The 72,089-nt window shown below is 38.1% G+C and overlaps 4 protein-coding genes across 4 annotated transcripts in view; all 4 read left to right on the plus strand.

Annotated features, from left to right (window-relative positions):
* Positions 1-5,932: 5,932 nt before the first annotated feature.
* Positions 5,933-46,529, plus strand: LOC118822912. The gene is made up of 19 exons (XM_036592241.1): positions 5,933-6,603; positions 6,903-6,998; positions 16,330-16,560; positions 20,486-20,508; positions 20,804-20,922; positions 23,299-23,674; positions 27,504-27,948; positions 28,339-28,434; positions 28,569-28,799; positions 31,718-31,740; positions 32,036-32,154; positions 33,384-33,925; positions 38,363-38,454; positions 39,674-40,118; positions 40,528-40,623; positions 43,863-44,093; positions 44,880-44,902; positions 45,198-45,316; positions 45,730-46,529. The coding sequence occupies exons 1-19, from the start codon at positions 6,199-6,201 to the stop codon at positions 46,269-46,271; spliced, it is 4,254 nt and encodes a 1,417-aa protein (XP_036448134.1). The 5' UTR covers positions 5,933-6,198; the 3' UTR covers positions 46,272-46,529.
* Positions 7,063-9,584, plus strand: LOC118823037 (tripartite motif-containing protein 35-like). The gene is made up of 4 exons (XM_036592415.1): positions 7,063-7,363; positions 7,553-7,575; positions 7,828-7,946; positions 8,942-9,584. Exons 1-4 carry the CDS (start codon positions 7,079-7,081, stop codon positions 9,484-9,486), a joined length of 972 nt encoding a protein of 323 aa, XP_036448308.1. The 5' UTR covers positions 7,063-7,078; the 3' UTR covers positions 9,487-9,584.
* Positions 46,530-53,330: 6,801 nt separating the features above from the next.
* Positions 53,331-59,521, plus strand: LOC118823028 (tripartite motif-containing protein 35-like). The gene is made up of 6 exons (XM_036592394.1): positions 53,331-53,944; positions 54,228-54,323; positions 54,458-54,688; positions 54,954-54,976; positions 55,278-55,396; positions 58,635-59,521. Exons 1-6 carry the CDS (start codon positions 53,540-53,542, stop codon positions 59,156-59,158), a joined length of 1,398 nt encoding a protein of 465 aa, XP_036448287.1. The 5' UTR covers positions 53,331-53,539; the 3' UTR covers positions 59,159-59,521.
* Positions 59,522-69,239: 9,718 nt separating this feature from the next.
* Positions 69,240-72,089, plus strand: part of LOC118823017 (zinc-binding protein A33-like) — a 3,864-nt gene continuing 1,014 nt past the window's right edge. Inside the window, exons 1-7 of the mRNA XM_036592384.1 lie at positions 69,240-69,343; positions 69,452-69,931; positions 70,268-70,363; positions 70,498-70,728; positions 70,928-70,950; positions 71,246-71,364; positions 71,745-72,089. The exon at positions 71,745-72,089 is cut by the window's right edge and continues 1,014 nt beyond it. Of these exons, the coding sequence (XP_036448277.1) occupies positions 69,527-69,931; positions 70,268-70,363; positions 70,498-70,728; positions 70,928-70,950; positions 71,246-71,364; positions 71,745-72,089 (1,219 nt within the window). The 5' untranslated portion in view covers positions 69,240-69,343; positions 69,452-69,526. The remainder of the gene's footprint in view (positions 69,344-69,451; positions 69,932-70,267; positions 70,364-70,497; positions 70,729-70,927; positions 70,951-71,245; positions 71,365-71,744) is intronic.

Raw genomic sequence — 72,089 nt, forward strand, 5'->3', positions numbered from 1 at the left:
ACAAACACATTATTTAAAATATACATATTTAAAATATTCACTGGTAAGATCCTCAGAGGATCAACAGACCGATTACAGAAAAACGGTAAAACTCTCTCAGTGAAAGTGTGTGTTATAGAAATAACACAGACCCCACACTGAATCCCAGAAAGAGTCTCCTTTTCTTGTTACAGACTCTGTTATCACACCCAGTTACCAGCCATCACTTTCTTCAACCTGGACGTCCCAGCAGTCCCTGAGTTAAAAGGCTCAGAACACAGAACACATGTGTACTTATCAAATCTCTCTGGATTATCAGGAAGTGATGATCTCTGGTTCCTGTTTTCTACAGCAGTGAGATCATCAGACAGGTGGAGGTGTGGATGTGCAGTGTTGGGGTCCAGAGTAACAGGGGCTGAGGAGAGAGAACACAATGAAACATCATGTTTTTCTCTCATTTCTGTAAATGTTTTACCTCTACAGACTATTTTCTTTACTGTGAGTAAAACAGCTTTAGAGGTCGATTCTAGAACCCAGATCAACTTTAATCCTGGACTAAATGTTGATGTTCAGTTCAGTGCAGCACTAAAGTGTATTTTCAGTAGTCAATGGTCATTATAGTCCAGTGACAGATCTAATCTGAGTGCAGCATTTTTCTGTAGGTATTCACTCACAGACGCCATCTTTTAAATACATTATATCTCTATTACTTGTAGGAGTTATTGCAATTTTAATCTAGTTATGAATATGATTATTATTGCTTAAGAGGAAATCAGAGTAACTTGGATTTAGTTTAAAGTCTACAGACCAATGCAAGGAGAGAGACAGACACTCGTGCCCAGGATGCTTCAATCAAAAGTAAACTTTATTGGCTAAATATGACAGTACAATTGGATAACTGGGTTAATAAACAAAAGAAAAGAAATGAACAAAACAACGGAAATGGCTCAGGTAACGTAACTTGTTTCACAGTTTAAAAGGGTATGAAGAGGTGACTGTGGGCGCTCCCTGGGAAAGCAACTCGAAATTTTAGGACCAAAAGAGTCTATAGGTTAACTCAGCCTAACTAGCATATCTAAAAGAGAATTCTTATCGAGTAAAATAGTGTCGCTGGACCGGGAGGCTCGGTGGGGCTTGGAGCCTGGGCGGTCGCTCGCCTGTTCGCAGTTCCTCACCTGTTCATGTTAACATGACAAGCGTCTTATAGATAATGTTTGATAAGCCCTCTGACACTAGTCATTGCTTTTCACTGGTTAATGTGAATTCCTCTGTTTAAAACTATGGCTCACCTCATTTCTTTATTCATAATTCTTATAACTACCATTGTTATGGAATATAATTGCCAATATTAAAAATGTATATCATATTATTTCAGTGCTTAGATGTGTGCTTGATGGCAGAAACTGTTGTGAATAGTGCTAAATATGCCGTAAACTGCCTATGAAAACAATTAGCTTTGGGAGCACAGGCACACATAGATATCAGGACAAGCCCCTGCTAGAAAAAACATTTTAGACCAGCATGGCTGGTCACCAGCAAAACCAGCTAAACCAACACCTGACCAGCACTAGACTATATAAACATTTCATGCTCATCTAGGCAGGTCTGTGCTGTTTTTATTTAGCACACCAAACCGCTTTATGGGCTCTTCACAAAGATATTAATAAAACAATGCTAACCAGTAGCCTTAGCTTTGGAAACAAGCTAACATTAGCCCGACTGCAACATCACAGTAATAAGAGATATGCGCTACATTACAGTGTTACTGTAACCATTACCATCTTAGCTTTGAGACATTTGATGATCAGCAGGTGGGAGCTATAAATGCAATAAAAACATGAGCATGAAAGAAAGAGACTGTAGAACGTCTGTTCACATTGAAATCATGAACCTTGCATGACACAACCATAAAGAAAAACATAAAGAGTAATTATAGCATCATTCATCAAATTCTCATTAATGAAAAATACAAGCAAATGTTTAGTTACTGTTGGTAACTGTCATTGACAATGTATTACAATTTAACTACTGTAATTTGAGAGCTCCTTGTTTCAGGTTAATAATGAACTGCTGCCCTCTAGTGTCGAAACACACAGTTAAAATAGGGCATCTGACTGACACCTCTTTTTTCAAAGCTCCTCCTCCTCTTCTACCAGTGGTGTAACTAGGATCTTATGGGCCCCCCATATGAAAATTACTTAAAATTAATAAAAGACAATGAAATTTTCATGTTTGTTCTGTTGATATGTCTTAAATTAGTTGATTATCTTAAGGTATGCCGCTCCACCCACTGGCATCTATCTGGCAATCACAACAGACTGTACTTTCTTCCCAGATCAGTGGCTTTACAGATAATTTTCTCAGATGCTTGAGACCTTTACACAGTACTATGCATATTATAATATTATTGTTTATTAACAGTGACTAAAAACTGTTAAGTTGTATGAATGCATCATGTGATAACAAACAGCCCACTTAACTATGATGAAGTACGACAGGTCCATAATAAGCTCAGTCACTTAAACATTACAGTGTAAATAATACCCGCTTTTATGCAGTACCATAAATACTTGAACATGTGAAGTTAAAGTTCAGTGTTGCCTTTAATCACCCTGAGCTGAAACTAATGTGTGAATAAACAAAAGGGTTCCACATGATTAAGGACGGCTCTGTTGGGTTCTGTCTTTAATCAGTTGTTAGATGGCAATGCTCAAGCAGAACCTGCTCTGTTTTTATTCTAATTGTCTGTTTGTTTTTTTGCCGAGCTGAACAACTGCCCACCCAGTGTGGTCTGATGCTGTTGCTTCTTTTGCCTTGATCGGGTGCCCACTTCTCGCCAGCCTTCTGGACCGGTTCCACCATGGAGTTTCCTGCTGTACCACACCTGCAAGAATTGACCCTCCTGATGATACTGCTGCTGCACAGACTCTATTTAATCATAGCCATTGCTTCTCCTGTATGGACAAGATGACTAGTAGTGACCAGATCACTAGTAGAAATTAAATTCTTGATATTAAAAAAAAAAAAAAACACTAGTAAAAATTCATATTATTATGGGGTCCAACATATGGTACTTTTTGAGTTATTAGTTTAAGTTTCAAGTTGTTTTCCATCACAAGTACATGGAAACCACCATGATTTATGTTCACCATCACCAGACCCTGCTATAGATAAGAAGACAGCCCATAACCAACCTTAAAGACAACTTGCTGCAGATGCTACATGAGCTCAGTTTGCTAAGAGAACCAAGCTTGCAGGGATCTGCTAATAGCCCGGACTCGCTAGCTCTACGATCTGTCTTGCTCACTAATGTCTGCTCACTGGACAATAAACTGGACTACATGAGACTCCAGCAGACTACCTAGCAAGAGTTCAGAGACTGCTGTATTTCGGTTTTTACTGAAACGTGGCTTAGTGCCAGCATTCCTGGTGCTGCCATTCAGCTGGATGGGCTGGCTTTGTTTCGTGCTGACAGAAGTGCAGCTCTGATGAGAAAAACACATGGAGGTTGTTTACTTCAACATGGAATAGTCTAAGAACTATAATAGTGCTTGTTGCAAAGTACTGTTCTCCACTGGTAGAGTTTGTGATTGTCAGATGCAGACCATTTTATGGAGCCACCTTAGCTACTCAGATCATATTTGTGTAGTGCTGATCCCTGCATACAGACCGCTCATTAGGTCCTCAGACCAGAGGCAGGTGAAAACCTGGCCAGCAGGAACGTTTTGAGCAGACTGCATGGGATGTGTTTAGGGAGGCTGCCACTGAAAGTGATTCTGTTAACTTGGAAGAGTATACAGCATCAGTGATTGGCTATATCGGCAAGTGCATTGATGATGTTACTGCCTCCAAGACCATCACCACACGCAAAAATCAGAAGCCGTGGATGACTGCTGAGGTGTGCACGCTAATGAAGGCCCATGACTCAGCCTTTAGAGTGGGTGACAAAGCGGCCCTAAGGACAGAGAGGGCCAAACTGTCACAAGCTATGAGAGAGGCGAAGCGCACATGCTCAGAGAAACCATGGATACTTCCAAAATACCAGTGACACATGGCGCATGTGGCAAGGCATTCGGGCCCTCAGCAACTACAGGAAAACATCTCCGTCCTGTGACAGTGATGCCTCCCTGCCAGATGTACTGAATGGTTTCTATGCACGCTTTAGAGCGCAGAATAATGTGGCAGCAGGAAAGATCTCGCTAAGCAGCGCCGTTGTTTCAGCGTGCTTCAAGGCCACCACCATTGTCTCCATGCCAAAGAAATCTCCAGTGTCTTGCCTCAATTACTATTGTCCTGTTGAACTCACACCCATCATCATGAAGTGCTTTGAGAGGCTTGTAATGAGGCACATCAAGACCCAGCTCCCTCCTTCAATGGACCCTCTGCAGTTCGCATATTGCTCCAACCGCTCTACAGATGGCGCCATAGCCACTCTTCATCTGGCCCACACTTAGACTTCAGATCAGCATTCAATATCATTATTCCTCAGCATCTAATTGGAAAGCTGAGCCTGCTGGGCCAGTACACTTCCCTCTGCAATTGGATCCTGGACTTTCTTACCAAGACACCTCAGTCAGTCTGGATTGTGAGCTGCATCTCTAACACCATCACACTGAGCACTGGAGCCCCCCCAGGGCAGTGTGCTCAGTCCACTGCTGTTCACTTACTGTTGCTCAATTTTCAAGACCTCAGCTAGACGTCACAGAGGGCTCCACCCTTTCGGGAAGATACTCTTTTGCTATCCTTGATTCTCTAAGTCCTCAATTTTAGCTTCTAACCTTTTTTTATTCATTTTAATATGTTCATGTTATATAGCATTTACTCAAGGCTTTTATTCCTGCCACTGGATAAATAAGAGCACTAATTTACATTTTTTGTTTAAATTATAGGGTATATTTTCCTCTTGTTAATAAAATGCACTTGTTTTAAAAATCAGTGCACATTAATTTCAGGGAGTGAATCAATGTCTCCCACAGCCTCATTGTCCATGTGATTTTCCAATGTTCAGCCAACAGTATTATCATCCACACTATGTAAAATGCATAGGCTATGTAGACGTGAGTTTGCCTGATTAAGTGCATTGCACATCTCCAAAATTTGTGCTTGTCCCGTCTCTCCCTTGGGGTCATCATATTCTTGTCAGAAATGGGACTGCTTGAGCCAGATGGAGAAGTCAGAGTGACTCCTGCGCAAGATCAACCATAGTATGGCTTGGATCAGGAAGAAGCAAAGCCAGCAACAAGGCTCGATGCGATCTGGATACCGAGCTGTATGCTTACCATTACCACGCCAGGAGATGCGGCAACTCCCCAAGCTGGATCTGACTTTAAACCTGTTGGGGTAGACTCAGTTGGAAACCCTAGAATTCAAGTTAGAGTGGGAGGTACAGGCCTTCGGCATGGCTTTCGATGACCCCTTTACTGTTGTTTAAGCTTGTCACAATATATAACAATGTTTAAACTAGAAGATTCATGCCATCAATATGACATCAATATCAGCTTGTACTTCTGATGTATGAAGCAATAGATGAAATCAAACGTTTCCCATGGTGTACATCAAGGTGTTCAATTTTATCCACCAAGGTCCAGTGTGACTGCAGGTTTTAACTCTAATCAAACAGGAGCACGCCTGTTTCTACTGGTGTATTCAGTTAGTCCCAGTCTTCAAACTGATTATGTGTACTCCCACTTTGTTTTATCAAAACCTGCATCCAAACAGGTCCTTTGTGGCTAAGATTGGACACCCCTGGTTTTACTATGTTTAATTTGTAAGACTTTTTCATGAAATAAACTGAAATGGTTGATTTTTCAGACACTTGACTCATCTGAGAGCTCCTTGTTTCAGGTTGTTAATGAACTGCTGCCATCTAGTGTAGAAAGCACATAGTTGGAATAGAGTAGCTGACTGACGACTCCTTTTCCGAAGCTCCTCCTCCTCTACACCTCTACCTGCTGGTCCTACCTGTCACTTTGATCTTTTTTCATTCTGCATTCACTTCACTCAGAGACACCAATGAGGAGCTTTTAAACAGTGACTGTATGTGTTTGTTTCTTGATGTGTGATTCTGAAAGGAGCTAAAACTCACTCAGTGGGTTGAAGGGCTACGGTGGCTGATTCTTAACTGTGCTGCTCTGATCTTTACAGACGTCCTATAAGTGAAAGTGGAGTTTGGACTAAAGGAGCCGTTACAGGGAAACAGCACAGCAGCAGTTGGAGGAAATGGCTGCTAGAAACCCTCTTTCAGAAGAAGAGCTTTCGTGTCCTGTGTGCTGTGAAATCTTCAGGGATCCTGTTATTCTGTCGTGTAGCCACAGTGTGTGTAAAACCTGCCTGCAGACGTTCTGGGAAATTAAGGAGTCTCAAGAATGTCCAGTTTGTAGGAGAAGATCCTCTAAAGATTTCCCTCCAATTAATCTTGTTCTGAAGAACCTTTGTGAGGCTCTTCTAGAGAGCAGGAGTCAGAGATCTTCAGCAGGGTCTGAGGTGCTCTGCATTCTGCACAATGAGAAACTCAAACTCTTCTGTCTGGATGATAAACAGCCTGTGTGTGTGGTGTGTCAGTCGTCAAAGAAACATAGAAATCATGAATTCTGTCCAACAGATGAAGCTGTGACTGAGTTTAAGGTATGGAATCCTTTTTTCTATCTAAAATATGATACAAGCAAAATAGAAGAATCTTTGTCATTTGAGTAACTGATTAACGCATTATGTATGATAAAGACAAATCCTGTAAATGCATGTGGTTTCAGGGCAAAGGGCAGAAGATATGGCCAAGGCCTAGAATAGTTAGGTCATAAACATGTCCTGTTTTTTCATTAACTAAGCTATACAACTTCTCAGCACCACCGAAACCAGGTTTATGTTTTATGTTCAAATATTTCAAATGAGATAGAATGCATTTTTTAAGTACTGTCTAATTGCAGGAAAAACTCAAGAGAATTTTGGACTCTCTGGAGAAGAATCTGAAAGTCTTAGAGGAAGCTAAACAAGACTATGACCAAACAGCAGCTCACATTAAGGTGAAACATCATCTTGAATTGTGAAACATGTTTCTAAGGTCATGTTTCTGATGAGTGTCCACTTCTCCTGTAGGTGGTAAATGCTTGTAGATCATCTGTTAGAGTTTGTGTTTCCTAATGGTCTCTCATTCCAGACCCAGGCCCAGCACACAGAGAGGCAGATAAAGGAGGAGTTTGAGAAGCTTCACCAGTTTCTAAGAGATGAAGAAGCAGCAAGGATAGCTGCACTGAAGGAGGAAGAGGAGCAGAAGAGTCAGATGATGAGGAGGAAGATTGAGGAGTTGAATGGAGAAATATCATCTCTTTCAGACACAATCAGAAACATAGAGAAGGACATGGAAGCTGACGACGTTCTGTTCTTACAGGTAAGAATCACTTCACTCTCTCTCTCATGTTCTTTTCTCCCTTTATAAAGTCTTGAACACTGTGAAATTGTCAGTGTTTGCTGATGTTTTTAAATCAGTGCTGTCAGTATTTAAGATATTAATTTCTTCCTTTTTCATGAATCAACACCTAAAAAGTAATAAAAAAGTTATTTTTATTTCTTCTCTCAGAACTTCAAGTCTACAGAGAAACGGTAAGTAAATGTCTACAATATATTGTATGTATTGTAAATATGAATGAATGTATTATAATGAAATGAAGGTGAATAAGGATTGTGTGTTAATGGTGTAGTGATGAGAACAGTAGCAGAAATATTTATTTAACAGAAACAACAGAATTATTGTCTCGAGACAATAAATGTCATAAAATATTGATATTTAGTCAAATAAATTACAGGCTGTAAAGTTTCTACAGTGATATATTTGACACAATCCTCTATTTTCAGAGCTCAGCTCAAACCAAAGGATCCAGAGAAGACATCAGGAGCTCTGATCAATGTTGTGAAACACCTTTCCAACCTGAAGTTCAGAGTGTGGGAGAACATGCAGGAGATTCTCCAGTACAGTAAGTTCTGATTTTAGATCAAATTTTGTTATAATTTTTTATCAGACCAATACAAGTGTTTGTAATTGTATTTTTAATCCAAATATGACAATTAAAATATTATTTTCAATTAAAATATTAATTTCTGTCATAATAATCAAAGAAAATATTTTAAATATGAATTTTGTTTCATTAATTAAATATTAGGTAAATTCACTTATTATTATTATTATTATATTATTATTATTATTATTAGTAGTAGTAGTAGTAGTATTTTATATTTAATATAATTATAATTATATTTAATTATATTTATATATTTTTCATGGTTCACTATTTTATTGTTTAGTACAAATGATTATTGGCCATGTCAGAGCAGATCAGGTGAGGATGTACAAATGTACAAAATCATCTTCAGCTCTAAATTACTCTAAACTCTAATTCTGGCTAAAGATCACAACAGCTAGCGTGTAATACATATACACGCTAGCTGTTAAATTATTAAATTTTTAATAATATTTAATTAAATCATATTCATTTAGAAAATGTGTCAGGATTAGATTTTGCCCCATCATTTGATAAAAATACAAGACAATAAATTTATTTTCTTAAACAATTTATTGTACATTGTAGATACAGATACATATTTTTTATATGTAATATTTATGTTTTTAAAAGAAAGCATCGAAATAAATTATCCTTCAGGAATCAGTATGAAAGTCGTTGTGTGTGAAAATGTTAATGGATATTCAGCTCTGTGAGTGAATCACTACAGAAAAATGCTGCATTCAGATTAGATCTGTCACTGGACTATAATGACCATTCACTACTGAAAATACACTTTAGTGCTGCACTGAACTGAACATCAACATTTAGTCCAGGATTAAAGTTGATCTGTGTTCTGGAATCGACCTCTAAAGCTGTTTTACTCACAGTAAAGAAAATAGTCTGTAGAGGTAAAACATTTACAGAAATGAGAGAAAAACATGATGTTTCATTGTGTTCTCTCTCCTCAGCCTCTGTTACTCTGGACCCCAACACTGCACATCCAGACCTCCACCTGTCTGATGATCTCACTGCTGTAGAAGACAGAAACCAGAGATCATCACTTCCTGATAATCCAGAGAGATTTGATGAGTATGCATGTGTTGTGAGCTCTGAGGGTTTTAACTCAGGGACACACTGCTGGGACGTCCAGATTGGAGACAGTTATAGTTGGTCACTGGGTGTGATAACAGAGTCTGGAACAAGAAAAGGAGAATATTTCTGGGGTTCAGTGTGGAGTCTGGAATACAACAAAAGCCGTAATAAAAATTGGATACGCTGTCCAGGACAACCACGTCACTACATCACACCTAAAGAAAAACTGCAGAGGGTCAGAGTGCAGCTGGACTGGGACAGGGGGAAAGTGACCTTCACTGATCTTCTAACCAACACACACCTGCACACTATAACACACACTTTCACTGAGAGAGTTTTACCACTTTTCTCTAATGTGTCTGATCATCCTCTGAGGATCTTACCAGTGAAGACGTCAGTAACAGTGGAACAGCACAGTTAAAGTTGATGCTGCTTAGAATGAACATTTATTCAGGTAGTGAGTGTCTGAATTATGATCATAAGAATATGTCATTATATGCATATTTTTAATTAATTCATTTGTACTATTCCATCCTAACATGTCTGTGTGGAAATAAAATGCTGATTTAAGGTGTCATAGACTGATCTTAAAGTCAGATCTTTAAAACTCTGCTTTGGCTCAGAGATTAATAGTTTACTCTGTGAAATAAACTGCATTATAGTATAAACTGAATGCATGTTGTGTATTGAATATTATCCCACAGCATCATGTAAAGATCATCCAGCAGATAAAATGGAGGAGATCTGTCTCCTGTGTGACCAACACACTCACAGAGACAGACTGACCCAACACACACAATGCAATATCACAAACAAACTAACTTGTAATAATACAAAGTCATAATGTAATAAACAGCTGGAACTAGATGTGATACAGCAACGAACACGCAATGCAGGCCCGGGCAGAGCAAGTCTCATCCCCGATCCTGATTTGAGACACAGAGATGGTGAGCACAGTTTCCACCGTTCAACATCCGCTTATCCTGCTGATTACAGATCTCGTAGCCCCAGCCAGCAGTCCCAAAATTGCTGTTTTGGAAGGTTCCAAAATAAAGTTAGCTCTCTTTGATGGCACTGAAGAGTGGGACTCATTTCTCTTGCCATTTGAACGGCTGGCAAGAAAATACAGTTGGAACAGCACCCAGCGAGTACACAAATTACTTGAGTGTCTAAGAGGTGTATCTGAACCTGCCTCACCATCGCACTCCACTTAAATCTACATCCCTGCTGTGTGATTTGCTCTCCTGCATCTCTAACAGTCCTCATGTTCACGCTGCTCTCTGTTCTCCGTGTTTTTCTGTGTTTTGTCTCTGCTAAGCTTTTATTTTGAAGGTTTTCAGTTTTCTTACTGGCCGCTCCTCGTGATAATGCAGTTTTTAATACAATGTTTAATGTCAGATTAGATTCTCACAGCAAACGCCGCTGCATTCTCTCCTTGTTTATCACACAAACTTCTCAAAACGTCTGCTGTAGTGATGTGTCATTCGCGAATGAGGCGGCTCTTTGAGTTTTGTTTTCTTTACTTTTTTTCTTTTGTAAATGAAGACAAATCAGATGAGTAGATCTAATGACACTGTAGCTGTAAATCTCAGCCTCCATGGAGCATTCTGACTCCGCCCCCTCATTATCACCAACACCTGCTGCTTTTTGAGTTGGTTTGCCTCATTTTCTTTTTGCCAATTTTCATGTAATTCTTGGCGATGTTCCCAAGAGAGCCTCGTTAGCTCTTCTGCTTTTTGACTTTTACCTCCCTTTGGTTGTTGATTGATTGGTGGATATGCCTGTATTTGGCCCGTCTGCCAATCTTGTGATCGCTGCATTTCTAAATTCAATTAATTAATTAATGATAAGATACACCAACGTTTTTAAAAAATCAAATCATAGATAATCTCACTAATGTGGCTAATTTGATGTGCTGAAAACGAGAAAAATGCTACATAATGAAGAGCTGTTTGGGAGCTGAAAGAGTTGACTCTCATTGGTGAGCTGAGCCGATTGATCTGATTCACTGAAAAGAGCCGCAGTGTCCATCACTAATGACCAGCTCGTCCACAGTAGAGGCGTGGGTGGTCTCTGATCCACCGCAGTCCCTCCTCCACTGCTAGCCGTGCCTTCCCCAGTTCCATCTGTTCTGACTGAGGGATAGGAGTGTTGACTGGAGGAGCTGGAAGTGAGTATGATCTTAATCTCTGTTTTTCTCCCAGCAGACAATCCAGGGCGACAAAGGTCTGAATAAACTGGTTGAGGTTCATGGACTCTCCTGGACACACCATCTCACTTACAAGTCCTTCTGAACCCCCTCTTGTAAACGGTAAGCAGGGCTGCTTCACTCCAGACACTCCCAGCTGTGACAGTGCAGAATTCAGTCCTCCGCAGTGTGATTGACTTCTTTCACATTAAAAAGATCCTACATCTGTTCCTGCCTTGAGGTGATAAACAGCTTTAAAAATGCCTAAATTTGCGTTTCAGATTTAGTTCTGTGGCCACATTGATGTAATCCGTAACTGTACCTGTCAATAGGAATATAATAAACTAGATTTAGTGTAAATCTGAGTGAAACTGTTCAGGATGCTCATCCGTTTAAAGACTGCACTGCATTAGAAACTCCTCACAGCTGTCAGATGAGCTGTCAGGTCTTTCAGGGAGACAGTGAGGGGAACACAGCCACAGCTGGAGTTTCAGGGGGTCTAATGAAGGACTGATGTTTAATCTAAGACCCTCCCTAAGGGGTAGACGGACATTCTTGATGTAGAAAGCGTAACCGAGAGAGAAGAGACTCTGATTGAGTGAATGAAGGTAAACGGAGGAAACGCCTGTGTCTGAAACTGATTAGTGGACGCAGATCGCAATATAACAAACTGACTGTCCTGTCATTTATCTTCTACTGCTATGTTTTCTATCACATGCCTATTTTTAATGTAATAATGTAATAAAAAAAAAAACTTTTTTGGTGAGAGGATTAACAGCAGATGTTGTGATAGTGAGTGAGGGGTCATTGATGGACAGGGCGTTGGCTGGACATGTGAAGATCTGGAAATTAGCCCAGTTCAGCATAGAATTGTCTGGGAAAACGTCCCCCCAGAATTTTTAATTAACCTGTAAAATATGCAGCTGCTACTTTTTATTTAATTATTTACTCATCGAGATCGAGTCAGGATGGTTTTCAAATGAGGAATTTTTTTATGCACACTGTAAACATGAATTTGGAGTCAGTAATCTGGCTGCCTTAAATTTTAATTTTAATAAAGTGAAGTGATTTTTTTTTTTTGAGAGAGAGAGAGAGAGAGAGAGAGAGAGAGAGAGAGAGGACAGAACCTGAGGGCGAGCCTTCAGTCTGATTGATTAGTGGGTAAGTGCGACCTTGAATGAAATCATGGATGAGAGTTATGAAATTCGAGGATGGTTATAAAATATTCTGGGTTGTGTCTGTTGATGGCACTGTGCCAGCATCTCTGAACACTCGTTTTCTTACAGAGACTGACCATCAAAAGATTAAACACTGTGTAAAAGACTGGTACATACCTGTATACTGTTCTTTAAATAGTAAAATAAGTGAAAATGGTGTATTGTGTGTCGGTTCTCATTACACCCTCAGAAAGACTTTAAGGGGAAATTCCACCAATTTTTCAAAATTTCTGTATAAATCAGTCACTGAGATGTAAACAGAGTCATTCAGAGTGGTCTGATGTGAGATGATTCACTGTATAGAAACTTACTGGCTCAGATTTCAGTAGTGGTGTTTGGAGCCAGGGGTCATGATGTACAAATATAACCATTTTATTTATGATCCAGAATGACCATTGAACCATTGAGTTTTGTACAGTGAGGTCTAAAAGTCTGAGATGACACTGAATATCTGGGATTTTTTTTTTTTTCATTTAAACCTGGAAGTAAACAACAGAAAATTTTAGAATAACAAGAAAAATAAACAAGTATTCAATATTCTGTATATTTCCAGATGACGATTCAAATTTTAATGTTAAGGCCTTTGTACAAAATGTTTTTTTTAGTCTTATTTCTTCCACTGAAGCTTGTGTTCACACAACTCTCAGGTGGACCTGATCTTCTCATCAGAGGCTTTGGTCACTGAGTGCGTTTACATGCACTTAATAATAATATAAATGTAGAGAATCAGATTTTGTCAGTAAACCAATCAACATGTTTACATGCTCATGAATAATGAGATAATGGGAAACTCTGGGTCTACATGAGTTGGGCAGTAATCAGATTTCTGCTTTGCAACCAGCGAATAAACTCACAGAAGAAGACGTGACGTGAACGTAATGTAAAAGTCAAACTGCATACCACAGCTTTTTTTTTAAAACATCGTTTAAACATACCTGACATTATGAACATACATCATTTAGAAAAGGAAAAATATTCAAATCCTTAATTTTGTGTTTGGTTTCAGCGTTGCTCCAAAAGTGTTTTGCTGCATCTCGTGACATCCACCGTCTGTTCTCGCACATGTGCAGAGTGAGAAATCCAATAGAAATTGGAGTATGAGTATACATGCATTGAGAAATCGGATTACTGAGCTAAAATACTCCGATCTAGAAATCTGATTAAGAAATCAGTTAAAGAGAGCTCTCTTTATCGGATTTCTTAATCAGATTTCTAGATCGGAGTATGGTGTTTACATGACCATTTGAATAATCTGATAACTGCAGAAATCCGATTATGATCGGATTATTGAGTGCATGTATACGCACTCACTGATAGTGATTACTCATGCCAGCTTTGAGTTCACAATAAAACAAAAGAGGGAAAAACACTATGAAACAGTGAGATTTGTGTACATATTTTAGACTACTTCACTTTTCACTCAGATTGCTATGCTGATAACATCATTTATTATGAAAAACTTATTAGAAAAGAATAAAAATAGAAGCATTTTCACCAGTGGTCTCAGACATTTGGGTGTGATTGTATTTAATGTTGATAATGGAGGAATAGAGGTACATCTGATGTAATGTAAAATGAACACATTCAAAAAGACACATTTTAGGCCAACTTCTTCTCTCAAAATTGTCATAAAACAATGTCTTGGCATAAGGGAGACAACTTGTAACAATTTTCATGTACAAACTTTCTGTGATGTACCTTTTAGAGGCATTAAGTGCTTTAGATGTCTGGTTCCTACCACCACCACTGTGAACAATTCTGAGGACGTTTCTCTACAACAGGGAATTTCACATCACACCACTCTGAGCAACTGTTTATCTAAAAGATTGAATTATGCAGACTTTTTGAAAAATTGCTGTAATTCTCCTTTGACAATCTAAACAACTCACAAATCTCTCAAGTTTAACCTAGCTAGCCAAGGTGGGCTTATTCAGGTTGAACCTGTAATGTAGTGGCTGGTCTATGCAACACAAGGATCGAACTAACAAGCCCCGCATAAGAAACCTGGCGAGCTATGGGATTAGCCACCAGACGCAGAGAGGAGTTCAAAAGGGGAAAGTGGTCAACAGAAAAAGACACTCAAAGTTTTTTTTGTTTTTTTTTATTTTGTCGGTTATGCTTATGCTGCAAGAAATATTTTGGGAGGACCTTATATACATTGAGATATACATTGAGAACTGTGGGGGAGGAAGGAAGAAGAAAAGGAGCTTGAGGTGGGGCAAGGAGAGGGATGGTGAAGAAGGAAGACGAAGGTGAAAGATTAATGTGGAAGAAGAGGAGGAGGTTAAGGGGGGGGCGGTTAAGATGAGAGAGATAAGGGGCAATTATTGTCATGACCTTAAGGTTGTGAGATGAAGGATCATGTCAGTACAACAAAGGATTGAGGGTTAAAAGAGAGAGTGTGACAGTTATCACGTCTCTGTAAACGGTGGGTGACAATTATCACTTTTCTGCAACAAAAGGCCATTGGCTAAAACTCTACAATAAACATGGATAAGACCATAAGGAAATAATATGTACATATACTGAGAATATTTTCTCTCAGTATGCAAACTAAATAGCTGTAGTGTATAACCATCAGTATTTCAGTGTATTAAAATAGCAGTGATCAGTAACTATTCCATTAAAACTAACTTATGTGAAGTGCTAACGTTTATGATTCAGTGCTGTACTTGTCGCTACCCGACTGCTAAAGCCCATGTGCACCACTGTCATGCATGCATACACTGCATTACATTGTACCATGCTGCCCGATCTTTTATTAGATTAGCTTGGGGTGTTTGATGCTGAAACCACTATATAAGCATTTTCATTCTCTTTCCTAGTTTAATACTACTTAATACAAGTAGATGCCATGTGCAAATGTATAAGCCTATTTTGCGCAGCTCTGTTCAAGCTATTGATATTATACAGGCTAACATTGCTAAATTATACAAAGCAAAACTGATCAGGTAGATAATCACACCTGTGTTTTCACTCATAAACATTTTTACATAGAAAACCAATCTTTCCCTCTATTGGGACAGTGTTGGCTGAAATGAACTAAAATGACTGATTTTCAGAAATGTATCACCTCTCGTCTCATTTGAGAGCTCCTTGTGTCAGATTGTTGATGAACGAATGTCATCTAGAGTAGAAAGAACACAGTATAGAGCATCTGACTTGCTGAGAAGCTTTTAAACAGTGACTGTATGTGTTTGTTTCTTGATATGTGATTCTGAAAGGAGCTAAAACTCACTCAGTGGGTTGAAGGGCTACACAAAAATCATGATTTCTGTCCAACAGATGAAGCTGTCACAGACTTTAAGGTATGAAACTTCTAATATTTTGATATCTTAAGGGTAACCTGTTAGGTAAAAGTGAAGCCAAGTGGTTTCAGGCCAAACAGTACACAGTGTGGGTAAATTATCAGTAAGACAAAAAATTGTTGTTGAATTGTTGTTATAAATGTTACTCTACATTGGGCAAAAATGAAAAAGTCTTTTCTAAATTTGAGCAGATAGTACAACTGCCATTCTTTCCTGTCCACCTGCATTCTTTAGGACGATGCTTACTTTTAAAAAAGTTTAATTGACCAAATAATGTAAAGTGTGAAGAATACACTCCACTAAACTGTTCTTTAATTTCAGAATAAACTCAAGGCTGCTTTGGAGCCTCTACAGAAGAATCTGAAAGACTTAGAGGAAGCTAAACAAGACTATGACCAAACAGCAGCTCACATTAAGGTGAAACATCATCTTGAACTGTGAAACATGTTGCTGAGGTCATGTTTCTGATGAGTGTCCACTTCTCCTGTAGGTGGTAAATGCTTGTAGATCATCTGTTAGAGTTTGTGTTTCCTAATGGTCTCTCATTCCAGACGCAGGCCCAGCACACAGAGAGGCAGATAAAGGAGGAGTTTGAGAAGCTTCACCAGTTTCTAAGAGATGAAGAAGCAGCAAGGATAGCTTCACTGAAGGAGGAAGAGGAGCAGAAGAGTCAGATGATGAGGAGGAAGATTGAGGAGATGAATGGAGAAATATCATCTCTTTCAGACACAATCAGAAACATAGAGAAGGAAATGGAGGCTGAGGACGTTCTGTTCTTACAGGTGAGAATCTTTCTTCTTTCTTTCTTTCTTTCTTTCTTTCTTTTACACACACTTAGTAACAGAACACACAAAAAACACTACATTTTCTACACTTATGATGAAAGTCTATGCCTTTCCTTACCAATACGATTGCTTTAGAAAAGAAAAGGCCAGTTCAGGGGCTTCACCTGTCCTGGGCTTCTCGGGCTACGGGCCCAAACATTTTTATACAGCCCTGAACCTTATAATGATACTATGTCGTTAGTGTTTGGACAAAATACTTTGAAAAGGTAGTGATAGCTGAATAATGACTATACTGTCCTAAATGTACACTGTAACATATTCCATTAAAATACAGAAAAAGTAGCATATTCAGAATAATTACTTCATAAAAAATTCACTTATCATTTAAAATAAGTTTTGAAAATTATCCACTTTTTTTTCTCTGTCTGCTTCAGTCCACTGCTGCTCCCACATTTGCCTGAACAGTCCAGTACAAAAAGATGCAAAACTTATAACTCACAAGCATGTCCACTACTACTAGCTTGATCATCCCTCAAAAGAACCCAGTAACACTGAGATTAATAACTGATCATCGCATTGATTTATCAGTCTACTCAGGCTTTAGCAGAGCTCAGTAACACTGAGATTAATAACTGATCATCGCATTGATTTATCAGTCTACTCAGGCTTTAGCAGAGCTCAGTAACACTGAGATTGATAACTGATCACATTGATTTATCAGTCTACTCAGGCTTTAGCAGAGCTCAGTAACACTGAGATTAATAACTGATCATCACATTGATTTATCAGTCTACTCAGGCTTTAGCAGAGCTCAGTAACACTGAGATTAATAACTGATCATCACATTGATTTATCAGTCTACTCAGGCTTTAGCAGAGCTCAGTAACACTGAGATTAATAACTGATCATCATATTGATTTATCAGTCTACTCAGGTGTTAGTAGGTACTTTATTGTTTGGAAACAAGCCATTAATTGAGTTCCTTTTCAGAATGTATGAGCATGTTTGCTACATGCTGTCCACTTATTCTAAAATAGTTATAAGCATTGATGGTGTTTCTTTTAAAGATTGTATGTTAGTTTGTATTTAGTGGGTAAGTATTTTAAAAGTATTCTCCTAAAAAATAAAATTGTATTCTAAACACTGGTTTTTCAAAATGTAACTGAAGATACGTAATTTCTGTATTCTGGATATGTATTCCCAATAGTTCTGTTACATCCCAAACCTGCATGCCACTCCTCTGCAACTATAGACTATAACTTTATGAGACAGAGACAGAATGAGAGTGAAAGAGCACAAGCAAGATAGAATGAGCTGGAGCACAAAATAAAGAGAGATAGAATGACAGAGAGAGAACATAAAATTAAAATTTCTGTAAAAAGACAAATCTACTGCATAGGACAATCATTCCTTAGAAAACAAGCTTAGACTGAGCCTGATGTTGTATGTGAACCATCAGCTCATGGCCTGAAAAATGATATTTTCTTGGCCAGTCAGGCTCTGGTCGGGTAGCGGGGCTGTAAAATGTGTATCAAGATGCTCATAAAATTACCCAGATGGAATGGCATGTTTTAACATCTTAAAATATGGCTTGAATTAAGTTTTGGAGAAGTTTGGATTATGAAGAGTTTTACCGAAAAACTATTTAGCATTTAAAAGTATCAAAAATATATGAATGACTGTAAGTAAATAAATAGGAGTGTAGAAGAGATGGTTGATGTGTAGAGAGAGGAAATGTGGAGAGGACTTTAATAATGGCATTAGTGGAGAAACCTCTCACCTCTGGCTCACAGTGTTTTTGTTGAGCTTAAGTATAGAGATTTCAGAGTTCAGAACAAGTGAATGTTAACTGAGTGATGAATGTAAGTCTAGTGTAGATATTGTTATTTATTTAATTTACAAACTGACAAGGTAGCTACGTTGCTAATGATGTGCATGCTTGTGTACGTTTGTCACTGAACTACTTCTGATCTGCTGTGTATGTAATAGTATCATGATACTGATGTGGAATTCAGTCTAGTATACATTAATTACTTAGTTTTTCATGTGAAACTTTACTCTGAAAGGTTACTGTTTACATCTGTACTCACTCTCTCCTCAGCTAAATGCACTGCAAATGCAATGCTGCATTATTTAAAGATCCAAAGTGGCACATGCACACACAGGGCATGTCTCAAATTCTTGTGTCTGATTGGCCATGTGAATGAATGGCGTAATAACACATTAAGCTTTTTTTCAAGTAATGTTCTTGTGCATGTTAAGAGTTCTGGGGGTACAGACACATTGTACATCGTATTTTAGGAGCTGAAGAATTGGGGTGATAAGCATTGTGGAGGAGGTGGCAGCTGCAACCTTTTGCTACCTTTTACATCCACCCCTGATAGCTAGTTCTAGGTTTTGTTAATAAGAAGCTTTAATTGTCTCCTCCACAAGTTGCTCAGAATGCAGAAACAGGCTTTGAGTATGTGTGTTTGGGTGTGTAGAGATGCGTGTGTGGTTTCTGTAAATTATAAAAAAACATAAACGTTGGGTAACACGCTATTTGCACAAAGGTGTAGATTATACACTACTAAATGGTTAACAAGTCTGAAAAATATGAGTTTTCTTTTACTAATTGTATTAATAATCAGTACTAAAATAAAATGAAAGGTGAATTTGGTAAAACAGGATACCATACATTATAAAAACTTTGTTTATAATGATTTATTTATTTACTTTATGAAAAACCACCAGAACTCTAAAAAAAATGGCATTTTGAAACACCAACAACCTAAAGCTCGGGTATGACATAACATGTTATGTGCAAAAAAGTGTAAATTATACATTACTACATGTTAATAAAACAATTTGAGTAATATAAGGAGTTTTCTTTGGCTAATTCCATTAATAATCAGTACTGAGATATAAAGTGAAAGGTGAATTTGGTACTACAGTGCAGATTCCAACAGAGGGCGTTCTAAACACACACAGTGATAATGCACATTAACTGAAGTCATTAACTGAAGACTAGCTTATCTGCTGGCATATTGCTAATATAGTAACACTCTAAAGTGAACTCTTCTAACAGTGTCTCCCAGTAAAGGAACTTAATCTGTAGCATAAACAAACAGCAGTAAAATAAACCAAATAACTGACACTGTAATCTGCACAACTGTTAACAATCTGTTATTCACTGAGAGCCAAAGTAAAATTAGCAATATCATGCTAATTACTATTGAAATTAGCAGAGTCAGCACATTTCTAAGCAAATAACATAAGAAGACCACATAAGTGATTATTGCAGTGTGACTTACCGTTTCATTAATGCACACATAACCCACAAATACAACAGATACATTCATAAGAGCTCTAAGTAGTGTACAGTAGTGAGCTCTAAGTAAATGAGCCAAATATATTTATTTGTTTACTTATTTTATAAATTAAGACAAAAGAAATGAGCAGATCTTCTGACTCTGTATCTGATCAACAGTGGAGCCTCTCCTGGATCCTCTGAACATCATCATCAACAAACCTGCTGCTCGTTGTGTTAGTTTGGCTCTGGTTCTGTTGTTGGTGGTTCTCCTGTAATTCTTAGCCGTGTTTCCAAGTGAGCCTCATTAGATCTTCACCTGCATTTGTTTGTTGATGACTGGTTGATGGATTTGTTTGCGTTTTGCTCGTCGGTCTAGTTTGTGATCCCTGCCTCTCAAAATTCATCCAGTCAAATTACTTTATCAACATCTGACTGATTAGATTAATTTATAAATAACAAACATAATGAATTTTATTAAGTAGTGATTTAGAAAGTGAAGTTTTATTGAATATTAAATGATAGATAATGTCACTAACTTGGCTGTTTGCTGGTGTTTGTGTGTTTCATATGAAAAACACCTGAAAAGTCTCTTCATTTTTAACTACAATGTTCTTTTTGTTTCCCTCTCAGAACTTCAAGTCTACAGAGAAACAGTGAGTAAATGTCAGACCACACATTTTATCTAATGTTAAAGTCATTATTACATTTAAATCTACAGTATATTGTATTTATTGTAAATATGAGTGTATTATAATGAAATGAAGGTGAATAAGGATTGTGTGTTAATGTTGTAGTGATGAGAACAGAAGCAGAAATATTTATTTAACAGAAACAACAGAATTATTGACTCCAGACAATAAATGTCATAAAATATTGATATTTAGTCAAATAAATTACAGGCTGTAAAGTTTCTACAGTGATATATTTCACACAATCTTCTATTTTCAGAGCTCAGCTCAAACCAAAGGATCCAGAGAAGACATCAGGAGCTCTGATCAATGTAGTGAAACACCTTTCCAACCTGAAGTTCAGAGTGTGGGAGAACATGCAGGAGATTCTCCAGTACAGTAAGTTCTGTTTCTCTTAGGGTTGATCTCTCACACACAGTCTGCTTCTGCACTAATGACACACTGTTTATAAACTATTTGTAACATGTTATCATGTTCTCTTTATTCAGGGTGTAAAAAGGACACTGAAACTGTACTTAAGTGAAAGTATGAATACTGTACTGTGCAGAAATCTCACTCAGATAAAATGTGAAGTGTGGAGCTAAAATATACTTGAGTCAAAGAAAGAAGAATCAATGATTAGATCAAACAAATAAGATTTAAAATGATTTAAAAGTTTTCTTGTAATTTTTTTTATGTTCAAGTATTCATTTTTTTATATAATTTCTAGTCTTAGTTATTAGTCCAAGTACAATGCTAGAGATAATATTTTATATTAAAATTGGGGCCATTGTCAAATTGTGTCTTAATGACCACAAAAATATTCTGAGATAATAAATCCCAGGAATTCAGTGATACAGATGAAATTTCAGAATTAATTACATCACAGACATTCAGTGAATATGTTGAGATTAGATTTTATGCTGTTATTTGAACAGGAGAGACAATTAATTTAGATTTATTACTATTTATCTTTTTTTAACTACAGAATATGTATTAGAGGTATACAATCCCGTTTCCAAAAAAAAGTTGGGACGCTGTGCAAAACGTAAATAAAAACAAAATGCATTGACGTGGAGATCCTGTATAAATCCTGTATTTAATTACAAATAGTACAAAGACAGCATATCACATGTAGAAACTGAGAAATTTTATTGTTTTTGGAAAAATATAGAAAGAAAAGACTGTTAAAGTTGTGGAATGCTAAAAAAACACCTGGTGGAATATCTCACACCTAATCAGGCAAAGTGGCAACAGGTCAGTTGAGAAAGGCTGAGTTTTTCAGAAGTAAAGATGAGGAGATGTGCGCAACTCTATGAAAGACTGCATGATCAAATAGTGCAACAATTTAAGAATAACATGTCTCAACATAAAATAGCGAAAACTTGGGTTTTTCGTCATCTATGGTACATAATATGATTAAAAGATTCAGAGAATCCAGAGAAATCTCTGTATGCAATGGACAAGGCCAAAAACCAGTATTTGCTGGCCGTGATCTTTGGGCCCTCAGGTGGCACTGCATTAAAAATAGACATGATTCTGTAGTGGAAATCACTGCATGGGCTCAGAAACACTTCAGAAAACCACTGTTCATCGCTGCATCTACAAATGCAAGTTAGAACTCTAAAACACAAAGCAGAAACCAGAAAATCCAGAAAAGCCACCGCCTTTTCTGGGCCTGAGATCATTTAAGGTGGACTGAGGCAAAGTGGAAAAGTGTCCTGTGGTCTGACAATTCAACATTTGAAATTCTTTGTAGAAACCATGGACACCATGTCCTCCAGACTAAAGAGGAGAGGGTCTGTCAGGCTTGTTGTCAGCACACAGTTTAAAGGCCAGCATCTGTGATGGTACGGAGGTACATTAATGCACATGGCATGGGTGACTTGCACATCTTTCCAGGCACTATTAACATTGAACGATATATACACATTTTGGAGTTATTTATGCTGCCACCTAGATGACTTGCACATATTACAACAGCATGACTACATAGTAAAAGAGTCCAGGTGCTAAACTGGCCGGTCTGCAGTCCAGACTTTTCACCACTGAAAACATTTGGCGAAAATATGAAAATAGGAATAAGGAGACCTTGAACTGTTTAGCAGCTAAAATCCTATATCAAACAAGAATGGGAAAACATTTTCAGAACAACAGCAATTGGTTTTCTCAGTTGCCAAACACTTACAGTGTGTTGTTAAAAAAAGAGGTGATGAAACTCAGTGGTACACATGCCCCCGTCCCACCTTTTTTGGAATGTGTTGCTGTCATCAAATTTAAAATGGGCAAATATTTTTCAAAAAGCAATAAATTTTCTCAGTTTCAATATTTGATATGTTGTCTTCATACTATTTTCAATCAAATATAGGATTTAAATGATTTGCACATCATGACATTCTGTTTTTATTTACATTTTGCACTGCATCCCCGTTTTTTTGGAAACGAGATTATTTTAGATAATGTAAAAATGATCTCGATGTCAGTGAGTGTGAAAATGTTAATGTATGTTCAGCTCTGTGAGTGAATCACTACAGAAAAATGCTGCACTCAGATTAGATCTGTCACTGGACTATAATGACCATTCACTACTGAAAATACACTTTAGTGCTGCACTGAACTGAACATCAACATTTAGTCCAGGATTAAAGTTGATCTGTATTCTGGAATCGACCTCTAAAGCTGTTTTACTCACAGTAAAGAAAATAGTCTGTAGAGATAAAACATTTACAGAAATGAGAGAAAAACATGATGTTTCATTGTGTTCTCTCTCCTCAGCCCCTGTTACTCTGGACCCCAACACTGCACATCCAGACCTCCACCTGTCTGATGATCTCACTGCTGTAGAAAACAGGAAACAGAGATCATCACTTCCTGATAATCCAGAGAGATTTGATGTTGGCTGGTTTGTTCTGTGTTCTGAGGGTTTTAACTCAGGGACACACTGCTGGGACGTCCAGGTTGGAGGCAGTGATCACTGGAGACTGAGTGTGATAACAGAGTCTGTAACAAGAAAAGGATTTATTTTCGGTGGTTCACTGTGGAGGCTGGGTTATGTTTTTGGTCAATACTCTCCAGAAGAGTTGAATCTCTTCCTCCCACCTAAAGGTAAGCCGCAGAGGGTCAGAGTGCAGCTGGACTGGGACAAGGGGAAGTGACCTTCACTGATCTTCTACCCAACACACACCCGCACACTATAACACACACTTTCACTGAGAGAGTTTTACCACTTTTCTCTAATGTGTCTGATCATCCTCTGAGGATCTTACCAGTGAAGACGTCAGTAACAGTGGAACAGCACAGTTAAAGTTGATGCTGCTTAGAATGAACATTTATACAGGTAATGAGTGTCTGAATTATGATCATAAGAATATGTCACTACATGTATATTTTAAATAATGTGTTTGTACCATTCCATCCTAACATGTCTGTGTGGAAATAAAATGCTGGTTTAAAGTGTCATAGAGTGACTCCTGATATCATTACAACATTAGAAACGTTATTTGAGTGAGATTTCACTCATTTTCAGTGTAGATTTTATTTCTGTATCATCCTGCATTTTTCTCCATCATTAGATCTTTAAAACTCTGCTTTGGTTCAGAGATTAATAGTTTACTGTGTGAAATAAACTGCATTATATTATAAACTGAATGCATGTTGTGTATTGAATATTATCCCACAGCATCATGTAAAGATCATCCAGCAGATCAAATGGAGGAGATCAGTCTAAAGCAGTGACCAACACACCCAGAGACAGACTGACCCAATACACACAGTGTAATAACACAAATATTATACAAACTCATAATGTAATAAACTGCTGACAATGTAATAAAATCCTCCTCCAACAATATAATAAACACTTTAACACATAATGTAGTGAGATATTACAATAATTGTTTAACACATTGAAGTCATGGTTTAATTATTTAAAGAATAATGTAATAACCTGAATGTGTAATAACACTGACCACATTTCAGGTCATTTTAAGTGTGTGCTCTCTCTGTTTAAACTATGTGTTAAGTATTAACTGAATGTGATGATAAACAAAGGTTCAGATTTTTTTTCCTTTATTTTTACAGCTTTTGTTAGTTTCTTCCACCCAATTCAGGACACAGTGTCTCTGCTCTCAAATGAACAAACACATTTTATAAATCTCCAAACACAGAGTGACCATTTATTACACTCACTATGTAGCTACACTCAGTGGCCATTTTATCAGAAACACCTACCATATAGATGCACTTTGTAGGTTTACAGTTACAGACTGCAGTTGCTGCACAGTTTATCAGCCCCCTTCTACCCCCTCCATCCATTGAAAAAGACCACCATAAGACCACCACTGAGCAGATATGATTTGGGTGGTGAATCATTATCAGCACAGCAGTGACACTGACGTGGTGGAGGGATGGTAGTGTGTTTGGTGCTGGTATCAGATACAGCACTGTTGATTTTACAGTTTTAATATTTCTGATAAATGTGTAGAAAAATGAAAATAGAAGAATTTAAAACTCATTCAGTGTTGAATTTGTTTAGACGTTCAAGTTGTTTTGAAAGGAAATGTAACATGGATTTTAAATCCTTTAAAGACCTTCATTATTGTAATAATAGGAAAATTACAAGATTTTCAGTGTCTGTCTTTGATGAGTGAGATCAAAAGAGTTTAGTCTGATTGATCAGGACAGATTAAATATGTCTTCTCTGCTGCTTCATCAGTGCACAGATTACACCAACAGCTGAACAGAGGACTTTTATTGGTGATTCTACATAAGCAGTCCATCACTGTCTGCTTGGATGGAGCTGGAATCATTAAGACTCTTTAGAAATATGAGGGAGTAAGAGATTTACAGTGTCTTTAGGACTGACAGACTGCCTGCATTACACAGACTCCACTCACTGGATCTTCATCAGTTTAATCTTCTTTATGATTGGACAGAATTATGACCAAAGGAAAACTACTGTACTACTGCACTGTATGATCAGAAAAACAATGATTACACAAAGTGTTTCTTTATAGGAAATGAAGGAATGTGAAGAAAACAAAACTGGAAAACTGTTTTAGGAAGAGCTAGAAAAGAAACCAAATAACATGCTTATACACACTAAAGTTTACAGTCATATTAAAACAAATGTAGTCTTGATTAATAATAACAAATAAAAGTGAAAACAGAAAAAAGAAATCTTTGAAAATCTTCAAAAAATGTTGGGTTTGGGACATTTCACCACAGCACTCACCGTGCTCTCATCCATGAGCATTTATCTGGTATGTATATATATATTATCATCTCAGTTGTAACTTAGAAAGAACATCTGTTCCTTATGAAATTCACACTTTTCATCATTACTATCATTTGTATAGTAATGATGAAAAGTGTGTCTTATATTTGTATTGTGTTCCACCAAAAAAGTAAGTATATATGTATATTATTTATATGATTACCCAGCAATCCCAGCTAATGTTTTAGAGCACTGTACCAATGAAGGCTAGAACAGGGACAAGGTGTTGGACGGGTTGTGTGGTATACCTATTTACTCGTAGTGCCCCGTAGAGGTCACAAGCAGTTTTACACTCGTCACCTTTTCTTGTTCTATTGAGGTTTCATGTTCTTCATAAATCTAATTTAGTGAAAATTGATGCTGTTCAAGTGTGGCCAGGATTAGGGTCAGTGGATAACGGTACTTTAAAGTGACTGAATTTAGACCACAGTAGTCTATACAGGGCTGTAAACCACCATCTTTATTTTCTATAAATAAGAAGCTCACCGCAGCAGGAGAAGTGAGCTGGGTTTGACAGTGAATGAATTTTGTTAGGTGTCATGGTTCCTGGAAATATGGAAATAGTCCCATGGCCTGTAGAGGGACAGTTTACCCTTCAGCTTTGCTAGCAAGCAGAGATTGCTTGTAAAGGCAAACCATCACATTTTTAAAATACAATCCAATCCTAATGAGGGGAAGGCACGGAGGCAGCTGTGACTGGGGCTGGAGTTTCAAAGGAGGCTTGTTTCAGAGTCCCAGGAAGGGGCAGTGTTGAACAAAGCTTACCCTCCTGAACTAATCAGTGCTGGGTTTCCTGAAAGGATCTATTAGTAAAAGTGCATTTGGGAAGCTGGGCCTGGATCAGTTCCTTAATTCTTTGTCAGCACTGAGGAGAGAGAGACCTCTGTAGGTGTGGAGGGGAACTGGTGGCTGGATGGATCTACAACACCTTCAATATAAAATCGTCATATTATAATACACAATGTTATAAAATTGGCCTATTTCTAAATGGACAAGTATTTGTGGGCAGCAAGGTAGAAGTGAAAAGGAAGGGAGCCATTTTCAAAGATCAAAACCACCAAATATTTATTGCTGTTATGTCCAGACTCTACCAATCAGCAGGAACAACAACAACAACAACAACATTAATAATAATAAGTAGTAGTAGAAGAAGATCACAAACAACAAAAATAGCTACAACAAGAAAAATTACAAAATACAGTGAATGTTTGTGTATCACTATTCATGTAAATTTGTGCAGGGGAAAAATGAGTCAAAAGGTATTTACAATATAAAATTAATCTTTCCCCATAGTTTACCTGTTTAATTTGTGAGACCTGGATTCTGTTTGCTGAAATGAACTAATAATTTAGAAACTTTGACTCATCTGAGAGCTCCTTCTTTCAGGTTATTACTGAACTGCTGCCATCTAGTGTAGAAAACACACAGTTAGAATAGAACATCTGACTGACTCCTCCTCCTCTATACTTCCTTACACTCTTGAAGGAAATGAATCTTATATTGTCACTCTGATCTTTCTTCATTCTGCACTCACTTCACTCAGAGACACCAATGAGGAGCTTTATACAGTGACTGTGTTTGTTTGTGATTCTGAAAGGAGCTAAAACTCACTCAGTGGGTTGAAGGGCTGCGGTGGCTGATTCTCAACTGTGCTGCTCTGATCATTACAGACGTCCTAAAAGTGAAAGTGGAGTTTGGACTAAAGGAGCCGTTACAGAGAAACAGCACAGCAGCAGTTGGAGGAAATGGCTGCTAGAAACCCTCTTTCAGAAGAAGAGCTTTCATGTCCTGTGTGCTGTGAAATCTTCAGGGATCCTGTTTTTCTGTCGTGCAGCCACAGTGTGTGTAAAACCTGCCTGCAGAAGTTCTGGGAAATTAAGGGATCTCGAGAATGTCCAGTTTGTAGAAGAAGATCCTCTAAAGCTGATCCTCCCTGTAATCTTGTACTGAAGTATGTGTGTGAGGCTCTTCTAGAGAGCAGGAGTCAGAGATCTTCAGCAGGGTCTGAGGTGCTCTGCATTCTGCACAATGAGAAACTCAAACTCTTCTGTCTGGATGATCAGCAGCCTGTGTGTGTGGTGTGTCAGACTTCGAAGAAACACAAAAATCATGACTTCTGTCCAGTAGATGAAGCTGTGACTGACTTTAAGGTAGGAAATTTGTTCAAGTATTTTGCTGTCTAAAATGTAACTTAGTATCAGATTATGTGTATTGAAGGTGAGGTCAGTCAGTGGGTGTGGTTTCAGGTCAAACAGCAAACAGCATGAATGAAATATCAGTCAGAAAAATGCACTGGTGCTGAATTCATTACGACTGTCAATGTAAAATGTAAACTTTCAATGCAGAAATGTTACTGTACAAAAAATGAAAAATATCTCTTCTGATTTTGAGGCAGAAAGTAAAACTACTATTATTCAAACTACTATTATTATTCCTTCAAACTGTAGTCTGTAGGAGAACTGTTGGATTTAAATAGTTTAATTGATCTCATATTGTAAAGTGTGGGGAAGACACTAATCTAAACTGCTGTTTAATTGCAGAATAAACTCAAGTCTGCTTTGGAGCCTCTACAGAAGAATCTGAAAGTCTTAGAGGAAGCTAAACAAGACTATGACCAAACAGCAGCTCACATTAAGGTGAAACATCATCTTGAATTGTGAAACATGTTGCTGAGGTCATGTTTCTGATGAGTGTCCACTTCTCCTGTAGGTGGTAAATGCTTGTAGATCATCTGTTAGAGTTTGTGTTTCCTAATGGTCTCTCATTCCAGACGCAGGCCCAGCACACAGAGAGGCAGATAAAGGAGAAGTTTGAGAAGCTTCACCAGTTTCTAAGAGATGAAGAAGCAGCAAGGATAGCTGCACTGAAGGAGGAAGAGGAGCAGAAGAGTCAGATGATGAGGAGGAAGATTGAGGAGATGAATGGAGAAATATCATCTCTTTCAGACACAATCAGAAACATAAAGAAGGAAATGGAAGCTGAGGACATTCTGTTCTTACAGGTAAGATATTCTTTCTTTCTTTCCTTCTTTTTTCATTTTTTCTGTCACTTATACATAAAAAACTACTACTTCTAGCTTTATATTTCCGACACGATTGTTTTAGAAAAGAAAATGTGAGTTATTTTAGTGTCAAAGTGGAGGATCACTATGATGATCTCTACAATCACAGCGGTCCACCATGTGAGGGTTGGGTACTGTGTGCATACACCACATACTTTTATATGATGCACAGCAACATAAATAACATAAATAGTCCCTTCTTCAGAGGCCAAGGACGTTGCATGATTCTCCTGGTGTGGCTGTCAACATGGCCACACATTGTGGTCTTCCAGAGGCCACTGCCAGCCTGTAGTGGTACACTTCAATACTCTACATTACATAGACTATATCAGAACCAAAATAATTTCTTCTGCTAGCCCAGTGGCGTACATATAACATTTTGAGTAGGCCTGTGAAGAAGTGTGCGGACCACAGCCTGACAGCCGTGCAGTCATCATTATATCTTGACGTTTCTGCCATTCACATAAACCAGAACCAACACTGCTACACCACTATAAAGCATGTGTCCACTCACCACAGGCACATTGTTAGTACAGTGAAGATATCTTAACTAAGTTCAAATCAGGCAGCTGAGATATTGAGGAAAAAGAAAACGGCAAACTTAACTTCGGCTAAAGCATACTGCCACTACAGCCATTGAAAAAAAATGTTTATCGACTTTTTATATCTTACCTCTACTGAGTTTGTCTAGAAGTAGACATTTGCTTTGATGTGTGAAACAATGCAATGAAAAATAAACTGCTCGTCGACACCTAAAGATCCCACTAAAAGACTGCTTACGTTAGCTACATCATTTTCTAGTGCTGTTCTGTACAATAATCATAATCATCTGTCTGTAGTCATGCAGACACTTGTGTGCTTGCATAAGCTTCCAAGAAGCCAAGGTATCTTTGAGCCCCAGGATTATTACTTCAGCAGTGTGGTCGTCAGGGAAGTAGCATATCTGGAGGCTGCCACACCTTGCTTTGAGGTGAGGGTAGATATGCTCTGACAAGGTTGTGTAAGAAAAAGTGATGGCAAACCACAATAGCACATTCAGTGCAAGGGTGTTTATTTAGTGAAAGGTCGGCGGGGCAATAATATCCAAGTGTTTACATCATTACCTGCCAGAGGGCGTCTCTCAAGCCTGAAACAGTAGATAGGCTTGTGTTCTTTTCAAGAATCCTGTAAAGAACTACTTTACGTGACCATGATTTTCATATTATGCACTTTTCCTAAACTGAAATGTGAGGAGATTAAGCTTGCACATTATTTAAAGTGAGAGTTGCTTGTGAACTTGAAGGAAGTTGCTTGTCATTCTTGAAAGAAAAAGGTTATAAAAACTTTTTCAGACAAATTCTAGATATTTAAATGTAACCATTATGTGCACAATTTAGTCATTATAAACAGAGCTGTTTGTTACTTTTTTTGCACATTTACAGTCCATACCAATATAAAAAATTTTGATTTAAATTGTTTTTCAAATGCATTCTGTAGGGACTAAAAATTGTGATTGACAGTTGTTAAACATTTGAAAAGATTATTTATTTTTTTTTTTTCCAATATTGCCCTTCTCTAGTGGTAAGCACTATGGAGGAAATGGCAGCTGCTATTTTTTACCACCCACCCTGATGGCTCTAGGTTATGTTAATACGAAGCTTTAATTGTCTCTTCCACAAGATGATCAGCAAACAGAAACAGGCTTTGAATATGTGTGTTTGGGTGTGTAGAGGTGTGTGTGGTTCCTGTAAATCAGAAAACAAACAAAAAGCTAGGCTGTATAACATGCTATTTGCTCAGATTAATAATTCATACAGGACTAAATGTTAATAAAACGATTTAGACAATTTAAAGAGTTCTCTTGTACTGGTTCTGTCAATAATCAGTGCTGAAATATAAAGTGAAAGGTGGATTTGGTACTACAAGGCAGATTCCAACAGAGGGCGCTCTAAGCACACACAGCGATGACACTCTTGGCAAACTGAGTCATTAACTGAAGACTAGCTTGTCTGTTAGCATATTGCTAATATAGTAACACTCAGATGTGAACAGTGTCTCCCAGAAAAGGAACTTAAACTGTAGCAAAAACGAACAGCAGTAAAATAAACCAAATAACTGACACTGTAATCTGCACAACTGTTAGCAAAGTCAATGAGAGCTGAAGTAGAATTACCAACATCACACTAATTAACATTGACTTTAGCAGAGTCAGCACATTTCTCAGTAAACAACACAAGAAGCCACATAAATGATTATAACAGTTTCATTAATGCACACAGAGACCACAACACAAAGTAGAGTACAGTAGTGAGCTCTGCTGGGAGGAAACTCCTGTTGAAGAGCCAAATATCTTTATTTGTTTACCTGTTTACTAAATGAAGACAAAAGAAATGAGCAGATCTTCTGACTCTGTATCTGATCATCAGTGGAGCCTCTCCTGGATCCTCTGAACATTCCGGCTCTGCCGCCTCATCATCTTGCTGTGTTAGTTTGGCTCTGGTTCTGTTGTTGGTGGTTCTCCTGTAATTCTTAGCTGTGTTTCCAAGTGAACCTCATTAGATCTTCACCTGCATTTGTTTGTTGATGACTGGTTGATGGATTTGTTTGCATTTTGCTCATCGGTCTAGTTTGTGATCCCTGCCTCTCAAAATTCATCCAGTCAAACTACTTTATCAACATCTGACTGATTAGATTAATTTATAAATAACAAACATAATGAGTGAGAAAGTAGTTATTTAGAATGTAAAATTTTATTGAATATTAAATGATAGATAATGTCACTAACTTGGCTGTTTGCTGGTGTTTGTGTGTTTCATATGAAAAACACCTGAAAAGTCTCTTCACTTTTAGCTACAATGTTCTTTTTGTTTCCCTCTCAGAACTTCAAGTTTACAGAGAAACAGTGAGTAAATGTCAGATCACACATTTTATCTAATGTTAAAGTCATTAATACATTTAAATCTACAGTATATTGTATTTATTGTAAATATGACTGTATTATAATGAAATGAAGGTGAATAAGGATTGTGTGTTAATGTTGTAGTGATGAGAACAGTAGCAGAAATATTTATTTAACAGAAACAACAGAATTATTGACTCCAGACAATAAATGTCATAAAATATTGATATTTAGTCAAATAAATTACAGGCTGTAAAGTTTCTACAGTGATATATTTGACACAATCTTCTATTTTCAGAGCTCAGCTCAAATCAAAGGATCCAGAGAAGACATCAGGAGCTCTGATCAAAGTAGTGAAACACCTTTCCAACCTGAAGTTCAGAGTGTGGGAGAACATGCAGGAGATTCTCCAGTACAGTAAGTTCTGTTTCTCTTAGGGTTGATCTCTCACACACAGTCTGCTTCTGCACTAATGACACACTGTTTATAAACTATTAGTAACATGTTATCATGTTCTCTTTATTCAGGGTGTAAAAAGGACACTGAAACTGTACTCAAAGTACAGTATGAATGCAGTACTCTGTAGAAATCTCACTCAAAAGTGGAGTATGGAGATAAAAATATACTCGAATGAAAGAAAGAAGAATCAGTCTTTAGACTCACTCAAATAAATCAAACTGAAATGAAAATGGATTAATTTTTTTACATTTAAGTATAATTTTTCAAATAACTTATAGTTACTGTAATTGTGTTATTAATTCGGGTACAAGAGAAATGATATATTGAAATTGAGGCAAATCTCAATTTGTGTCTTAATGATAAAATAGAAACACTTAAAATACCAATTTTATACATTACTTAAAAAGTATGTGATTAAATTGTTTACATAATAATATTAGGGTCATTTATTTTTTGTTATTATTATTATTATTATTATTATTATTATTATTATCATTAATTGTAGTAGTAGTAGTAAATGATTGTTGGTCATGACAAACAGGTCAGATGAGGATGTACAAACTCATCTTCAGCTCTAAATGTTCTAGATTCTAGATAACGATCACTACAGCTAGCATGTAATGCGACTGTCAGCTAGTCATGGAAAATCCAGTGAACAACTTTATGAATTTATGATAAAAAAAATATTAAATTAATAATATATTTGAGTCAGTTTTCCAAAGTGGGCTTTTGTCCAGTGCCTGCGGTTAGTTCATACGCCAACTTTTTCCAGTTCAGAATAAAAAAAAAAAAAAAAAAACTTTCTTTCCATGCAAAACATAATGAACTGTTTTCTGCAAAGATCGCTATAATCATATGTTTAGTTTTTATCCATCAGGAATCAGTATCAAGTCAGTGAGTGTGAAAATGTTCATGGATATTCAGCTCTGTGAGTGAATCACTACAGAAAAATGCTGCACTCAGATTAGATCTGTCACTGGACTATAATGACCATTCACTACTGAACATACACTTTAGTGCTGCACTGAACTGAACATCAACATTTAGTCCAGGATTAAAGTTGATCTGTGTTCTGGAATCGACCTCTAAAGCTGTTTTACTCACAGTAAAGAAAATAGTCTGTAGAGGTAAAACATTTACAGAAATGAGAGAAAAACATGATGTTTGATTGTGTTCTCTCTCCTCAGCCCCTGTTACTCTGGACCCCAACACTGCACATCCAAAACTCCACCTGTCTGATGATCTCACTACTGTAGAAAACAGGAAACAGAGATCATCACTTCCCGATAATCCAGAGAGATTTGATGATTTTCTGTGTGTTCTGGGTTCTGAGGGTTTTAACTCAGGGACACACTGCTGGGACGTCCAGGTTGGAGACAGTGATAACTGGTCACTGGGTGTGATACCAGAGTCTGCAACAAGAAAAGGAGACTCTTTCTGGGATTCAATGTGGAGGCTGAGCTACAATAAAAGCCAAGATGAATATTGGACACGCTGCCAAGGAAAACCAGCTCACTACCTCAAACCTAAAGTTAAGCTGCAGAGGGTCAGAGTGCAGCTGGACTGGAACAGGGGGAAAGTGACCTTCACTGATCTTCTAACCAACACACACCTGCACACTATAACACACACTTTCACTGAGAGAGTTTTACCATTTTTCTGTAATGTGTCTGTTCATCCTCTGAGGATCTTACCAGTGAAGACGTCAGTAACAGTGGAACAGCACAGTTAAAGTTGATGCTGCTTAGAATGAACATTTATACAGGTAGTGAGTGTCTGAATTATGATCATAAGAATATGTCACTACATTACTTGGGTTAAATATTGGGGGATTTTGAATGTGTGTCCTGATGTGTTGACAGTGTTTAATGGGTGTTGCAGTAAGAGCAGGATCCGTGGGTGAACACTGTAAATGATGAATCATTTGTGTGGTTTTGGTTTTCAGACTCTTTAGTGATAAAGTAGATGATGTGAATTCATTCTGCTGTCGTCTCTTAATATTCTGATCAGATCACATGGCGGGAAAATGGACTGTGATCTGCTCATAATGTTAATTTATATCATTATTCAGTTCAACATTCTGCTGCAGACAGATTTCCCAGCTGCTCCACCAGCTTGAAACTCTCAGCCAATCACAGTCAGAGTCTGTTGAGGAGAACCAGATAGAGCCGCTCTTTAAGATTGTACTTTATTGAGGAAAGTGGCACTTTCATAGGATGCCACCTCTGCCACAACTCAGTTAGTGAAATTTCTGTCCTGCTAGATCTGCCCCTGTGAACTGTAAGTGCTATTATTGTGAAATGGAAGCATCTAGGAGCAACAACAGCTTACCCACAAAGCGGTGGACCATGCAAAATCACAGAGTGGAGTTGCCAAGTGCTGAAGCGCATAGTGCCTGTTTTCGGTTGAATCACTCACTAAAGAGTTCCAAACTGCTTTTGGAAGCAACATCAGCAAAAGAACTACATGTTGGGAGCTTCACGAAATGGGTTTTCCTGGCCAAGCAGCTACACAGAAACCTGAGATCAAAATGCACAATGTCAAACATTGGGGGGAGTGGCATAAAGCACACAGCCACTGGACTCTGGAGCAGTAGAAACATATTCTATTCATGCTTCTCTATCTGTCAGTCTGATGGACGAGTCTGGATTTGGCAAATTCCAGGAGAACATTACCTGCCTGACTGCACTGTGCTAACTGTAAAGTTTGGTGGAGGAGGAATGATGCTATGGGGCTGTTTTAGTTAGTTAGTTCCAGTGAAGGGAAATCATAATGCTTCAGCAGACAAAATACATTTTGGACAATTGTACACTTCCAGCTTTGTGGGAACAGTTTGGTGAAGGCCCTTTTCTGTTCCAGCATGACTGAGCCCCAGTGCACAAGCAAGGTCCATAAAGGCCTGGCTGGGTGAGTTTGGTGTGGAAGATCTTGACTGGCCCTCAAAAAGCCCTGTCCTCAACCCATCCAACACCTTTGGGATGAACAAGAACAGAGATTGTGAGCCAGGCCCTCTCGTCCAATACCATTGCCTGACCTCACAAATGCTCTTCTGGATGAATGAGCAAATATTCCCACAGACAGACTTCAAAATTTTGTAGAAAACTTCCCAGAAGAGTGGAAGCCGTTATATCTGCAAAGGGGGGACCACCTCCATATAATACCTGTGGATTTAGAATGGCATGCCATAAAAGCTCCTGTAGGTGTAATCTGTATGTGTTCCAATACTATTGTCCATATAGTGCACACTCATAAGATGATTTATTTCACTTTCAGACTTTTTTCTGCTGCCACATTACATTTAAAAAGTAGTCCAAACAAAAACGCACCTGCCACGGTATAAAATCTGCACTTTCAGACTAGCCGGATTTGTTGGGAAAAACGTGAATCTGGTAGCCCTGCGTGACGGACAAAGAAGCCATGGGAGAAACAGAAAACAACTCAGTGTTTCTGGTTGCCATAGCGACCCTGCATGCTTATAGCTCCTACTGTTAACTTTTCCCAGTTTTGCGCAGGATTGTGGAGGGGTCGTCCCCCCTTCTTTCATCCTAACATGTCTGTGTGGAAATAAAATGCTGGTTTAAAGTGTCATAGAGTGACTCCTGATATCATTACAACATTATTTGACATCAAAACGTCATAACGTTATTCTCATAAACGTTATTTGAGTGAGATTTCACTCCTTTTCAGTGTAGACTTTATTTCTCTATCATCCTGCATTTTTCTCCATCATTAGATCTTTAAAACTCTGCTTTGGTTCAGAGATTAATAGTTTACTGTGTGAAATAAACTGCATTATATTACAAACCGTACAGCTGAATGCATGTTGGGTTTTGAATATTATCCCACAGCATGCTGTAATGCTACAGCAGGTTAATTTTTTCATCACTGTATTTACTTCAGTGTTTTTTTTATTTATATATGTGTTGGTGTGGGTATGTAACACCATACATATGGGTATGTATGGGAGGGAAGGAGTTCAGTGTGGGGGGTGGGGGGGGGCATTTTCTTGTATCACTGTACATCTTGTTTTCTGTTTAGTATTCAAAATAAAAAAAGCTATTCACACACAATAAATGGTTGAGACTGTCTCTCTCGTTTCTACCATCACTAATTTAAAGCCTGGATCCTCTTGGTCTGCTGGAAAATGCTTAAAAAAAAAACACTGTAAAATCTTTATTATTGGTCTGAAAGGATGATCATGCTCTTATGCTCTGATCTAGTCCAGAAACTGAGGCTATTTTGATGAAGTTCAGGTACCACTGCTGTCTGGAGTCTCTGATCCAGGAGGAATGCTTGGTTAGATGATGTGGTAGATGTATTAGGATTTACAAACAAGCATAAGTAAATAAATAAATAAATAAATAAATAATCCCCTCCCCAGATTAAGAGCTATCTGAGTGCTTCTCAGATGTTCCACACATGTTATCAATTATCTTACCTGCATGTGCCACTCACCGTCCTGTTGAGATGTAAAGCCTCACTTGGATGCCAAAGTGTTTGGGCTGGTGTCTGCTGATCCCTGCACAAACTCCTCATCAGTTCTAAACATTACACACCTGCCTTGCACTGAGTTTCTCATCTGTTCATGTTAACATGTTGTGCCTTCATTGCTTAAGTAATTGGGGTTAGTGGGAGAGATACTGTATAAAGTTCTCCATTCTGGTTATGAATTATGTGAAATCCCAAGGTTAAACAATTACAGTGTCAGAAGATAAAATCCTGCAGTGAACACTGCGTTGGCTCATCTGGATCATCACCTCACTGATCACTCTTCCTATGAGCTGAATGAACAGAGGACATGATGATGAAAAACATTAGAACAGGACAAACTGATTGCAAAACGCTTACAGTCTAAATGAGGCTATAACGTTACCTTGAACCATGTAACAGAACTACATCTGACCATCAGTGAGGTGGGAGCTACAAATGCAAAGAAAAAAAACAAAAGAAAGAGACTGTAGAACATGTTCTTATACTGAAATCATAAATGTTGCATAACATAAGCATAAGGAAAAACATAAAGAGTAATTGTAGCACCGTTCACTAAATTCTCATAAATGAAAAACACCTACAAACAACTGTTTGGTTACTGTCTGTTACTATTGTTATTATTATTATAATGATTATTATTGCTGTTGTTTTTCTACTTGCTAATACATATTATTAACTTGTTTACAGGATTGCAAGAATCTATTAATTTATATATTTTAATTTATGCTTTTTAATTACCCTTGAAATGTTACAGTATCAAACATCACTTCTAAACAACTATTGTCACAACAAGAAGCATAAAATGCTAATCCAGTGGATCCTGCCAGATCTGGCAACCCTACCAGGTTGCTTAGTCTGTTTGAAGTGTCAGTAATGAGCAGAACACTTTCCACCCCAATTCTGCAGCTCCTAAATATGATGCAAAATTCTATGAGGTTCAGGTCTGTACTTGAAGAACTCATGAAGTGGACAAGAATATTGTAAAAAAAAAGTCTATTAGTTATTTACAGAAGGAGCCAATTGTCACGAGAAATAACTAGACAGGCCTCTGTGTGTGAGCTGCTTTCCTGCTTGGACACAGGAAGTGTAGAGCTTCTGCTGAAAGAGAGTGAGTGTGGATGGGAACAGTAGCCTTCCTGTCTCAAGCTCCATGTTAAAAAATGAGCAACCAGTATTTACTGCAGTGATTCATAAACTGTGCCCTGAATGTGGATGTGATCGTGCTGGTCCACCACATAATGGGGAAAGTGTACCAGATGGGGTGACTAGATGTCTCCAGGGACAGTCCCTGTTTTTTGTGGCCTGTCCCCAGAAATGTCCCACTTTTTAAGTGTGAATTAAAAAGCCTCTAAAAGGCTTCAGAAAGACCTGCCGCAGAGCAGACAGGCAGACATCGCATGTTGTGCTTGTTTTGGCCAGCAGAGGGGGCTGCTGTTAAAAACTAACTAACCACTTCTACCACTTGCTCGCCTAGTTTTAGAGAAGACTGCTGTGTAAAACTCGACCCGAAGCTAGCAAGTGTCAAGTGAGCCCACAACATCACCCGGGATAAAAAGCAGGGGGGTTATGGGACTTGAATTGTATTATCAGGTATAGGCATACAATGTACTTCAATGTAGTTACCATGCGATCTACAAATAGTTCAACATTTTTTTAAACTGTGTCACTTTTTCAGCCAAACCTACTGATACTGGCCATATCTGTCTCTGCAGAACTGGAGCTGCCCAGGGATGTGTTTAGGGTCCAGCTATTGGGCTATAGCCACATGTATTTTTTCTGTAGCCATGGGTCTCTTTTTACTGCCAAAATATTTAAAAATCGAATTTGTCTGCAGATTTTAATAAACAATTTATATTTATTTGCATTTATTAATAAATGATTTCAGTTTTTTAAATGATTTTAACACAGGAGCAGCTGCAGCTAGGGCTGGAGTTTCAAGGGAGGTTTGAATACCGAACAAAGCAAAACCTCCTGAACTCGTCAGAGCTGACTTTCTCAAAATCATCTTAGCACAAAGCTGACTCTTAAATGGTAGAGCAAGCATCACAGCGAACACTGTCTCTACCAGTTAAAATAATCTTAAAACTAAGATGCCTTTGGTGAACTGGGACCAGATCAGTTCCTTCATTCTTTGTCAGCACTGAGGAGAGAGAGATCTCTGTAGGCGATTAGGAGAATCGGCAGCTGCAGAGGTGACAGATCTCCACTGTAAAACCATCATATTATAATACATAATGTTGGCCTATTTGTAAATGGACAGGTATTTCTGGACAGCAGGATAGAACTGAAAGGGAAGTGATCTAAGGATCCAAACCGCCAGCTATTTATAGCTGTCATGCTCAGACTCCACTAATCAGCAGGAACTATAATAATAATAAGTAGTGGAAGAAGATCACAAACAACAAAACAGCTGCAACAATAAAAATGGCAATAACCTGTAGTGAACTTTTTCATGTCACTATTCACTATTTTGTGTCACTATTTCATTGTGCATGAAATTAGGAGGAAATATGAGGTAAAAGGTATTTACAATATATAATCAGTCTTTCCTCATAGTTTACATGTTTAATTGTAAGAGCTGGATTCTGTTTGCTGAAATGAACTAATCATTCAGAAACCTTGACTCATCTGAGAGCTCCTTGTTTCAGGTTATTAATGAACTGCTGCCATCTAGTGTAGAAAACACAGTTAGAATAGATCATCTGACTGACTCCTCCTTTTTCAAAGCTCCTCCTTCTCTACACTTCCTTACATTTGTTGGAGGAAGTGAATTTTATCCCGTCACTCTGATCTTTCTTCACTCTACATTCACTTCACCAATGAGGAGCTTTTAAACAGTGACTGTATGTGTTTGTTTCTTGATGTGTGATTCTGAAAGGAGCTAAAACTCACTCAGTGGGTTGAAGGGCTACGGTGGCTGATTCTCAACTGTGCTGCTCTGATCATTACAGACGTCCTAAAAGTGAAAGTGGAGTTTGGACTAAAGGAGCCGTTACAGAGAAACAGCACAGCAGCAGTTGGAGGAAATGGCTGCTAGAAACCCTCTTTCAGAAGAAGACTTTTCGTGTCCTGTGTGCTGTGAAATCTTCAGGGATCCTGTTTTTCTGTCGTGCAGCCACAGTGTGTGTAAAACCTGCCTGCAGAAGTTCTGGGAAACTAAGGAGTCTCAAGAATGTCCAGTTTGTAGAAGAAGATCCTCTACAGATAACCCTCCCTGTAATTTTACACTGAAGAACCTTTGTGAGGCTCTTCTAGGGAGCAGGAGTCAGAGATCTTCAGCAGGGTCTGAGGTGCTCTGCATTCTGCACAACGAGGAACTCAAACTCTTCTGTTTGGATGATCAACAGCCTGTGTGTGTGGCGTGTCAGACTTCATCGAAACACGAAAATCATAATTGCTGTCGAATAGATGAAGCTGTGCCTGACTTTAAGGTAGGAAACTTGTTCTAGTATGTTGATGCCTAAAACGTAACTCAACTAAAATGTGTGAAATCTTTCTCAGTTTAGAACGAAATTAATCTGTTATGTATATTGAAAGTAAGGTCGGTCAGTGGGTGTGGTTTTAGGCCAAACTGCAAACAACACAAGTGGAATATCAGTCAGAAAAATGCCCTGTTGCTGAATTCATTATAATTGCCTACGTTAAATGTAAGCTTGCAATATAGAATTCTTACTCTGCACTGGAGGAAAAGAAAAAAGTCTTGCAAAAAAGAGATTTAAACTGCAATTCTTCTCTCTCTAACTACATTCTGCAGGGCAACGTTTACATTTAAATAGTTAAATTGTTCATATATTGTAAAGTGTGGAGAACGCTCTCAGCTAAACTGTTGTTTAATTGCAGAATAAACTCAAGACTGCTTTGGAGCCTCTACAGAAGAATCTGAGAGTCTTAGAGGAAACTAAACAAGACTATGACCGAACAGCAGCTCACATTAAGGTGAAACATCATCTCGGATTGTGAAACATGGTTCTAAGGTCATGTTTCTGTTGAATGTCCACTTCTCCTGTAGGTGGTACAGTGGTGCTTGAAAGTTTGTGAACCCTTTAGAATTTTCTATATTTCTGCATAAATTTAAACTAAAACTTCATCAGATTTTCACACAAGTCCAAATAGTAGATAAAGAGAACCAAATTAAACAAATTAGGCAATAAGATTAGATTTGGTCATTTATTTATTGAGGAAAATGATCCAATATTACATGTGAGTGGCAAAAGTATGTGAACCTTTCAGTTTCTGGTGTGACTCCCTTGTGCAGCAATAACTGTAACTAAATTGTTTCTTGTAACTGTTGATTAGTCCTGCACATCAGCTTGGTGGAATTTTAGCCAGTTCCTCCATACAAAACAGCTTCAACTCTGTTATGTTGGTGGGTTTCCTCCCATGAACTGCTTGCTTCAGGTCCTTCCACAACGTTTCTAGAGGATTAAGGTCATGATTTTGACTTGGCCACTCCAAAACATTAACTTCATTCTTCTTTAACCATTCTTTGGTAAAATGACTTGTGTGCTTAGGGTTGTTATTTTGCTGCATGACCCATGTTCTTTTGAGTTTCAGCTCACAGACAGATGTCCTGACATTTTCCTTGAGAATTTGCTGGTATAATTCAGAGTTTAATGTTCCATCAATGATGGCAAGCTGGCCCAGATGCAGCCAAACAGGCCCAAACCATGATACTGCCACCACCATGTTTCACAGATGGGATAAGGTTTTTATGCTGGAATGCAATGTTTTCCTTTCTCCAAATGTGACATTAATCACTGTTGGCAACAGCCCCTATGTGCTAGTGGGCCCCAGCTTCTACCCTGGAACAATACGTTCCCACAGCAAAACCCAGTCACTTCTAAAGAAGGCACACAGAATACGGTATGGGGCTGATACACTGGACAACTTTACTTAACAACCAGCTCAATAAATAAAAAAATAATAGCAAGACTAATTATTCAATCAACAATTTAAAAATTACACTTTTATATGTAAGACAGTTAACAAGTCTTGACTAGTGAAAAAAAAAGCAGCTTAAACTATGGGCTTAATAAAAAAAAAAGAACAGACTCTGATGCTGTAGGTAAGGCCCAACCCACTATTAACCAAATATACTGTATGCAAAAAAAAAACAAACACACCAACAACACATATAGATATACTACCAAAAAAGTAATTAAATAAATGACCAACTAAAAAAAAATACACAAAAAATAGATACACTTACTCCAAATTGTGACTCACTAACTAAATTAGTGGGATAAGAAGCCAACCAATTGAGACAGAATTCTGTTAATTTAAAACAGCCTTAAGCGTTTAGGTGCATTCTTTCAGGAGCACACCCTGGTTGAGAAGATGCAACTGACTGGAGCACCTATAGTCTCACTAATCAGTCTGAAACTAAAGAAAAGAAAATCAGGAGGGAACACTAAAACCCCACTAAGGAGGGACACTAATGAGAAAAAGCTAAGGAGGAAAAAATAAGTTTTTAATTTTTTTTTTAAATTTCAAGTTTTAACCAGGTACTACCCATAAAATTATAGAATGGTCAATAGGCGTTTTTACCCGCACAGTAGTATACAAACACACACCACTTGTTCCTAGATCACCCACGTTCACTCTAAATAAATAAAAACACACTTTAATATTTGAGCTAGAACTTGGAAAGCAGCCACCCTCACTACTGCAATGAACTATTGCTACCAATATGCTATTTTCCCAATATGTTACAGAGCATCAACACTATTAGCCCCCCCCCGGGTTCCTCTGTGACATTGCAGACTATTGCACACCTTGACCTTGGTGTGATCTTTGTTGGTTGACCACTCCTGGGGAGCATAACATAGGTCTTGAATTTCCTCCATTTGTACACAATCTGCCTGAATGTGGATTGGTGGAGAGCAAATTTTCAAGTTTGTGCCGTGATACACTTCCATAAATATGTGTTGGGAAGATCACCTGAAGGTCAATCCTAGCAAGGCTGAGCTGCTATTCATCCCTGGAACTCCAGGTCCTAATCATGATTTTCCCATTTCATTCGAAAACTCTCTGATTGTTCTGTCTGAAGATGAAGAAGCCTTGGTGTGATTCTGGATGGCCAGTTATCGTTTACAGCTCATATTGTGAACCTGACTTGGTCATGCAAGTTTCTTCTTTACAACATCCGGAGGATCCGACCCTTTCTCACTCAAGAGGCCACCCAGGTGCTAGTTCAGTCTCTTTCCACCTCAAGGCTTGACTACTGCAACTCGCTCTTGGCTGGGCTTCCAATGCAGGCCATTAAGCCCCTGCAACTCATCCAGAATTCAGCAGCATGGCTTGTCTTCAATCTTTCTTCAGTCAAGTTTGGTCACGTCACTCCACTGTTGCGCTCCTTTCACTGGCTTCCTGTAGCTGCATGTATCAGATTTAAAACCCTGATGCTTGCCTACAAAGCCAATAACGGACCAGCCCCTCCCTGCCTAATGGCAAAGGTCAAAACTCGAACTGTACCTTGAGCCCTTCAAGATTCAAGTACAGCTCAGCTTGACCTGCCATCCTTCAAGACGTGTGGAAGACAAGCATCAAGACTTTTCGCTGTACTGGCACCAAGGTGGTGGAACGAACTCCCACTGGCTGTCCGAACAGCAGAGTCTCTTGCGGTCTTCAAACACATCTCTTTTTACAGCACTTAAGTGAGCACTAAGTTAAGTACTTAAATGTTTTGTATTGTGCTATGTTTAACTCTGTTTCGTTTCTCTAGGTATCAACATGGGCTTTTGTTTCTAACACTATCTGTTCTCAGGACTCGTTTTCTCTCTAACCTGTTTGTAATTAGTAAAGATAATTATCAACAAAGCACTTTTGTAAGTTGCACTGGAAAACAGCGTCTGCTAAATGCTGCAAATCGCTGTTGTCGGAACAAAACCACCATCTCCATTTTGGTGATTTTTCAGTTTCGGTCATAATTTGAAAATTACTTTTGTCTTTTACACTGTGTGTAAATTTCATGATGAATGGACCAAAAGAAATGACCCAAAATTACTAGGAAAAAAGTCTGGTTCCATAGACTTACATTGAAAATAAAGAAGGTTTTTCCTTTTCCTGTAAAGCTGCAATTTTGGAGATTTTGTTCCGACAACAGCGAAATGTAAATGTAAAAGCTTGTAGATCATCTGTTAGAGTTTGTGTTTCCTAATGGTCTCTCATTCCAGACGCAGGCCCAGCACACAGAGAGGCAGATAAAGGAGGAGTTTGAGAAGCTTCACCAGTTTCTAAGAGATGAAGAAGCAGCAAGGATAGCTGCACTGAAGGAGGAAGAGGAGCAGAAGAGTCAGATGATGATGAGGAAGATTGAGGAGATAAATGGAGAAATATCATCTCTTTCAGACACAATCAGAAACATAGAGAAGGAAATGGAAGCTGAGGACGTTCTGTTCTTACAGGTAAGAATCTTTCTTTCTTTCTTACTACATTGAATTCCATTATTTTTATCACTTTTTCAGGTGAAAATTTGCACAGAAAAGCTATTGTTTCCATCTCACTCTCTCATCAGCCAAGTGCACTGATATGCTGCATTATTTAAAGGTGGAAAGCGGCTCGTGCACATGGAAATTTGTGTGTTTGGGTGTGTAAAGGTGTCTGTGTGGTTTCTGTAAATCAGGAGACATAAAGCACATTGGCTACATAACATGCTATTTGCTTAATTATACTTTTCTAAATGTTACTGTAACAGGCTGGATAATATGAGTTATCCTGAACTAGTTCTATTAATAATCAGTGCTGAGATATAAAGTGAAAGGTGCATTTGGTACTACAGTGCAGATTCCAACAGAGGGCGCTCTAAACACACACAGTGATAACACACTTGGCTAACTGAGTCATTAACTGAAGACTAGCTTGTCTGTTAGCATATTGCTAATATAGTAACACTCAGATGTGAACAGTGTCTCCCAGAAAAGGAACTTAAACTGTAGCAAAAATAAGCAACAGTAAAATAAACCAAATGACTGACACTATAACCCGCAGTTAACAAACTATTAGCGTATTCAGCGAGAGCAAACCTCTATTCTTGCTTTAAGCTTTCAGTGCTATCTAACATACCAGGTTTTGCTGATTAAGTTTCCAGGGCATTGATTCAGTCTGCTAAACAATAACAAGAGTTTCAACAGTCAGATGTTTGTTTGGGGTGTGTTTCATATGAAAAACTGTTCTTTCTGTTTTCCTCTCAGAACTTCAAGTCTACAGAGAAACAGTAAGTAAATGTCAGACCACACATTTTATCTAATGTTAAAGTCATTATTACATTTAAATCTACAGTATATTGTATTTATTGTAAATATGAGTGTATTATAATGAAATGAAGGTGAATAAGGATTGTGTGTTAATGTTGTAGTGATGAGAACAGTAGCAGAAATATTTATTTAACAGAAACAACAGAATTATTGACTCCAGACAATAAAAATCATAAAATATTGATATTTAGTCAAATAAATTACAGGCTGTAAAGTTTCTACAGTGATATATTTCACACAATCTTCTATTTTCAGAGCTCAGCTCACACCAAAGGATCCAGAGAAGACATCAGGAGCTCTGATCAATGTAGTGAAACACCTTTCCAACCTGAAGTTCAGAGTGTGGGAGAACATGCAGGAGATTCTCCAGTACAGTAAGTTCTGTTTCTCTTAGGGTTGATCTCTCACACACAGTCTGCTTCTGCACTAATGAGACACTCTTTATAAACTATTAGTAACATGTTATCATGTTCTCTTTATTCAGGGTGTAAAAAGGACACTGAAACTGTACTTAAGTGAAAGTATGAATACTGTACTGTGCAGAAATCTCACTCAGACAAAATGTGAAATATGGAGATAAAAATATACTTTAGTGTAATAAAAAATATATATTTAGTGCTGCACTGAACTGAACATCAAAATTTTAGTCCAGGATTAAAGTTGATCTGTGTTCTGGAATCGACCTCTAAAGCTGTTTTACTCACAGTAAAGAAAATAGTCTGTAGAGGTAAAACATTTACAGAAATGAGAGAAAAACATGATGTTTCATTGTGTTCTCTCTCCTCAGCCCCTGTTACTCTGGACCCCAACACTGCACATCCACACCTCCACCTGTCTGATGATCTCACTGCTGTAGAAAAGACAGACCAGAGGTCATCACTTCCTGATAATCCAGAGAGATTTGATAAGTGGGATTGTGTTCTGGGTTCTGAGGGTTTTAACTCAGGGACACACTGCTGGGACGTCCAGGTTGGAGACAGTCATCGTTGGGAGCTGGGTGTGATAACAGAGCCTGAAACAAGAAAAGGACACTTTTTTTGGGATTCAGCGTTGAGTCTTAACTACAATAAAAATATTAATAAATACTGGATACAGTGCCCAGGACAGCCACCTCACAATCTTAGACCTACAGAGAGGCTGCAGAGGGTCAGAGTGCAGCTGGACTGGGACAGGGGGGAAGTGACCTTCACTGATCTTCTAACCAACACACACCTGCACACTATAACACACACTTTCACCGAGAGTGTTTTTCCTGCTTTCTGTAATACATCCGTTCATCCTCTGAGGATCTTACCAGTGAAGACATCAGTAATAGTGGGGCTTTTCTGAAAAAGACATAATCTGGATGGCAGCATATGTTGCCCCAAAACCTGTATATATTGTTCAGCATTAATGGTGCCTTCACAGTTGTGCCAGTCACTCATGCCATGTACACTAATGCAACCGCATACCATCATGGATACTGGCTTTTTAACTGTGCGCTGATAACAAACCGGACTGTCCTCTGTCCTCTCTAGCCTGAAGGATGTGGCATACAATATTTTAGGAAAAAAAAAATAAATAAAAAAAAAAAATGATTACTTGGACCACAGGACACCTTTCCACTCTGCCTCAGTCCATTTTCGGCTCAGGCCCAGAGAAGGCAGCAGCATTTCTGGATCCTGTTTATATATAGTCTCTTCTTTGCATTGTAGAGTTTTAACTTGCATTTGTGGATGCAGCGATGAACTGCGTATTTCCACTACAGAATTGTGCTTGTTTTCAATGCATTGCTACTTGAGGGCCCAAAGATCACAGCATGCCAATATTGGTTTTTAGCTTTGTACCTTGCATGCAGAGAATCATTTAATGTTATTATGCACTGTAGATGATGAAACCAAGTTCTTTGCTATTTTATGTTGTGAAACCTTATTCTTTAGTTGTTGCACTGTTTGATTGTGCAGTCTTTCACAGAGTGGTGAACCCCTCCTCATCTTTACTTCAGAAAGACTCAGCCTCTCTGGGATGCTCTTTTTATCCCCAAAGCATGTTACTGATCTGTTGCCAATTAACCTAATTAGTTGATATATATTCCACCAGGTGTTTTATTTTTGGTAGTTCACAACTTTCCCAGTTTTTGTTGCCCCTGTTCCAACTTTTTGATATGTATTGCTGGCATCAAATTCAAAATGGGCATATATTTTTTCAAAAAACACTACAATTTCTTAGTTTCAGCATTTGATATGTTGTCTTTGTACTGTTTTCTTCAAATTTTGAGTTTAAATGATTTGCACATCATCACATACCGTTTGTATTTACATTTTGCACAGCATCCCAACTTTTGGAAACAAGGTTATTTTAAATACTAGTATATTTTAAATAAAAGTATATTTGAAATAATGTATTTGGAAATTTCCATCCTAACATGTCTGTGTGGAAATAAAATGCTGATTTAAAGTGTCATAGAGTGACTCCTGATATCATTACTGTAATAAAAGAACTGTTAATAATCAATTTTGCAGTATGAACCTGTTTGAAAGATGCACACAGTGGTGTAGGGAAGGCATGAGCTGTGAGTTCGATAGTTTTGAACAGTGATCAATAAGTACAAGTAGTAAGCAAATTGAATTCTTTAATCTATTCTGTATAATTTCCTTAAGAAGGCAGGATAAAACATGGTCGCAGCAGTTAAAATACCGGGAGACACACGCGTTGTGTTGTTAACTTAGCATAGCTCACAACTGGTGGGGCTCACCTACAGAGATACCCAACAGTATCAATGGCCTTTGAAAATGGAAGGGGCTTAAGCCTTGGAAAGAGGAGTTCACCCTATATTTAGATCTTGTCATGCTGGGTGCAGATAAAACCTAATCTCAATAGGAGAGAAAAGTAGAGAGCTGTGACACACCGATGAATGCCAAACATTCTGCAAAGAGAATCATGAGTAAAATGATGATCACTGTAATCTGTAGTGAGATTTTTTGTATGGAACCAGGAAAAGGAAGAATTCATTGACAAATTTGTCACCGACTTGAGGACATTAGCCATCATGTGCAATTTTGGGCCAGTCAAAGATTCACTTATAAGAGATGGGATTGTGTGTGGTACAAATGATACTGCCCTAAGAGAGAGAATTCTCAGGGAAGATAAACTGACGCTGGACAATGTGTACAGCTGTGCAGAGCCACAGAGCTGTCAAAAAAGAACATTAAAACAATTGATGAATGCACATTAGTTAAGAAATGTACAACAAGAAAGACACATGAGAGGAACAAGAAAAAGTGCCAAGCTTTTGGGAAAAAAAATGCAAAAAAGTGTGGGTGAGAAAACCACTTTGCTGCTATGTGCAAGACCAGATCTTAGAGCAGTAAATGCAGGAAACAAGTACAAGTACAACAACAGAGCAGAATAGTGACCTGTATAAGGACATTATAACTGTCACAGCAGTAGAGAAGAAAGTCAGAAACAGTGCACCATGTTAAAGAGAGCACTATGATATAACAGCAGCTTTTTGTGGGAATGCTGGTAGGTAAAGAAATTTCAGATAGATAGTGAAACCTCATGTAACATCATCCCAATACATCTTCTGAAACCAGATACACAGCTAGAGCACACAAAGCGCTAGTGATGTTCAATAAGACTGAGTTACACCCAGTTGGTAAGTGCTTGATTAAAGTAAGAAACCCAAGGGGTCAAAAACTGTACAGATTAGAACTTCAAGGAGGAGAATTTGAAGATGTGTTCACAGGCGATGGCTGCTTGGAAGGGGAATATAGAATTGAAATCAACAAGACAGTAGAGACAGTGAAACTCCGTAAACGCAGAGTCCCACTCTCTATGATGACACCCCTCAAAGAGGAACTTGCAGACCTAGAGAGGAGAGAGATCATAGCACCCATTGACCACACCACGGACTGGATAAGTAGTTTGGTGCCAGTGTCAGAAACCAAATGGCAGATTAAGGATATGCATTGATCCTAGGCCTTTGAACAGACCTCTCAAACGCTGTCATTTTCCCCCTCAAACTATTCAGGATATCTTACTTGATTTGTTAAAAGCAAAAGTTTTCACTGTCTGTAATGCCACAGATGGATTTTGGCATGTGAATTTGGAGGATGAGTCGAGTTATTTTTTATTTTATTTTATGTACATTTTTTAACACCATTTGGTTGATTTCACTAGCTGAAGATGCCAGTGAGAGTCAGTCCAGCGCTGGAGATATTCCGAAGGAAGTTAACGCAGGCACTAGAGGGCTTGCCTGGCATTGTCGTGGATGATGTATTCATCATGGATGAAGAAAGCACAATGAAAGAAATTAAGAAAATTTCTGAATAGGTGCCACAAACAGAACATCGAACTCAATTCAGTTGAGATCAAACTGAAAAGAAAGGAAGTACCATACTTTGGACATCTGCTGACAGCAGAGGGACTGAAAATAGTTCCAGAGAAATAGATCCTGTGCAGTGAGAGAGATGCCCAGGCTGACAGACACTAAAGGAGTGCAGAAAATTGTACGTATGGTCTTATCTGTCAAAGTTCTATGCTCACCTATAAGACCCCTGTGAGATATAGAGACAGCTCACACACAAAGACAGTATGTGGGAATGGTCGGCAATGCATGAAGAGGCATTCATGAGGCTAAAAAGCAACATGATCAAAGCACCGGTCTTTAGGTTTTACAGTCCCAAAGGTGAACTGATTCTGCAGTGTGATGCAATGTGAAATAGGTCTTGGGGCTGCTCCGTCACAAAACGGCAAACCTGTAGCTTGTAAGTAAAGCACTCTCACCAACTGAAAGGGGAGGGGTTATGCCCAAGTAGAAAAAGAGTGTTTGGCAATCATCCATCACTGCACTCATGGTCGACAGATAACAGTGCATCCAGACATTAGGCACCATATCCACTCCTGACACCTGGGAGTCGAGGGATGTCTTAAACAAGCTCAAGAATGCATCTGTTGCATTGAAGGCATGAATGAACACATTAAAACATAGACTGCCAAATGTGACACATGCAGCTCAGTAGACACTTGATAACAGAAAGAGACATTATATACACATGAGATCATGACCAAGTCTTTGGCTAAGGTAGGAACAGTCTTTCGAGAACAAAGACTCCAGTAGTTTGTGCACAGGACCTCATCACCTGGATACCCCCAGTGTAACGGAGAAGTGGAGTCTGTTGTGAAGATGGCAAATAGGATAATGTTGAAAGCAAAATTACTGGACCACCAAAATACACCAAGTCAAGGAGGTAATGCAAGCCCAGTCCAGAGACTTTTTAGCAGGAGGACAAGGACCCTTCTACCCATCAAGGAAAGTCTTTTACAGCCAGAGGTAAAACACACCACACAAGGACTGAGACTTAATCAACATAAACCAGCAAGATACTGTAACAGATCAGCAAAGGACTTGTACACTTTAAAACAAAGAGACAAAGTGAGAGTCCAGCCTTTTGAACCCTACAGAGTCTGGAGACAAGCTTTGGTAATGAAACCTGTCGATCTCAGATCATGTGAAGAAACAGCTCCATGACACAATACCACAGATTGTTTTGGAGCATAGTCCAACAAATGGACAACAGACTGTTACCAGGCTGTTACCATCTGGGTGTATGTGGTCAGACCGGAATACCTGAAAGACTTCACACAGTAGGTCTAAGGGACAAAGTGAACAGGAAACTACCTGCTGAAAAAAATAATAAAGAGTGAAAAAGAAATGATTATGTAATGGACTGTGTTATACATGTTATGTTAAGGTAATTCCTGTCTTGGTTAGCAGTTTCAACAAGATAAAATCAGGCGGATCAAAGAGAAATTTTAATGTTTTTTTATTTGGGTTTAAGGTTTTTGTGGGAGAAAAAAAAGAAAAGAACAAGGATATAACAAGAGAATTGTTAATAGTCAGTGCTGCAGTACAGAACTGTTTAAGAGATGCACACAGCCAGTATGGAAGGCCCGAGATTTGAGTTTGATTGTATTGAACAGTGGTCAATAACTACAAGCAGTGAGCAAAGTAAATGCTTTAATCGTCCATTCTGTATAATATATTTAAGAAGGCAGAATGAAAAAATGACAAAATTAGAAACATTATTTGAGTGAGATTTCACTCATTTTCAGTGTAGATTTTATTTCTCTATCATCCTGCATTTTTCTCCATCATTAGATCTTTAAAACTCTGTTTTGGTTCAGAGATTAATGTGTGAAAGAAACTGATGTCTGACAGTGTGTGCTACTTTATACTGGTTTAGTTCTAATCTGTAAGTGGATTTCCAGTCTCTTTAGTGTCGATGCTTATGAGATCATTCACCAGAGTTTAGACAACAAGCTTATAAACATTTTACAATGTGATAATACTGTAACTGAAGGGGGTCCAAAATATTTTGGTTTAAAATAATAAAGATAATAATTACTAGAAGGAGGTGTAAACAAATAAAAGTAGATCAAAATATAATTGTTAATATCAAATTAATCTTTCTTCCATAGTTTACATGTTTAGCTTGAAAGACCTGGATGCTGTTTTCCTAAATGAACTAAAATGGCTGGTTTACAGAAACTGATCACCTTGATGCTGATCATCTCCTTGTTTCTGGTTGTTAAAGAAATGCTGCCATCTAGTGTAAAAAGCACACAGTTAGAATAGAGCATCTGACTGACTCCTCCTTTTCAAAGCTCCTCCTCCTCCTCTACACCTTCTCTACCTGCTGGAGGAAGTAAATCTCATACTGTCACTCTGATCTTTCTTCATTCTGCATTCACTTCACTCAGAGACACCAATGAGGAGCTTTTAAACAGTGACTGTATGAGTTTGTTTCTTGATGTGTGATTTCTGAAAGGAGCTCAACTCACATAAAAGTCTACGATGGCTGATTCTCAACTGTGCTGCTTTCACCATGAGCTGCTTTCTGGCTCAGTGTGTTTCGTCAGGGCAGCTAATTCCAGTTTGTATCTCTCAGTGACATTAATTTCACTTTCACTGGAAGATGAAGAGCCTCCAAACTCCAAACAGTGATTTATCCAGCTCTACAGCTGAACTAACACCTACCCCTGCCACAAGTAACAAATATACCTGTAAATAAATATGAAGAGTTCACAGACAAATCAGTCAGGAATCACTGTTAGACTTTGGGGATACTTTCATCAAATCAATTCATCTTTGTTATCTAAATTCAACATCTATTGTTCAATAAGAGTAAGTACAGTACAGTCTTTTCAGTTTGCATGATGAGATTAGAAAATCATACAGACCCCCTGCCCCCTTTACTCATTAATAATAGCTCTGATCATGGACATGGACCCCTTTTTGCTGAACAGTGCTGGAGACAATAAACAGCTTTGAAACTGCAAGAAGGGCCTGGGTTCAACCTGGGCATGACCTCAGTGTGTAGTTTGCATGTTCTCCTCGTGTCTCTGTGGGTTTCCTCCCACAGTCCAAAGACATGCAGTCAGGCCGATTGGACATTCTAAACTGCCCCTACACTGTTAGAAATAAAGGTTCTGTGCAGGTACATTTTTCTTTCATCAAGGTACAAACAATGTAAATGTTCCCTCAAAAGGTACAACAGTGGTTTTAAGGTCCAGTTGTGAACCTTAAATGAGTTTTCCCAGTGGAAAAGTATACATTTGTACCCTTTCGAAACCAAATGTTTTAAAAAAGAACAATAAAATAAAAAGGCTGGAGATGAGTCGGGGTGTGTGGAGTCAGTACAGCTTGGAAAATATCATTTCAGAAGTGATGAACTTTCTCTGTGTGTGATAATCTGATAAATTCTTAATGAATACAAGGATTTAATATCAGACAATTGATAAATGTTCATAAGAGATCAGCTGCTTTATTACTGAATAGAACATGGACAGTAAAATTTTCTTTCTTATTTTTCTGAAATAAAAAGACTTTTATAATTTTAGATGTAAAGCAGTGTATCGCTATACAACTAACTCCTCACAGAAATTACCCACTGATTACACATTATGTAATAAGACTTTATGTAATAATAAAAAGAGATAAGACTTGACTGCAAAATAAATGCCGTGTGATGGACTAGTGACCTGTGCATTGTGTTTCCTGCCTTCTTCCCAATGACCCCTGAGATAGGCACCAGCTCCCCTTGTGATAAGCGGCTTAGATTGTGTGTGTGTAAAATAAATCTTCATAGATGTTTCAGTGGGAGAATTAACATTAAAGTGTTTGATACTTGAAATTTCAGGCCACAAAAGATTTCAGAAAACATCTTACTTTGTAAACATGTTATGTTATTCGTTTTTGAAAAAAAGGTTTATATACAAGCAAAAACAATCAACCACAAACTTTGAGTATTTTCTAAGACTGAGTTAAAGGAACAATAACAATTCTTTATCTGTCTAGCTCCTCCCTTGAAAGCTCCTCCTCCACTACACAGTCTACCTGCTGGAGGAAACTGAAGCTCATACTGTCCCTCTGCTGATCCTCACTCTCGCTGATAAAAGCTATGTAACAACCTTGATTTTATTAATCATCTTTTTGATGACATCCGAGGACTTTAGTGACTGACTATGAACACTGTTCAGTACAGAAATTTATGAAGTGAAGGTAAAATTTAGACAGGAGAAGCCATTAGAAAGAACAGCCGCTGTTGGAGAAAATGGAATATAAAAGCTCTCTACCAGAGGAGGATCTTTTATGCTGTGTGTGCAAAGACATTTTCAGGGATCCTGTTATTCTGTCGTGCAGCCACAGTGTGTGTAAAACCTGCTTAAAGAAGTTCTGGGAAACTAAAGGATCTCGAGAATGTCCATTTTGTAGAAGAAGATCCTCAAAAGGAGAACCTCCTGTTAGCCTTAACCTGAAATATGTGTGTGAGTCTTTTCTAGAGAGCAGGAGTCAGAGATCTTCAGCAGGGTCTGAGGTGCTCTGCATTCTGCACAATGAGAAACTCAGACTCTTCTGTCTGGATGATCAGCAGCCTGTGTGTTTGGTGTGTCAGACTTCAACGACACACAAACATCATGCATTCTCTCCAGTTGATGAAGCTGTGACTGACCTTAAGGTATGAAACTTCTAGTTTAAGTTCTAGTATTCTTGAGTAACAGATTAAACTAATGTATAGTGAAACTGAAGTCAGTCAGTGGATACAGTTTCAGAGCAAAGGGCAGAAAGTACAGGTGAATCATAAACCTAAAACATATAGTCATAAAAATGCTCTGTTTAGTTTACTAAGCCATAAAGATTTTAGTCGCGAGCAGTTGCGATTTCACAAACCACATTTATAAGTTATGTTCAAATATTTTAAATGTTAGAGAATGAATAGCTGAACTGCTGTTTAATTCCAGAATAAACTCAAGTCTGCTTTGGAGCCTCTACAGAAGAATCTGAGAGTCTTAGAGGAAGCTAAACAAGACTATGACCAAACAGCAGCTCACATTAAGGTGAAACATCATCTTGAATTCTGAAACATGTTGCTGAGGTCATGTTTCTGATGAGTGTCCACTTCTCCTGTAGGTGGTAAATGCTTGTAGATCATCTGTTAGAGTTTGTGTTTCCTAATGGTCTCTCATTCCAGACGCAGGCCCAGCACACAGAGAGGCAGATAAAGGAGGAGTTTGAGAAGCTTCACCAGTTTCTAAGAGATGAAGAAGCAGCAAGGATAGCTGCACTGAAGGAGGAAGAGGAGCAGAAGAGTCAGATGATGAGGAGGAAGATTGAGGAGATGAATGGAGAAATATCAGCTCTTTCAGACACAATCAGACACATAGAGAAGGAAATGGAAGCTGAGGACGTTCTGTTCTTACAGGTAAGACTTACTTTACTCTCTCTCTGATACTGATTGAACAAATGTCAACAAATAAATTTAGAAATTTTCAGATTGCTTTAGAAAAGTGGAGGATCACTGTGAAGATTAACAATCACAATGATCTACCATGTGAAACTGTCAGTGTTCCGTGGGGTTTGTTTGATGAGTGCGGTTAGAACTTTAGACATAATTAATGAGGAAGTTCATATGAAAAAACGTCTGAAACTTTTTTTAAAAAAAACATTCTCTTTATTTCTCCTCTCAGAACTTCAAGTCTACAGAGAAACAGTGAGTAAATGTCAGACCACACATTTTATCTAATGCTAAAATCATTACCACATTTAAATCTACAATATATCTTATTGTAAATATGATAATATTTACAAATATATTATAATGAAATGAAGGTAAATAAGGATTGTGTGTTAAAGCTGTAGTAATAAACAGTAGCAGAAATATTTATTTAACAAAAACAACAGAACTATTGACTCGAGACAATAAATGTCATAAAATATTGATATTTAGTCAAATAAATTACAGGCTGTAAAGTTTCTACAGTGATATATTTCACACAATCTTCTATTTTCAGAGCTCAGCTCAAACCAAAGGATCCAGAGAAGACATCAGGAGCTCTGATCAATGTAGTGAAACACCTTTCCAACCTGAAGTTCAGAGTGTGGGAGAACATGCAGGATATTCTCCAGTACGGTAAGTTAGCACTATTAAATTAAATATCTGTTTTCATGTGGTCACTTCATGCTCAGCCTTTATCACGGTACAGTCACGTTTCAGTCACAACAAACCTGACCAAGAAATAAAAGTCACTCATGCTTAAGAAGCAGCTCAAATACAGACGATGTTTTATGAATGTGACAGTTATCAACTAATGCTGCTGTTTACTTCTCACTGCAGTATCACCTTTTACAGTTAAAGTAATGCTACTGGACTTTACATCATGACACTAGCAGCAGGTTTATAACAGACATTACGTACATGAGTATTTCCTGGTCTGTGAAAAGGCCCAAGTTTGGTTTGAGCTGTTCTTAAATAATGCCTGGGCAAATTCAGACATGCTCAGTAGAACCCTGTTGGAGTGATCCATTTGGAGAGGGGGTCATGGGATTCATATAGTTAGAATTTTTTTTTGTTTTTATTTCATTTGATCTTGTTCATTCTGTGTGTTTTAGCTTATGATTCAATAATCCATTGTGAACAAGCTTTTCTTGGATTTTGTATTTATTTCATATGTTATTATTGATGGTTATTATTGTTCCCCCCTGTAGAGGTGAAAAATTGGTATGTGCTGGATTGAGTAGACCAGTGGGATGTCTATATAAAGAGCTCACGGCATTTCTGTAGAGAGAGGCTTCTTGTTTGAATTGTCCCGGTCCACCTTAAATGGTGCCTAAGGTGCCCTTTAAGGTAAAGAGGGATAATTCGAATGAGAATCGACTTCAGCAATAAATGTATCAGGAAACCAGCCGAGTGCTTATAAATGCAAATAAGTCTGTCCATCTCCAAATGATCGATGTTCGTCTTAAATCTTTCTCTTTGCCATTTCGTTATCTGCTTTGACGTGTGACCAGCTGTCTGCGTGTCAGTGTTCAGCGTTAAAGGTCATTGAATTAGCAGTTATGCAGCAGTTAACTCCAGCGTTTAAGATCATTTATTGTGAGAACTGTGTGTTATAAAGATTTTACAGCAAAGGAGGCTTGTGTTATTTTACCTAAAATCTAGTAGTCTGTACAGATCTTGCTGAAATGTTTAAATTGGAACAGTTTTATTTCAACAGTTGACAGTGCTTTGCACTAAATTGTTTGGTTTGTATTTGTTGGTTTTTGTTAGGAAAAACCTGAAATGATTGACTTTGCCTTTATTCTTAATTTTTGTTGGATATCACGCCTTTGATTGTGTACGTTTGATTGTTGGTTACACTTAAACTCACTTTTTGGTGATCTTTTTGTATATTTGCAGCTTTTCAATTGTATGTTTTCTTTCTAGCACATGATTAAATGCAGTGTCTTGTTCACACTGTCAGTTGGGCTTGTTAGGGGTGTCAGGTGGAGATTCAAAAACATTCTGACAATCATCCTTTGAAAGTAGTGCACTTTTTCTGGAAAAGTAGCCAAATTGCTACTAATAGCTACACATTTTGGGAATTTTAGTAGCTATCCTAACCCTGGTTGATTGTTGAGCCAATGTATTTTGAGGGAAACTGTTGCTTCCTTAAAGTTTATAAATATTATGTATTCATATATATATATATATATATATATATATATATATATATATATATATATATATATATTAGTTAATTTGGCATGACATAAAGCAATAATAAAATTAAATAATAAAGCAATTTTTGATTGAATTGGATATTTTTTCCCCAAATATAATTTGAGTATTAAAATATTCAGCTATTATGTATTGATGGAATTACTTCAATGCTTACAATTGTAGGAACATCCTAAATGTGTAAAAGAGCATTTGTAAGGTCAGACAGTGATGTTGGACGAGAAGGCCTAGCTTGCAACTGATGTTCTGATTCATCCCAAAGGTGTTCGGTGGGATTGAAATCAGGGCTCTGTGCAGGCCATTGGAGTTTCTCCACTCATCAAACCATGTCTTTATGGAGCTCACTTTGTGCACAGGTGGCACAGTCATGCTAAAAGGAGCTTTTCCAAAGTGTTGCCTCAAAGTTTGAACCTTTTCATTGTCTAAAATGTCTTTGTACACTGTAGAATTAACATTATCCTTCACGGGAACTAAGGAGCCCAAATCTTGAGACACAGCTCCAGACCATCATCCCTCCTCCACCAGACTTTACTGTTAGCACTGTTCAGTCCAGTAGGCAGTGTCTTTCTGGCATCCACCAAACTGAGATTCAAACTCTGTAGTGAGTTTTTGTGAAGTGATGTATCTAATTCTCAGCACTGCAGTGACACTGATGGTAAAGACTGAGACTGTAGCTCATCTGTGCATACGTTGCAGTTCGTAAAAACATTTTCGCTCCTAGATATTCCATGATCAGCTGTGAGTGGTATTTTTGAAGAGTCGAAGCATTTAGGAACCACAGCAACTCAGCTGAGTGCTGAGGCACATAGTGCATAAAAGTCATCAACACTCTGCTGACTCAGTAACTGCAGAGCTCCAAACCTCCTCTGGCATCAACATCAGCACAAAAACTGTGCACAGGGACCTTCATGGCATGGGTTTCCATTGCTGAGCAGCTGCTTGAAAGCCTTACATCACCAAACACAATGCCAAGTGTCGGATGGAGTGGTGTAAACTTGCTGCCACTGGACTCTGGAGCAGTGGAAACGTATTTTGTAGAATGATGACTCACGGTTCTCTATCCGGGAGTCTGAAGGACGAGTCTGGGTTTGGCGAATGCCAGGAGAAGGTTACCTGCCTGACTGCATTGTGCCTGCTGTAAAGTTTGGTGGAGGAGGGATAATGGATGGGGTTGTTTTTCAGGGGCTGGCCTAGAACCCTTAGTTAGAGTGAAGGGAAATCTTAATGCTTCAGCAGACCAAGACATTTTGGAAGTTGTATGCTTCCAACTTTGTGGGAACAGTTTGGGGAAGAACTTTTTCTGTTCCAGCATGACTGAGCCCCAGTGCACAAAGCAAGGTCCATAAAGGCATGGCTGGGTGAGTTTGGTGTGGAAGAACTTGACTGGCCCTCACGGAGCCCTGACCCCAACCCCACCGAACACCTTTGGGGGGATCAACTCCATATTAATGCCTGTGGATTTAGAATGTGATGTAATAAAAGCTCCTGTAGGTGTAATCTGTAGGTGTCCCCATGCTTATAGTGTATATATCAAAATTTATATTATAGTTTATCTGTATTCTAGACTCTACCTCTAAAGCTGTCTGTAGAGATAAAACATTTACAGAAATGAGAGAAAAACATGATGTTTCATTGTGTTCTCTCTCCTCAGCCCCTGTTACTCTGGACCCCAACACTGCACATCCAGACCTCCACCTGTCTGATGATCTCACTGCTGTAGAAAACACATACATGGAATCATCACTTCCTGATAATCCAGAGAGATTTAATAAGTTCAGGTGTGTTCTGGGTTCTGAGGGTTTTAACTCAGGGACACACTGCTGGGACGTCCAGGTTGGAGACTTATGGTCACTGGGTGTGATACCAGAGTCTGAAACAAGAAAGGGAAACTGTGTCTGGGGTTCGGTGTGGATGTTGTGTAATAGTCATGATAAATACTGGATACAGTGTCCAGGACAGCGAGATCACTCCCTCACTCCTAAAGAGAAGCTGCAGAGGGTCAGAGTGCAGCTGGACTGGGACAGGGGGAAAGTGACCTTCACTGATCTTCTAACAAACAAACACCTGCACACTATAACACACACTTTCACTGAGAGAGTTTTACCTTTTTTCTGTAATAAGGATGTTGTTCCTCTGAGGATCTTACTAAAGAAAACGTCAGTAACCATTAAATGATTATCAATAGCTGTGAACAAATCATTAGTTAATCATAATTTAAAAATGTACAAATGTTTATAAAAGACAGTTTTGGTACTTGTTAATGTGTATATTCATATTTATACATGCTGTGCATTTACAATGTTTCTTTCACCAATAATGAGTTACACAACTTCAGTACATGTATGGAAATAGTCAGAGTGAATTATTGAAATGCATGACTTTTTCATAACGATATAAGCATTACGTTTTATCCTGTGTATTTATATGATGACAAAATGTCATTTGACTAACTAATAACTCATGTATAGTTATAACTTCTGCTAACAGATGTGTAAAATATAAGTTCTTTAGAAACAATAAACAATACTTTTTAACTTATTTCATTTGTGTTTTATAGTATTGTAATGCTTCAAACAAAGCAGTGTCTGTCAAAATCCCAGAAATGCTGCAATCTGACAATGTGTTGAATTATCAGTGCATACACTGTCCAGCACAGATGAGGCTCACCGTCTCCATGTAAAGAAGAATAACAAAAGCTGTTCTCTCATTTACCCCTTTTGTCATTTCTTCTTTTTTTTCGTTTTAATGAAATGAAGTGTTAAAATGTGTGCAAATTTAGACACATTGCTTTGTCTTTTACATGGAGGGATTCAAAGTGCACAGATTCCCAAATCTCACTGTCACACAAAATATACGTGAGAAGTCCCTGCCATGTGACTGTTGTAGATTCTGCACTAATTTGGCAGTGTCTCTTCACGTCGTCTCTTTCTCCACACATTTCTGACACCCTGTACAATTTTAGTCCTGATTTTTCTTTCTCAAACAAAGTTTTAGAACATGTGATAAACTCCTGAAGAGGAGCAGGGGTGTCACTAAAGGTTCATAGATAGGGGGGCTAAGCCTGCATTTGACGGGTCTGGGGCATGGTCCCCCAGGATTTTTTCAAGGCACCAAATTTTCTGTTCATTATGATCTATTAGAGTAGCTACAGTCAGAACATTCATCAAATGTTCAATTTGGTCAAATTGCACACAGCAGATCTGTCTCTTTGTAGTCAGTACTAAGCACAGAGCTAGTATGACAAACACTGTCCATCCATTTACAACAGGCACAAATCAGTGTTTAGTAATACATTACTTTAATAAAATTATTTTAATAAATTTACAAGAACTCAAAGAAATACAGTTCAATCAATTGTTTTTTTTTCATTTTAACTGGTAAAAATCTCATCTGACTGGCCTTTCACAGAGCTGTCACCTGAATAATCTGATATCAGATTAATCTGTTATGTATGTTGAAGGTGAAGTATGTCAGTGGGTGTGGTTTCAGGACAAAGGGCAGAAAGTATGAGTGAATTATAAACCCAGCATCATGAAGTCATAAAAATGCCAAATCTTTTAAACAGTTTATTTTGCAGTTTAACAGCAGTTAATGCATATACTTTAACTGTTGTTTAATTGCAGAATAAACTCAAGACTGTTTTGGAGCCTCTTCAGAATAATTTGAAAGAGGAAGCTAAACAAGACTATGACCAAACAGCCTCAGTCTTTGATGAGTGAGATCGCAAAAGAGCTAGTCTGATTGATCAGAACAGACTAAATATTTCTTCTCTGTTGCTTCATCAGTGCACAGATTACACCAACAGCTGAACAGAGGACTTTTATTAGTGATTCTACATAAGCAGTCCATCACTGTCTGCTTGGATGGAGCTGGAATTATTAAGACTCTTTAGAAATATGAGGGAGTGAGAGCTTTACAGTGTCTTTAGGACTGACAGACTGCCTGCATTACACAGACTCCACTCACTGGATCTTCATCAGTATAATCTTCTTTATGATTGGACAGAATTATGACCAAAGGAAAACTACTGTAGTGTAGAATATAATCAGAAACACAATGTTTACATGACGTTTATAGGGAATGAAGGGGTGTGAATAAAACAAACTGATAAAGATTATTTCAGGAAGAGCTAATAAACATGCTAAAAAATGCTAAAGTGAACAATCATATTAAAATTAATGTCTTGATAAACAATAACAAATATAAGAAGCGAAAACAAAAAAAGAAATTCTTTGCAACTGAGAAATGAGACTTTAGTGAAAAATATTCATGAGTTTGTAATAAATTATATGAACACATTTTACAGAGTGTTGAGTGATCAACACTGACTGAGATTATTAAATGACTGTATTGTTCATGATCTTTTTGTTTATTGAAAAAGTCAAAATCCCATTTCATGAAGCAGATGGACTTTTTACTAAACACAAACTAGCAAATCCTGAATCTACAACTTGGACTAAAGCTATAATCTTGTTCTGTTTTAAAAGCCAACACTCTGACTTTTGTAGTTATAAGTGTTATCAGCTGCTGATTCAGATCTGATTCTGCATTGTTGTTTTTTTTTAATTATGTGTTCATGCACTTTCTCAAAAACACATTTGGGTACCCTGCAAATACCACTGATATTAAGATAATAATAGTATATGAATTATTAAAATTCAGTTGAAAGATTTGCTGATTTAAGTGCATTTTGGGACTAATAACTGTTTTAGACGATGTTCGTTTAGGCTTTGTGAAGAAGTCCTCCTCCTCCAACATGGGTTAATTTACTATGAAAAACATGCCTCACAAAATGAAATTTACAAACATTTATGCTGCAATAGTTGGATCATAAAATGATGTACGGGGTTGAAAGTCAGATTGTAACATTTTCAGACGGTAAACTTTCAAATGGTAAACACTATTCCATGGTGATTTTGCCCAGCCTTCTTCTTCTTCAAAAAAGTGTTGATGGCACCAGTAACAAATGATAGAGTTGATGAAGAACTGAAGGACAATGGTTGTTAGAGTCCATCAAGCTTCTCTTCCTCTGATTCTCTTCATATCTCCAGATGTGGATCTTAATGTCTCTAATGATCCTCCTGTGCTTCTTCTCAAAGTTTCATTGGACAGTGAAAATGTGATCATTCAGTCTGGAAAGACTATCATCCTCTGATCTGGTCCAGAAACTGAAACAGTCCTTTAGACCAGGATGTCTTGGAAATTCAATTACCACTGCTGTCTGGAGTCTCTAATCCAGAAGGAATGCTTCACTGGGTTCCTGCATAGAAAACAGTGGAAGAAAGAGAAAGAGAGGGAAACATAATTAGATATAATCTTGTAAATGTGTTAGGGTTAAGCTGATGGTAAAACTATTTTACTGTATAAAAACAGAATTACAGCAATGATTTCTGGTAGATTTATTAATTAATTACTGTTTTTGGAAGGAAGATGGGAATTTAAATTTAGATGTGGCACAAGACAGAGTAAAGAAAAGACGATTTAATAAATTAGAAAAATTTGTTGTAGGTTCCCATATTATTGTATTCAGTGATCCCAATACTATAACAGACAGAACTGACAGAACGTGTTAAAACTGGTACAACAGGACAGGAAGGTCATATTAAACAGGTTACATATGAACACAATTTACCTGATACATTTAGAGAACTCTTTCCACTAAAAGATGATTTTATACGCTTTGGTTGCATTTACAGAAATAGAATTGACAGAATTTATATTAATAATAAATTTAGGTGTCAAAGCTTTTGTTGGACTTATATCATTTGACAGTATATGGTGTAAATAAATTTCAAGATAAGGAGAAGAAAAGAGAGGAATAAAACACTGATTTAAAAAAAATTGAAGAGAATCTGAATATGAAGAACATTATTTATTTGATTTAAAATCAGAGATTGATAAATTTAATACAGAGACAATCCTAAATATTCAGATTCAAGTAGGTCTTGGTTTTGAAGAATTATTAAACCCAAATAAATGCTAGGAAGACATTCCATATATTTGCTCTATTAGGTCTGGGAATCTGTTTTATTTCTGAAGCTAAAGAAGGTGAACAATAAAAACACCTATTTTATTGTTTTTTGAAAAATATATGCCCATTTTGAATTTTATGCTAACAACACATTCAATAATGTGAATTGGGTATAAAAAGAACATCTCTTTCAGAAGTGAAGATGAGGAGGGGATCACCACTCTGTGAAAGACTGCATGATCTAGTAGTGCAACAATTCAAGAATAATGTTTCTCAATATAAAACAGCAAAGAACTTTTGATTTTCATCATCTACGGTACATAATATCATTAAAAGATTCAGAGAATCTGGAGAAATCGCTGCATGTAAGGGACAAGGCCAAAAACCAGTATTTCCTGGCCGTGATCTTTGAGCCCTCAGACAGCACTGCATTAAAAACAGACATGATTCTGTAGTGGAAATCACTGCATGGGCTCAGAAACACTTCTGAAAACCACTGTCTGTGAAAACAGTTCATCGCTGCATCCACAAATGCTGGTAAAACTCTAAAATGCAAAGAAGAAACTGTACATTAATAAGATCCAGAAACTCATTTGAAATGGACTGAGGGGAAGTGGAAAAGTGTCCTGTCATTTAACGAATCAACATTTAAAAATCCTTTTGGAAATCATGGACACTGTGTCCTCCAGACTCAAAATCCAGTATTCATGATGGTATTGGGGTCCATTAGTGCACATGATATGGGTGACATGCTCACCTGTGCGCCATTAATACTGAATGATATATACATGTTTTGGCAACATATGCTGCCATCCAGACAACATCTTTTTCAGGAAATTGCCATGGATATTTCAGCAAGACAATACTAAACCACATTCTGCATGTATTACAACAGCATTGATCCATAGTAAAAGAATCCGGGTGCTAAACTGACCTGCCTGCAGTCCAGATCTGTCACCCACTGAAACATCTGCTGCATTATGAAATGAAAAATATGACAAATGAGCCGCTGAACTGTTGAGCAGCTGAAATTCTGTATCAAACTAGAACAGGAAAACATATCACTTTACACAAAACTACAGCAATTGATCTCCTCAGATCCCAAAAACTTACAGAGTGCTGTTAAAAGAAGAGGTGATGAAACACAGTGGTAAAGTTGCGCCTGTCCCAACCTTTTTGGAACATGTTGTTGGCATCAAATTCAACATTTAACAAGACATTTAACACTTTTAACACCATAGTTTTTTATCATGTATTAGAATATGGCACAACTTAACAATGATTGAATTGCAAATAATATATTGCAACCAGAATTTTCATCTTTATTTTGTTGCACTTGTTGCCACTAAGTTACCCTATATATCATATAAAGTTAAAATGACTTGTAGGTAAAGGACTATAGACTTTCAGATTGAACGTGGAAACTTACAGACTTTTTTTTTGCTTTTAGGACTTTCAAAATGGAATTCATTATGTGCTGTAGTTAATATATTTTGAAATCTTGAAGCTTAAATAACCTTATATTTAATTTATATTTTATATTTACTTTTTTATTTTTCAGTGATGAACAATTCTTCATCAAATTAAGTTAACTCGAACAGTCCAGTCAATTTAAATAGCTTCAGTTTAGCTGTCAGTACTTTCCTGTTTCAAGCTCTGTTTACTCTAAATTTATTTAGGTATTCTTGAATCAGCCTAGTTATGTTAAGATCTCATTTAATTGTGTTTTGCCAAAAATATTCATTTGTGTGCAATGCCTTGGTATCAACAGTATGTTAAATAGATTATTTCATACAGTAATGAACAAATGGCTGCATATCAAATGGTTACATGTTATCTCGCCCATTTCTTCATACAGTAATGAAGAAATGGATAAAACAAGAAAAGCATATTTCTGAGAACTCAAATAGCTGCAAGCATTCTTTGCTATTCTGTTTATTATCTGTTTGAAGGCTGATATTTACCATCTGGGCAAACTATCCAACAGGACTGTAGAACAAAGAAGCAGAAAGAGGAGTATAAACCAGATTTTTTAAGCAAACTGCCTCATTCAAAAGCGAAGTGAAATCTTTTAGCCACTACGGACCAGAGACAGACTGACCCAACACACACCCAAACACTGAACACTGTGGAGTGAAGAATCAAGAAGAATCAAATACACAAAGACATTCTGAAGATCTGAACTGCTGCACTGACCACACCAGGTGCAGGTGTGAGCCAGAGGCTCAGTCCTGAGGAGAGAGAGAAACTTCTGCAGGACTGCGAGGGCAAACATTATAAGCATATTAAGGGAGAAGGGGGCACAACCACATCAGAAGTGCTAAACTGGAGTTGTCGGGGAACATTTAATGGTCCTATATATTCAGGGCTGAGTTTCTCTGAAGGGAGCTTCAATCACAGATCTCTGGTGGACAATCATACCGTTTGTCCAGAATGAAATTGAGCCACTCTACATGATGGGTGATCTGTGTACTTTGTCTACAAACTCCTCTCTGTAAATGAATGTGTGCTTTCTCCAGTTATGACCATTTCTTTCTCATCCACTCGTCCACAGCAGGTACGGTAGGCATTTCTCCTGCCCGAGGCGACAAAGATGGCCAAAACACTAAAACACATTTTATGAGAGGTGACCCTGTAGATGAGCTGGTCAGAGAATTTTGAGCATATTCCATTCATAATAAAAAAAACATGGCCAATCATTCTGAGATCTACAGCAATATGATGTTAAATAACGACCAATTCCCTTATTCAAATGCTCAACCTGCCTGTTAAACTGTGAATGGTACTTTCAAAGTAAGGATACACTTGACATTAAGGTGCTCACACAACACCTCCTCGTGTGAAGTAAACTGAGGACCCTGATCAGATACTATGTCTTCCGGTACACAATAGAACCAGAAGACATGGTGGAATAATGCTTCATCATTGTTAATGGTTTTTTAATTGGGATCAATCTTAATCTACCAGCTTTAGAAAAGTGGTTGACTATTCCAACAATGGTGGTGTTATTTTGAGAACTGAAGAGGTCAGTGACAAAGTCTATGTTCAAATGTAACCATGGATGCTGTGGAACAGGTAAGGGCTCTGGAAGGCCAGCTGGAAGCTGCTGAGGGGATTTTGTTTGAGTGCGTGAAGTATACAAGTATGTAAGCTATATTTCATTCTTTACTGAGATTTACACTCTGCAGGAGTCGAGTACATAAAGGATTAAATGTAAATGTAGTGGTAACCAATCGGTATGCGTTGTTAAATCAGCGAGATGAAGCTAAAAAAAAAAAAAATCTAGAGCGAGAGCGGTGCTGGTGTTGTAGTTCGGAGAGGAGTACGATTTTGCGGTTTATTTAGTTTCTTTACCACGTTTGCTCACTTTTAAGTTGCGAAAAGCTTACCCTTCAACCATACTGTTGAGAAGGGAGCAAAGGAGTTCTAAGGACTCATTCGGCCATCTCCACAGGAGATTCGATTGAAAGAGCTGGCTCCATAAACGGCTGTATGGAGTATGTGTAATGGCGGACGTGTTAAACTTTGTCACAGACTGAGAAAAGCTCAGTGCCATAAATTGAGCTAAGGACATTCCGCATTACTGTAAGTCAAAACTAAGAGTCAGACTTGTGCTAAGTTAACTCTCTAGACCCTTTTTGCATTAGTTTAAACTGAATTCACGCCAAAGCTGGGCTTTTCTTTCCATGAATGCTGAACTGAGCTTGTGCCAAGAGCTAGTAGCCTGCACAGGGATCTCGTAAACATGGACAATGAAAGCACTGAATTGAGGCTGAAGTTTGGCATAGCCAGGGTTGTTCATCACGTTCAGAGGTAGGAAGCTATATATAGACTGTTTCTCTGGGTGGAAAACTTGCTTCCAAAGCTCAGGAGGGAAATTCAAGCAGCATCGAGTGCTTCTGCTACATCATATAGACTTGACGGCCTCCAGTCCTCTTCCAATTGAGCGAGTCGAGTGAAAAAACTGGAGGATTGTTAGGTAAATAAACACTATATTGCCAAAACTGGTTTAAATTATTTTTTTTTAATTGGGGGGGGGGTCATTCAACAAAGCAATCGCTCAAGAAGAATTTTCTCATAACAAAATAAATTTCAGTAGTGTTCTCTTTAAAACTGAAACTTGTAAAATTATCTTGTGTATGCTTACTCTGGAGTAGGCCTGAAGAGTGGCCAGGTTTGTATTCGCACAAACATAATAGTATGCTGTGTTTAAGTTTTCTGAAGCCCACTTCACCATGTCAGCATATCAGAGTGCAGCATAGACTCTGGCAGGTCTAGTTATTACAGCCTAACTAAAAGGGAGAAACCAGTAGGTAACAGAGACATGAGGCTCCCTGAGATGTCAGCTTCCCTCCACTCCACCGTCAGCAAACCTGAATGAACGTGTGAGAGCAGCAGGACGTTAACCATAATACTCTAGGTCCACGAATCCCTAGATCTGCATCTTTTATCTAACAGGGAAAACTAATTACCAAAGGCTCGACTAAACAAGTGGGTTTTTAGCCTAGACTTAAAGACTGAAGCTGTGTCTGAGTCCCGAACACTGACTGGAAGATTATTCCAAAGCTGGGGGGCTTTGTATGAAAAGGCTCTCCCCCTAATGTAACTTTATTAATTCTAGGTACTCATAGTAAGCTAGCACTGTGTGATCTTAGTAGGCGTGATGGTTTATAGTTTGAGAGAAGTTCACTCAGGTACTGAGGGGCCATTCAGAGCTTTATAGCTTTATATATAGAATTTTGAACTCAATGTGCAATTTAACTGGCAACCAGTATAAGTTTATTAAAACTGGGCTGATATGGTCAAACTTTATGGTTCTTTTGAGGACTCTGGCTGCAGCGTTCTGGACAAACTGAAGCTTGTTAAGGCTTTTGCTGGAGGGCACTGCAGTAATCAGGCCTTGAGGAAATAAATGCATTCAAACAAGCTTTTCTGCATCCCGCAGAAACAGAGCATTTCTTAGTTTGGCAATGTTGCGAAGATGAAGGAACACTGACAGGTTTTTAACAGATGTACCTGATGCAACTGAGAAGCTATTAAGATTAAGCGTCAAATTAGACAGTTTGTTTCTAGCAGATTTTGGACCAAGAAGAAGAACCTCTGTTTTGTCTGAGTAGTGTAAAATTGTGTTTCAGATTGTTCTGAGGCCATAATGCTGTAATCCTTAACTTTATCACTCAGTAGGCTTATGACAAAATAAATTTTGCCTAAACCTTTGAGGATGGTGATCAGTGTAAAGACTGCAGCCCATAAGAAATTCCTTACAGCAGGAGTGCATAACACCTGTCCTGGAAGGCCAGTGTCCAGGACAGTTTGGTGATTTCCCTGCTCAAACAAACCTGATTCAAATCATCTGTCATTTGCCAGGTTTAGTGGGAGTGTTTGAGTAGGAGAAAGACACAAAAGCAGCTGCGGCTGGGGCTGGAGTTTTAAGAGAGGATTGTTGTTGAGTCTCAGGAAGAAGCAATGATGAACGAAGCAAAGCCTTCTGGATTTCCCTAATCTTTGCACAAAGCTGACTCTTGAATGGTAGAGTGAGCATTGCAGTGAACACTGTCTCTACCAGTTAAGATGATCTTAAAACTAAGATGCTTTTGGTGAACTGGGCCCAGAACATTTCTTTCATTCTTTGTCAGCACTGAGGAGAGAGAGACCTCTGTAGTCATGGAGGGGAACTTAAGGCAGCAGATGTGATACATGTCAACATCTCCACTGTAAAACCATCATATTTTAGTACATAATATTTGCCTATTTGTAAATGGACAGGAAGTGAAAGTGGAAGAAACCATTTCCAGGGATCCAACAATTTATAGCAATTTATAGCTGTTATGTACAGACGCCACTAATCAGCTGGAACAACAACAACAAGAGAAACAACACCACCACCACCACCACCAACAATAATAATAATAATAATAATAATAATAATAATAATAATGAGTAGCTGAAGACCACAAACAACAAGAAACATCACAAGAAATTGCAGTCAAAATTTGTGTCATTATTCAAGTAAATTTGTTCATGAAATAGGGAGGAAATATGAGCCAAAACATATTTTCAATATCAAATCAATCTTTTTCCCATAGATTACATGCTTAGTTTGTAAGACCTGGATGCTGATTGCTGAAATGAACTGAAGTGAAAGATTGTTTAGAAACTGATCACCTTGACTCATTTAAAAGCTCATTGTTTCAGGTTATTACTGAACTGCTGCCATCTAGTGTAGAAAACACACAGTTAGAATAGAGCATCTGACTGACTCCTCCTTTTCAAAGCTCCTCCTCCTCTACCTGTTGGAGGAAGTGAATCTCGTACTGTCACTCTGATCTTTCTTCATTCTGCACTCACTTCACTCAGAGACACCAATGAGGAGCTTTTAAACAGTGACTGTATGTGTTTGTTTCTTGATGTGTGATTCTGAAAGGAGCTAAAACTCACTCAGTGGGTTGAAGGGCTACGGTGGCTGATTCTCAACTGTGCTGCTCTGATCATTACAGACGTCCTAAAAGAGAAAGTGGACTTTGGACTAAAGGAGCTGTTACAGAGAAACAGCACAGCAGCAGTTGGAGGAAATGGCTGCTAGAAACCCTCTTTCAGAAGAAGACTTTTCATGTCCTGTGTGCTGTGAAATCTTCAGGGATCCTGTTGTTCTGTCGTGCAGCCACAGTGTGTGTAAAACCTGTCTGCAGAAGTTTTGGGAAACTAAGGGGTCTCGAGAATGTCCAGTTTGTAGGAGAATATCTTCTAAAGATCAACCTCTCAATAATCTTGTACTGAAGAACCTTTGTGAGTCTTTTCTAGAGAGCAGGAGTCAGAGATCTTCAGCAGGGTCTGAGGAGCTCTGCATTCTGCACAATGAGAAACTCAAACTCTTCTGTCTGGATGATCAGCAGCCTGTGTGTGTGGTGTGTCACACTTCAAAGAATCACAAAAATCATGAATTCTGTCCAGTAGATGAAGCTGTGACTGACCTTAAGGTAGGATACTTTTTTACCATCCTATTATTTTGGTGGCTAAAATGTAACTCAACCAAAATGTATGAAATCTTTCTCAGTTGAGAACCAGATTCATTTGTATGTTGAAGGTGAGGTCAGTCAGTGGGTGTGGTTTCAGGGCAAACAGCAAATGTCACAAGTGAAATATCAGTAAGAAAATTAAGATTGTCAATGTAATGTAAATGTTTAACACAGCAATATTGCTCTCCATTGGACAAAGAATGAAAAAATCTCCTGATTTTGAGGCAGAGAGCAAAACTTGCTAGTATCTCTCTCCAGCTAGTGAATACACTAATCTGAACTGTGGTTAAATTTCAGGATAAACTCATGACTGCTTTGTGGCCTCTACAGAAGAATCTGAAAGTCTTAGAGGAAGCTAAACAAGACTATGACCAAACAGCAGCTCACATTAAGGTGAAACATCATCTTGAATTGTGAAACATGTTGCTGAGGTCATGTTTCTGATGAGTGTCCACTTCTCCTGTAGGTGGTAAATGCTTGTAGATCATCTGTTAGAGTTTGTGTTTCCTAATGGTCTCTCATTCCAGACGCAGGCCCAGCACACAGAGAGGCAGATAAAGGAGGAGTTTGAGAAGCTTCACCAGTTTCTAAGAGATGAAGAAGCAGCAAGGATAGCTGCACTGAAGGAGGAAGAGGAGCAGAAGAGTCAGATGATGAGGAGGAAGATTGAGGAGATGAATGGAGAAATATCATCTCTTTCAGACACAATCAGACACATAGAGAAGGAAATGGAAGCTGAGGACATCCTGTTCTTACAGGTAAGAGAATCCTTCTAAGTTTCCAGGGCATTCTGGGTAATGTAGTTCTTACAGTCAACAATACGGCCTGTTAAACAATAACCTCCTCTGGATCAAGCAGGGAGCTTCAGCAATCAGTGTACAGTGCTGGTTTCATATGAAAAACACCTGAAAAGTCTCTTCACTTTTAACTACAATGTTCTTTCTGTTTCCCTCTCAGAACTTCAAGTCTACAGAGAAACAGTGAGTAAATATCAGACCACACATTTTATCTAATGCTAAAGTTATTATTACATTTAAATCTACAGTATATTGTATTTACTGTAAATATGAGTGTATTATAATGAAATGAAGGTGAATAAGGATTGTGTGTTAATGTTGTAGTGATGAGAACAGTAGCAGAAATATTTATTTAACAGAAACAACAGAATTATTGACTCCAGACAATAAATGTCATAAAATATTGATATTTAGTCAAATAAATTACAGGCTGTAAAGTTTCTACAGTGATATATTTCACACAATCTTCTATTTTCAGAGCTCAGCTCAAACCAAAGGATCCAGAGAAGACATCAGGAGCTCTGATCAATGTAGTGAAACACCTTTCCAACCTGAAGTTCAGAGTGTGGGAGAACATGCAGGAGATTCTCCAGTACAGTAAGTTCTGTTTCTCTTAGGGTTGATCTCTCACACACAGTCTGCTTCTGCACTGATGAGACACTGTTTATAAACTATTAGTAACATGTTATCATTGTTCTCTTTATTCAGGGTGTAAAAAGGACTCTGAAACTACAAAGTATGAATACTGTACTGTGCAGAAATATGGAGCTGAAAATATACTTTAGTGTAATATAAAAATATATTTAGTGCTGCACTGAACTGAACATCAACATTTAGTCCAGGATTAAAGTTGATCTGTGTTCTGGAATCGACCTCTAAAGCTGTTTAACTCAAAGTAAAGAAAATAGTCTGTAGAGGTAAAACATTTACAGAAATGTGAGAAAAACATGATGTTTCATTGTGTTCTCTCTCCTCAGCCCCTGTTACTCTGGACCCCAACACTGCACATCCAGACCTCCACCTGTCTGATGATCTCACTGCTGTAGAAGACAGAAACCTGAGATCATCACTTCCTGATAATCCAGAGAGATTTGATGAGTGGTGGTCTGTTCTGTGTTCTGAGGGTTTTAACTCAGGGACACACTGCTGGGACGTCCAGGTTGGAGGCAGTCATGGGTGGGAACTGGGTGTGATAACAGAGTCTGTAACAAGAAAAGGAAACTCTGTCTGGGATTCAGTGTGGAGTCTAGGTTACAGTCAAATCAATAAATTATTTGATAAATACAGAAAAAAAAGTAATAAATACTGGATTCGCTGTCCAA

This window comes from Colossoma macropomum, unplaced genomic scaffold, assembly GCF_904425465.1.
Source record: "Colossoma macropomum unplaced genomic scaffold, Colossoma_macropomum, whole genome shotgun sequence".
Classification (NCBI taxonomy): domain Eukaryota; kingdom Metazoa; phylum Chordata; class Actinopteri; order Characiformes; family Serrasalmidae; genus Colossoma; species Colossoma macropomum.

Coding starts and splice junctions, on each gene's coding strand:
- LOC118822912 (XM_036592241.1), top strand. CDS start 6,199: ATGGCTGCTAGAAACCCTCTTTCAGAAGAAGAGCTTTCGTGTCCTGTG. Junction 6,604..6,902: donor AAGCTGTGACTGAGTTTAAG/GTATGGAATCCT, acceptor GTCTAATTGCAG/GAAAAACTCAAGAGAATTTT. Junction 44,094..44,879: donor AGGACGTTCTGTTCTTACAG/GTAAGAATCTTT, acceptor TTTTCCTCTCAG/AACTTCAAGTCTACAGAGAA.
- LOC118823037 (XM_036592415.1), top strand. CDS start 7,079: ATGCTTGTAGATCATCTGTTAGAGTTTGTGTTTCCTAATGGTCTCTCA. Junction 7,364..7,552: donor ACGACGTTCTGTTCTTACAG/GTAAGAATCACT, acceptor TTCTTCTCTCAG/AACTTCAAGTCTACAGAGAA. Junction 7,947..8,941: donor GCAGGAGATTCTCCAGTACA/GTAAGTTCTGAT, acceptor CTCTCTCCTCAG/CCTCTGTTACTCTGGACCCC.
- LOC118823028 (XM_036592394.1), top strand. CDS start 53,540: ATGGAATATAAAAGCTCTCTACCAGAGGAGGATCTTTTATGCTGTGTG. Junction 54,324..54,457: donor AAACAGCAGCTCACATTAAG/GTGAAACATCAT, acceptor CTCTCATTCCAG/ACGCAGGCCCAGCACACAGA. Junction 54,977..55,277: donor TTCAAGTCTACAGAGAAACA/GTGAGTAAATGT, acceptor TTCTATTTTCAG/AGCTCAGCTCAAACCAAAGG.